This window comes from Phascolarctos cinereus, unplaced genomic scaffold (assembly GCF_003287225.1).
Source record: "Phascolarctos cinereus isolate Bilbo 61053 unplaced genomic scaffold, phaCin_HiC Scaffold_5;HRSCAF=322, whole genome shotgun sequence".
Lineage (NCBI taxonomy): Eukaryota > Metazoa > Chordata > Mammalia > Diprotodontia > Phascolarctidae > Phascolarctos > Phascolarctos cinereus.
Genome location: NW_027555958.1, coordinates 380,283,660 through 380,334,972, shown reverse-complemented (window position 1 = coordinate 380,334,972; position 51,313 = coordinate 380,283,660). Strand labels below are relative to the sequence as shown.

General features: G+C 40.3%; 1 long non-coding RNA gene across 1 annotated transcript; it reads left to right on the top strand.

The window, feature by feature from the left end:
- The first annotated feature begins 18,464 nt into the window (after positions 1-18,464).
- Positions 18,465-47,487, top strand: LOC110219674 (uncharacterized). Its single transcript, XR_002327723.2, has 4 exons — positions 18,465-18,647; positions 36,890-36,950; positions 44,034-44,133; positions 46,976-47,487. It is a non-coding gene; the product is annotated as an uncharacterized LOC110219674 (long non-coding RNA).
- The last annotated feature ends 3,826 nt before the right edge of the window (positions 47,488-51,313 follow it).

Here is a 51,313-nt window from a genome sequence, read left to right as displayed (position 1 = left end):
GTGTCCCAGTAGATAGAGTACCAGACCTGGAGTCAGGAATACTTATACGTTCAAATCTGGCCCCAGACACTTACTAGCTGTATAACCCTGGACAAATCACTTAATCCTGTTTGCCTCAGTTTACATATCTGTAAAATGAGCTGGAAAAGGAAATGGCAAACCACTTCAGTATCTTTGCCAAGAAAATCCCAAATGGGGTCATGAAGAATTGGACACAACAGAGGGATAAGGCACAAACAGATAAGTCCATTGAGAGAGTTGCAGGGGCAGCGAGGTGGCGCAGTGGATAGAGCGCCGGCCCTGGAGTCAGGAGTACCTGAGTTCAAATCTGGCCTCAGACACTTGACACTAGCTGTGTGACCCTAAGCAAGTCACTTAACCCCAACTGCCTCACCAAAGAGAGAGAGAAATGCAAAACAAAGCCCTACCAGAAGTCTAAGGAAAAGGGTTGTGACCAACTGTGCTATCAAAAAAGGCTTCAAGGAGGAAGCTGAATAATGGATAGGAATCTGGTAAGCCATACTGAGTAAATGAATGAATGAATGAAAAAAAAAATTTAAGCATTTACTGCGTGCCGAGCATATGCTTATTGTTTGGGGCATAAATTCAATAGACTGCACTGACACATATGGGGAGCGGTGACCAAGGTCAGTGTTTCCATGTGGAAAGCCACAGGGATGGAGACCTGAGTCATAGTGGGGCTGACTGATATATGCTTTCCAGGAGCAGTGGCAGTATTGATTTGATGGTTCTGGAGTTAGAAAGGGGGTTGGGAGGGCAGAACATGATAAAAACTGTTAAAATAAAAACCTCCTGTGAACTGTCAAAATGGAAGAAACCCTAGGTCCAAAAGGGGAACCTGGAATGAATCTGAGTCTGATCACAACTTGCAAAGATTATGAACACATTCATTGCCTGAGAAGGAGCTTGCAAGCTGGAGCAGTGAGGCGAGGTTCACATTTGCTCAAAGGGGAGTTGGTAAGGTGAGGTATTTATACAAGTCAGGCAGGAAATGGGGTCTAGGAAGAAGATATCTATAAATACAATAAAGCAGAAAACAGAATGTTTGCTGCTGTTAAGATCAGTCAGGAACCAAGATGTTTGCTTTTCTCTCTAAGCTGGTCAAGGCTGCTTTTAGCAGTTGCAGGTATCTCTAAGTTCAGCTAAAGTTTACTTTGCAAAGGATCACTGGTATGTCAAGCAGCCCTGGGCATCAGAAGTCCTCCTGATTGGCTAGTTGTTGTTCTACTCCATTGTCTGTTTCCCCTCTGAAAAAGGGAACCTCTAGCATATTTAATTGCTTAGTACAAGCATTACAGAGCCCATGTTCACAGAAGATACCCAAAGTAGAATATGAATCATAACTGGGGCCAGGAGGTGTGGTAGGGAGTATGATTAACTCCCCTGTCAGAGTAGTCTAGGACTAAGCTACCAGGGCAAGGGCTCCAGAGCTTGGGGTAGGGAAGAATGACTGAGGGGTAGGTCCTTTGTCTAGATTTCCCAAGGCTGGGGGTGGTCTGGGAGTAAGAGTGATATAATTATTAGAATAGGTCCACCTCTCATTGTAATATTCATCTCATTAATTGTTAACCAATCATAATTGATTGTATCCTGTCAGGAACACCCACTTTTGAAGAGTATATCATCACCAGAAGGCCACCATGATCTGTCTTTGATTTAGAGAGAAGGCCAAATGACCATCCTTTTACTAATTGTTTGCTAGCCATAATTAATAAAATGATCAATTACCCAGAAATTATATCTCTTGAACTTTGTATATGTTACATACCAATATAAGTTCCAAAATGGGTATGTGACCTAGATTTAAAAGGTCACATTATCAACAAATTAGAAGAACAAAAAAGAAATTACCTTTCAGATTTACAGATGAAGGAAGAGTTCATGACCAAACAAGGGATAGGAGGGATGACAAAAGATAAAACGGAAATTTTTCATTACATAAAACATATTTTTACACAAATACAATATAGCTAAGATTAGAAGGAAAACAGTTAAATGGGAGAAATTTTTGTAGGAAGTTTCTTGGATAAAGGTCTAATTTCCAAGATATAGAAGGAACTAATTCAAATAAAGGAATAAGAGCCATTCCCCAACTGATCAGATGATATGAAAAGTTTTTTTTCAGAGGAAGAAATCCAAGCTCCAGATAGTCATATGGAAAAAATGGTCCAAATCACTAATAATTAGGGAAATACAAATTAAAACAACTTCGAGGTTCTGTTGCATAGCCATCAAATTGTCAAAGTTGACAAAAAGAGGAAAATGATAAATACTGGAGGGGCTATGGGTAAATAGACACATTGATGCACTATTGGGAGAGCTATGAATTGGTCTAGACTCTAGACATTCTGAACAACAATCTGCAACCAAGTAGTCACTTAACGGTGCATAGACTTTCACCCCTGGATACCACTACTAGGCCTATACTCAAAGGAGATCAAACAACAAGGAAAAGGCCCTATAATGACAAAAATGTTTACAGTAGCTCTCTTTGTAGTGGTAAAGAACTAGAAACTATGCGAGTGCCCATCAATTGGGGAATGACTGAAAAAATTTGGTATATGAATGAAACAGAATGCTGTTGTGCCTTCCAAAATGGTGGAAGGTATGGTTTCAGGAAAATCTGGGAAGACTTGAATGAACTAATGTAGAATAAAGTCAACAGAACCAGGAGAACAATTTTTGTTTATATGTAAATATAACATTAATAACAATAAGTTAATATCAACATTGTAAAAATGAACAATTCTGAAGGACTAAATACCAGATCAATATAGTGATCAACTGTGATTCCAGAGGAATTATGATAAAGAGGGCTACCCATTTTGTAACAGGGAGGTGATATATGCAGAATGAGAAACACATTTTTGGACAGGATCAACACGTGAATTTGTTTTGCTTGACTATGCTTAATTGTGCATTAAAAAGTTTTGTGCTCTTTTGGTGGGGGGAGGGGAGGAAGGAGTAGGAGGAAGTAAAAAATGTTTGATAATTGAATAAAATTTTTAATGAAATAAATTATGTTATTCTTGGCTTTAGAGAAATGTTTTTTGATGATAAGTTCTTTTTATTCCTATGCTTTTAATTAAACAAATGTTGTATTTGATTAAGGACCTTTTCATAACACTATGGGATCATAGACTGATGGAAGGTGGAAGGACCTTTAGAAGGCATCTAGTGCAACTCCTTCATCTTACAGATGAGGAAACTGAGACTCAGGGGTTGAAGGATTTACCTAGCCAACAGGGATCAAAGGAGAGATTCAAACCAGGTATTCCTAACTCCAAGACCAATAGCCTATCCATTATACTGTGCTGCCACTCATTTATTTTCTTCACTTATAGACATAACTTTGTGTTTTTTATTACTGATTTATTATGCTAATTATTTTCCTAAAGATTGAACCATCCATGCATTCGTAATATTAATATAACTTGATCATAATGAATACTCTGTAGGCTATATTTCTGTAATCCCCTAGCCGATATTTAATTTAATATTTTACATTAATATTCCTTGGCAATATTGGTCTAAATTTCCTGTCTCTGCTTTATATTTCCCTGGTTTAGAAATCAGGATAATGATCTCACACAAAAAATTTGGTAATGTGCCTTCTTTTGCCATTTATTTATCTCGCAGAAAGATTTTGGTTGTGTGTTTTCTTTTGCTATTTTTGAAAGGTTTATGTAGCATAGGAATTATTTGTTCATTAAATGTTATTTAAAATTAATTTAGACATCTGCCTGGACATAGAATTTTTTCCCATGGGAGTTCAATAGAAACTTGTTTGATTTTTCTTCCTGATATTGAATTATATAGGATATTTATTTTCTAGTTGTTATTTTATGTATCTTACATTTTTTGAGACAATCATTCATTTTGCTTGGGTTTTCAGGTTTGTTGGCATGTAATTTGGCACAGTAATTTTTAATAATTTATTTACTTTTCATTTGTTGTGAATTCCCCCATTTCATCTTTGATTTTGTTGATTTGGTTTTGTTCTCTCTTTTTAAAAATCTAATTAGTTAATTGTATATCAAGTTAGTAGTTTTTAAAAAATAGCATTTTTGTTTATTAATTCAATCATCTAAAATTTTTACTCCTTATGTTGCCTTTAGTTTTCAAAGACTTCTCTTTTTTTTATTTTTTTGAGATTATATTTATGCTGCTTTTCTAGGTTTTTAAAAACTGCACACTTCATTTATCTCTTTGTATTTTGTTAACATAAGTGTTCAAGGATATAAATTGTCTTATAAAGACTCTTAATGAATGAAATGAAATGAATGAAAAAGCATTGAATGCTTATTATGTGCTAAGTACCGGATACAAATTAAAAAAGAGATAAAATAACTACCCTCAAAGACAACAAGACAAAACATGCACAGGAATGACGGCTAGCCTCCATCACTCAAGTATTGACATTGGAATATTTTAGTTTGGAAAGTGTCTGGGATGTGAGTTGAATTATAAAGGAATAAATGTCCATACCCTTTCTAATAGCAATGGTAGAATTGAGTTAATATATAGTTCCAGGATTGGAAAGTAGAGGTGGAGATGGAGAAAGGAAGGGCAAAAGGTATGTTCCCATCTGTCAGTAGGTGGGAAGAAGATGACTAGGAAATAAAGTAAAGCGTGGTTGGGACTACCTAAATATGGTGAACTACATCAAGCATTCATTAATCAATACAGGAGGGCACCTAAAATTAGAGATTTAGTTGCATCCCACATTATTTTGGTATGTTATTTCATTATTATAACTCTTTGTGGTATTTTTGACAGTTTATATGATTTGGTATTTATTTTAACCCACTGATTAAGATGTCATCTTTAGGTTCTATTTAGGTCTCTAACTTTTGTTCATATTTCCTTTCATGGCTATAATTTTTATTGTGTTACAATCTGTAACAGCAGTATTTAAGAGTTCCATTTCTCAGCATTTATGTGTTATTTTTGCCCTAGTTCATGATCAATTTTTTTAAGTCCCATAGGAGTCTAAGAATGTGCATATTCTCTAAGATTCCCATTCAGAAGTATTCATAGGTTTGTCAAATCTAGTCCTTCCAAAATTTTATTCAAATGTATAATTTCCTTCTTGTTTGTTTTTCTATTGTATTTGTCCGATTCAGACAAAATAACATTAAAATTGCTTTTAATTAGTGATTTGCTATCTAGTCAGCTAGGTGATAGAGTGGATCAGGTATTGACTATGGAGTTAGAAAGACCTGAGGTCAAATTTTGCTTCTAACACTTGCTTGTAATCCTGGGCAAGTCAGGTTGTTCAGCCTGTTTCCTTACCTGTAACAGGGGTATATAGCACCTGCTTCACAGAGCTGTTGTAAAATGGGTAATGGCACCTGCTTCACAAGGTTGTTATCGGATCAAATGAGATAATACATGTATGGTACTTTGTAAACTTTAAAGTGCTATGCTAATTCTATTATAATTATCTAATAATTTAAAACTTTTCACTTAGCTTTTTTTTTTTTTAGGAATTAGTTTACTATGCCATTTAGTGCATAATATTTAGCAATGTTTTATTATTTATTATGCTTTTATTAATAATGATTTCCCTCTTCTTGCTCTTAGTAGTGTCTGTGTTTTCTATTGCCTTATCTTCAATAACGATTACAACTCCTGCTTTTGGAGATTCAAGGAAAGCAAATGCATTCCAGCCCTTCACTTTGAATCAAAATAAATCCTCATGTTCTACATCTGTTTCTTATAAGCAGCAAGTTAGTGAATTTTGTTTTCTAATCCATTTTGCAATTAGTTTTCTTTTTATTGGGGGATTCAGCAAACTCAGTTCAATCAATTGAATTAACATTCAAATTTGTAAGTGTAAGGTTTAACTTTCCCTCTATCACATTCTGTAATATTAGTTGTTTTTTGTTTTTCTATTCTATTAAAGGAGATAAGGAAGCCAAAATACAAACTCCACTGTTTGGCATTTAAAACCCTTCAAAAAATGTCTCTTAGCTTAGTTTTCCAGACATTGCACATTATGCAACCTCAAACATTCTACATTTTAGTCAAACTGTTTTACTTGTCATTGCTCAGACAGGACACCCTATCATCCACCTCGCTGCCTTTGAACAAGCTACCTCTCCTATCTATAATGTTCTCCCTCTTTACCCAGGCCTCTTGGAATCTCCAGCTTCCTTCAAAGCTCAAGTAAGATGTCAGCTCCTATGTGAGGCCTTTCCTCGTGCCTCATTTGTTAATTCTCTTCCTCCCTACACTTTATCAGCATACATGTTGTATCTTCCCCCTCATCCTGAATGGAGCATAAGCTCCTTGCAGACAGGGAATATTTAGTTTTTAATCTTTGTGTCTCCTGCACCTACTGCAGTGCATGACACACAGTAGGTGTTTGATAAACATTTGCTGGATTGAATTGAATTGGTTTATAATGATAAGCTCTCCCAGTTTTGACTTTTAACATTTATTTTTGTTGTTTCTCATTTTTCTATTTCTGCATTTTTTGGTTGTCGTTCTGGAACATTGCCTTTCTCAAGGAGCCAATTGCCTCAAGATTTTCTTTCCTATGTTACCAATTCTATTGTTTATTTTCTTGATTTTTTTCCCCTCAGCAATCTTATTTCCAGTCTTATAGGTGTCTAATTGTCCTTTTTATCTCTTATTGTGATTCTAAACCACACTGCAAATTCTTGCAATGTGTCTATTCACTCTTCTTCAGCTGTAGGAATTTCCATTGCGGCCCTATTCTTACTTTTTACAGATTTCTCTTCAATTTATCTTACTCTTAGTATTTATTCATTTTGAAAGCTCTTTTTTGTTCACTCATTTCCTTATTCTCCCTGTGGTTTTCCTTTGAAGATTTCTTTTCTTTTCTTCTTCCTCCCCTCCAACCCCACTCCTTTCTGGTATTTTTTTTTTTTTGGTTTTTGTTTGTTTTTTTTAATTTGGTGCATTTGTCTTAGTTACAACTTTTTACTTACTATCTTGAACCAATCTTCTCAGTAAAATATGGGAATAGTTCATCTATTCCAAATGGGAAGAGGAGAATGTAGCTGGAAGTAAAAGAAAAGAAGGAAAAGGGTTAGAAGAGTTACCATGTACATGAAATACAGAACCACTACAGATGGAATTTTCAAACCCTAATGAAGACTTGCTGAAGTTATGTATTGTTAGTCTGTATGATACAATTTAATGACTTTTTTCCTTGCCTAATTTTGTGGCTTTCTCTACTAACATCCAGAAGACCTGGGGCACAAAGGGAGAAATGGGATGGTGGGATTTACCCAGAAGATTTAGAGATCAGTAATGGAATAAGGGGGGAAGCCAAAGCTAGGGGAATAGATAACAAAATTGGAACTCAAAATAAGGGGTTGAGGAGGTTGAATAATTAAAATGGTGAGCCATAGGGTAAAGGTGAAGGTCAATGAAGGCAGAGCAGGGTAGATAGTACTAAGAGAATAGGTATGGGTCAAAGGACTAGAGACCCTGATATGAGTTGACAGGAGATTAGTATAAGAGTGGGAGAGGTGTAATGCTAGGACATTTTAGAGTTTTAAAGAATTTTGAAGTTTCAGATCCTGCAGGGGATAAAATTCTAAGAGATAGGGAAGTTTAAGGGATAACGATGCCATTGTGTAGCTCAAGTAGGATAGAGAAGGAGGTCATTATAATTTAGGAGTTTGGGTCAAAGAATGTGAAAGCAGTTTTCAGAGGAAGAAATCCAAGTTATCAATCGCCATGTGAAAAATGCTCTAAATCACTAATAATTAAAGAAATGGTTTCACCCCACACTCAATCAGACAGGCAAAGTTGACAAAAAAAAGAAAAATGACAAGTACTGGAGACACTATGAAGAAACAGGTATGTTAATGTATTATTAGTTGAACTGTGATCTGGTCCAGCTAGTCTAGAAAGCAACTTGGAACTATGCAGTGAAAACAAACTGTGCACATCCTTTGTCCCAGAAATACCACTATTAAATCTATACCCCCAAAGAGAACAGAGAAAGAGGAAAATGAGCCATTTGTACAAAAATATTTATAGCTGTTCTTTTTGTGACAGCAAAGAACTGAAAACTGAGAGGGTGACCACAAACTGGAGAGTTGCAAACAAGTTATGACATGTGAATAGAATAGAACACTATTTTGCCAGAAGACATGATAAAGGGGACGGTTTCAGGAAAACCGGGGAAAACTTGTAGGAACTGAGGCAAAGTGAAGTGAGCAGAACCTAGGGAACAGTTTATACAATAGTAAGGCCACTGTGAAAACAAGCAACTTTTGAAACACTTAGAAATTGTGATGAACACAATGACCGATCACAGTTCTGGAGGATTCATGACGAAACTGACAGAGCAGTGATGGACTCACAGTGCAGACTGAGACTTTTTTTTTACATGATTAATGTGGGAATTCATTTTACTTGACTATACATGTTTGTAACAGGTTTTGTTTCTCCTGCTTTCTCAGTAGAAGGGGGGAGGTTGAAGAAATGAATGAGAAAGAGGATGAAAACTGAAATATAATGAAATTGAATTTTTAAAAAGATTAGGAATTTGAGGGGCAGCTAGTTGGTGCACCGGCCCTGAAGTCAGGAGGACCCGAGTTCAAATCTGACCTCAGACGAAACACTTGACACTTACTAGCTGTGTGACCGTGGGCAAGTCACTTAACACCAATTGCCTAAAAATTAAAAAAAAAAAAGGATTAGGAATTTGAGCAAATGGGCGTTCAGGTCATTTGAGAGGTCATCAACATAAACAGTGAAATCTCTAAAGATGATGTTAGAGTAATGGGTTCAGAGAAAGATCATGAGCCTAACTAAATTCATTGAGAAAGATGATTGTAGATTGAGTAGATAGCACTAAGTCTACAAAGAGAGTGGATGAAAGAAAGAAAGAGACAGAAAGAAAGGAAAGAAGGAAGGAGGGAAGGACATTGAAGGATGGCTCTAGAATAAATGGCTGCAACAGGACAATGTGGAACAGAATGTGTCTGTCCCTCCTGTATGCCAGAGTGGGGATGAATAATGTTAGAAGGAATAGCTACCAGTGGAGAGGGTAGCAAGGGATGTGGTTTCCTCAAGGGAAAGCCAGGTTCGTTTGGGTTCCCAACTAGTTAAGACTTATCACCTTCTCTATCTCATTCCCTGAAGCCATTCCCAGGTTCTGAATCCAACTGGGATGCAAAGCACTGAATCTCTTAAAAACCAGACTCCTCCCATCCCAGCACCTCCCAACACAGTGGGAACTGGGAAAATAATGGTTGTCATGGGGGAGGAGTGATGACAGACCTGACCTGTCTGGGGACTAGAGTAGTTAAACTTCAGACTCATGTGTCCAGTTCAAATTTCTTGTGGGGTTTTCTAGATTCTTCTCTTGGATTTTAGGAGAAAGTGCTAGTTTCTTAGGAAAGACTCAGGCCCTATCTCCAGAATACCCTAGAAACAATGCATAGACAAAGCGGCTTAGATGATGTAGTTTGGCAAGAGAGGTGTTTAAAACTTTCTGTTCTTTTTTTTTCTCCTTCCTTTGGGAGGCTGGGGTAGAGGGCAGAGTTGAAGTTAATGTAGAGGTTGGGGAAAGATCCAAGAAGTCTGTACAAAAGGAGTAGCCTAAGAAAAAGACTTCAAAAGAGAAATATAGAATGGATATATAAAGAAAGGAGAGAAAGACATGCAGGGTAAACAGCTCTGGAAGCTTTGGGCAAAGAAGAGGGATTATTCTTTGGTTCTCTGTGACTCATCCTTTAATTCTCCAGTCAGGCTCCCTCTCACAACCACCAAACCCATAAGCTTTGGTAAGAGGTTAAAAATAATGAGTTTTGCCTCATTTTCTCAAGAAATGCCACAAAGCACATCAGGTGTTTGTGGCAAAGACACTGGAGTGGTTTGCCATTTTCTTCTCCAGCTCATTTTACTGGTAAGGAAACTGAAGCAAACAGGGTTAAGTGACTTGCCCAAGATCACATAGCTATTAAGTGTCTGAGGCCAGATTTGAACTCAGGAAAATGAGTCTTCCTGATTCTAGTCAACAAAGAAGGCTGAAAAGGAGAATTAAAAGATGCAGGCAAACCATAAGGGTATGATGTCATGTGAACTAGTAAGGTAAGGATATCAAGAAAGAGAAAATTATCAGGACTGTCAAATACTTGAAAGTGGTCAAGAAGGATAAGGACTGGAAAAAAGCTCATTGGATTTGGTGGTATGAACCTAGGCACTCTCTATCCTGGGTCCTCACTGCTCCCCTACTTACAAGTGGCTCAGTTCTGTCATGGAAGATGCTTTTCTATATCATACTTTTCTAAACCTCTCCATTAACATTTTACTTGAGGATGATCAATCATTGTGAAATATAAACCTGAGCCAATGCTTAGACTTGGCTTTTAATAGGGAAAGAACCAGGACTGAAAGATAGAGAGGGGAGGTCTACACAGAGATAGACAGACAGGAAGCAATGAGAGACATAATTTAGGGAATAACCCAAGATTGAATCCAGTCTGTATAAATCCTGGCTTTATTTCTAGACTACAGCTTACACTAAAAAACAAACAAAAAACCCCTCTGAACCAGAAAATCAATAAAGATGGAAGTCATTTTGTCAGGCTGAGTGTTGAGAAAGTACAGTAACAAATATAGACTACTCTTTCTCAAAGTTTGTCAGTGAGCAGGAAGGGAGGACATAAATTTGTTGAGGAAGCAAGGTCAAGACAATTTTTTTTTTTAGAATGGGAAAACCTGAGTATGTTTATAGCCTGAGAGGAAGGAGGCAGAGAGATTGAAGATTTGTTTTATTAAGAACACAGAGGCCATTTGCCCTGAGCTCCCTCTTCGAACCTATTTTGAAGCCCTTTGATGTTAGCCTCTATTTTCCTGTCCTTTAGTCTGGTAAAGAAAGGGCCTATTCCTGGCTCGCCTTGGAATCCCCTCATTTCCTCCAGCAAATTACCCCTACACTCATCTCCTTTCTTTTCTTTATTCTTCAATGTCTTCCTATCTAATGGCTCCTTCCCTGTTGCCTACAAACAGGCACAGAGCTCACCCATTCTTTTTTCTTTTTTTTTTTTTAAGGCAATTGGGGTTGAGTGACTTGCCCAAGGCCACATAGCTAGTAAGTGCCAAGTGTGTGGTCTGAGGCTGGATTTGAACTCAGGTCCTCCTGACTTCAAGGCCAGTGCTCTACCCACTGCACCACCTAGCTGCCCCTCCTCCATTCATTTTTTTAGACTTAAATTTGTACTAATATATTTTGTTTTTACATCACCTATATTTCCCATTATATCCTTCCCCCTCACCAGAGTTTATAACAAAGAATAAAACTCTTTTAACAAAGAACAAAAACGGGGCAGCTAGGTGGTGTAGTAAATAGAGCACCAGCCCTGAAGTCAAAAGGACCCGAGTTCAGTTCCGGTCTCAGACCAAACACTTGATACTTACTGTCTGTGTGACCCTGGGCAATTCACTTAACCCCAACTGCCTAAAAAAAAAAAAGAATAAAAAGAGAAATAAAAAGTTTAGAAAAACCAACATGTCAAAGAGTCTGATATAGGAAGTGTTGTTTGCTCATAGTCCACTAAAGAAGGAGAGGGGGGCACATGCCCCTCATTTTTAAAAAACCTTCACTTGACCCTATCATCCCCTCAAGCTATAATCCTATATCTACTGAGAGAATTAATTTAGTATGATGAGATTATTATTAGACCATGAGATCCTTGAGAACAGGGACTATTTTTTGCCTTTCTTTGTATCCCCAATGCTTAGCATAGCACCTTGCACATAATAGATGCTTAATAAATGCTTAAGAAAAACTTGACTTGAACTAACATAGGGCACTAGACTTGGTTTTAGGAAGACTTGGGTTCAAATCCCAACTCAAATACTTACTACGTGACCCCAGGCAAATCATTTAACTTCTGTATGATTCAGTTTCCTTATCTGTAAAATAATGAGGCTGGACTCAACGACCAGTGAGTTCCTTTCTAGCTCTACATCTATTAGATTTAGATGGTTCTATCCTCCCTTTCACAGCCAGACTTAGAAAAATAGAAAAATATGGAAAAATAGAAGACATAGAAAAATATGTCTTTACTTATTGCCTCTGCTTCCTCTCTTCTCACTCACATCATATCCCTTTCAATCTAGTCTCCAGTCTTCTGATCTTTCCAAAGAAAAAGGCACCAAGTAGAGTTTTTTTTTTGTTCCCCACATATAGTACAACATTTTTCACATAATAGGAATTTAGCAAACATTTGTGGAATTGAATACGGAAAATTTGTGTTGAATGACCTCAATCTTGTCTGTGAGGTATATAATTTAAGGCAATCTGCTATTAAACTGGGAAGATTTTGGGACCTGAAAAAAGAGAAGAAAGCTCGCAGCATCCAAATTATATGTGTATATATGTATGGTATGTACGTATATGTGATGTTGCAATATATGCATACATACATTTATTCATATATATACATAGAAATATGTAAGTGTGTACATGTTTTTAAAGGCATAAAACAAAATGTATAGGATTACAAAGGAAACCAATTATATTGAAATACAGCTATCAAAATGTATTTTTTTGAAATAGGACCTCAGATTAAGAAATCCTTTTCTAGACTGTCATCTTTTTGGAGCCTGACTCTGTTATTCAATATTTTGTATTAGATATTTCTTTCAATTCCCCGTTATCTACAAACATGACAAGCTGACCTTCTATTGCTTCATCTAAGTCACTGATTAAAAAAAATATTTAAATTATCTTCAGTTGCTTTCTCTGATCATTCAAGAGTAGGAATTGAGGCAGATGGCATGAGTTTCACATAACTGGGTATTAGTAGGGCATGAACGAGGGAAGGTCAATGGAATGAGGAATTCAAGGGTGTAGAAGAGGACATTACCAGAATAGATGCCCGTAAAGTCAAGACTGGATAGGAAAGGAAGTGAGGTCGAAAAAGGTTGTTGGGAAGGTAAACTAAAAAATTGAGATTCCCAAAGGTCACGATGAGTGCAAAGAATTAATGTGGGAAGTATGAGCACGGGACAGAGGTAGAAGGCCGAAGAACTATGGGTCAAGAAGAGAATTTCAGAGTTCAACATCTTAGAGATGAAGAGGTTTCATGTGATGTGAAGTTTGAGGTGGAACTGTTGAAGTGGGTGGCTAAGTAGAATGCCAATGAGTCATAAGATTTGAGTAACTCAAGGAATTGTGGGAATAGGGTGTTGGAAAGGACCCTGGTATTGACCCGGATATTGAGGTGTAAAGTTCATACCACATAAAGGAATGAAAAAGGAAGGTGGTGGCACAGGTGCCACAGCCATGGAGAAAAATATGGCAGTGTTCTGGAAGTTGAGAGATGTAGCAACAAGGATATAAGGTGCTAGGGGTGGATGGAATGAACTTCCAAGAGGTTGTTGAATGATGGTTATGAACAAGGGTCCAAAAGTAGCAGTGAGGAGTAAGGAATGTACTAAATTCACCTCCAGGTCTGGAGAGGCTCTGATAGTTTTATAGGCCAGCTTCCAAAGCTCCTTCCTTTATTTTACCACATGTAATCTTTACAACAACCCTATAGTTTAGGCAGGGCACAGAAGATATTAGTGATTATAATCTCTGTCTGACTCCATTTGAGTAGGCAAAGAAAGAAAGCAAAACAGGAAAGGTAGAAAGGCGAATTAAAACCTTTCTTCTGATTCCTCCCAAGCAGTAAGTATACCAGCTAAAGAAAAGATAGAAGCAGATGAGAAACTACTCCCTAAACTCATTTTATACCAATTCAACCGGTATCCCAAATGCCTCAATTTATAGCAATGGACTTTCTATCTAAATTAATAACAGATGAATTATGAAGATGATGGATTCGAATAAGCTAATGGAAGTTATTTTAGTAAGATATTAAATTTTACTTCATTGTTTTCTATAAAAGTTTGTTATATGTGATATCAAAGTATTTCAAATATTGTCATTTCAAGTTCCATCATTTCAAAAACTTTTGGTGATACCTTTTATTCTTTCATTACTTTTATTTCCAAGTATGTCTTTTCTACTCAGAGAACCCTTTGCAAGGAAGACTGAAAAAAAGAAAGAAAACAAAAGAGGTTAAGCAAAACTGACCAACGGAGTCTGATAGAAATATGACATTCCACATGTACAGTCCTCCATTTAGCTTTTGTTTTATTAAAGAAAATAAATTTTAATTATTTTGATAAAAGAAAAAAGAAAGAAAATTGGAGCAGCAGGTCACTTAAACCAGTTTTAGCAGTTTAGTGGTTGAGGGGCACATCCTAAACTCCTCACTGTCCTTCATCATTCATGTCTAGTCAGTCACCAGATCAGTAGATTCTATGTCAATGACACCTCTCCCACTTGTCGCCTTCTCTCTGCTTATATAGTCACCACCCTAGTCCTGGCCTTTATCACCTTTTCCCTGTTCTTTCAAACTGACCTCCTAATTGGTCTTCTTGCCTTCAGGATCTTCCCAGTTCAAGTCATCCTCCATATAGTTATTTGACAGCAAAAGGGAGAATGGACTGGAGTAGGGAGAAACTTGAGCAGGCCGACCAACCAGGAGGCCATTGCAGTAGTCCAAATGTGCAGTGAAGAGGACCTACAATAGGGTGGTGACAGTATTATTAGAAGAGAGAAGGAGACATTTACCAAAAATGTCACGAAGGTAAAATTGACAGGACTTAGAAACAGGTTGGATATGGAGGGGTGAGGTGGTAAGAAGCCAAATAGTCACCTAAATTGTGAGCCTAAGTGCTGGGACATTGGGTGTGCTATCAATAGTAATGGGCAGCTCAGAAGGGGGAAGAGTTTGGGGGAGAAAGATACTGCCTTAAATTTTGAACTGATTGAGTTCAAGATATTTTGGGGACATTTAATTTGAGATGCCCAATAGGCAATTAGAAATGCTGAAAAAATATATCTGGAGATAAGTTGATCTGAGAATTATCAGTATGGAGATGATAATTGAGACTGTGAGAGCTAATGAGATCACCAAGTGAAAGAGTCTAGAGAGAAAAGAGAAAAGGCCCTAGGACAGAGGCATGTGGACACCCAACATTAGTGGACATGACTCAGATGAAGATACAGCAAAGGAGACTGAGAAGGAGTGGTCAGATAGGTAGAAGGATGATCAGGTTCGGCTTGTCTTGCGTGAGAAGAGTGTATGAAGGAGAAGAGAGTGATGGTGTCAAAAGCTGCAGAGAGGTCAAGAAGAATGAGGACTGAGGAAAAAGCTGCTAGATTTGGCAGTCTGGAGAGAGTCATTTCAGTTGAAGGATGAAGTTGGAAGCCAGCCTGCAAAGAGCTAAGAAGAGGAAGAGAAAAGGAAGGGGAGGCACCAGTTACAGGCAACTTTCTCAAGGAGTTTAGCCACAAAACAGAGGAAAGACATGGGGTAATATCTAGTGGGGCTGGATGGATTAAGTGAGGTTTTTTTTTTTAGGAGACATGGACATATTCATAAGACAACAAGGAAGCATCTAATAGTCAGGGAGACATTGAAGACTAAGGAAAGAATGGAGATGATAAAGGGGGCAGTCCATTGGAGAAAACAGGATGGAATAGGATCACTTGTACAGGTAGAGGGCTTTGCTGGGGTAAAGAGAAGGACTTCTTTTTCATGTGATACAGAAGTGAAGGAAGACATAGTGGCAGAAGGCACATGGGTGATGTGAGATGGGGAGGGGAGGGAAAGAAGAGTGAGCTCTTGGAAAATGGCCTTAATTTTTTAAATGAAATATGAGGTAAGATTCTCAGTTGAGGAGAGGAAGCTGTAGGAGGTTTGAGGAGGATTGAAAAAGTTTGGAAAAGCCACTTTGGTGAGTGGGATAGTGACTCAATGAAGGAGGTGTGAAAGGGTTGCTTCACTTTAGCAAGGGCCCAGTTGAGAAACAGGCATCTGACTGACAATGTCACTCCCTCTTCCCTGCTCCCCACTTACATCTAGGATAACAGATCTCAAACATTTTGGTCTCAGGGCCCTCTAACACCCTTAACAATTATTGAGGATCCCTCAAAGAGCTTTTTTTCATATGAATTGTGTTTTCAATATTTACTGCATTAGAAATTAAAACATCAGTATTATGAAAAATTTTCACCTCAAAGACCCCCTGAAAGAGTTTTTGGGACCTACAGGAGTCCCTGAACCACACTTTGAGAGCTGCTGCTCTAGGATATAATACAAGCTCCTTTGTTTGGTATTGGAAACCTTTCCCACACTGGTTCCAGACCACCTTTCCAGGTTTATCAGACATTGCCACACCTTCACATACCCCATAATTCAGTCAAACTAACCTGTTTGCAATTCCTCACTTACAACACTGGCATCTGTCTCTATCACTTTAACAAGCTGTCACACACCACCACCCCCCCCCCCCCCCCCCCCCCCCCCCGCCTGAAATAACATTCCTTCTCATCACTGCTTCTTAAAATCTTTAGTTTCCTTTAATGCTTAATTGAAGTGCTGTCTCCAGAACTTCTCTGATTCCCATTCCTTCCAGCTGCTAGGGCATCTTCTCTTCCTTATATTGGTTTGGTTCATATATTATTTTTATGCATATGTATATCCCCAGCCCTCTCCCCCCACAAAAAAAAAAAGATTGAAAGGTCCATGAGGGCAGGGATTCTTTCATTTTTGTTTGTGTATCTCCAGTACCTGGATCCCCAGTCTCTGTATCCAGCACACCTGGAGCCTAACAGTCACTTAAATGTTTTTTTGATTGATAAACTGACCAAAGCACCTTGTGGCAGGTTACTAATTTAAAGGTTAGTTCTTTGAAGGGGTAAAAACCTCAAAGTTGAATCTGCAACTTTTACAAAGCATGAGAGCAAACATCTCAGTGACCTTCTTCCTTCCATAGGCCAGAACAAAGTCTATGTTCTGTCTAGGCCCTTCCAGGTGGAGGAAACAGAAGACACGTGGAATGAACAGTCAGTGCTCGCAGTGGAATGGAGCACTCTAGAAGGGAAGCAGCCCCGAACTTATTTGGAAACAGAATTCTTTCAAGTCATACATTTAAATTTCAAGCTGCGTTCACTTTTTTCTACAGGGAAACACACCCACCTTGGTTGTCAAGTGACGATTTCCTCAATTCATCATGGCCTTGGCTATCTCAGGATTCCTACAATTTATTCCTCAGCCCAGCAGCTCCAAAGCTTATCAAAGACCATTTTCTGGTGACTATGACAGACCGGTTAGTACTCTTCCCAGGCCCCCTTCCTCCCCACCAAGTTTAGACTCCATGGAAGATGGATAGGGCCCAGCAAGGACAAGCAATCAAACCTGGGCCTACTTCTTTCCTGCACTTCTCTCCAGAGAATAGAAAGTTCTTCCTCAGGGGGGCCATCAGGCATGAGACCATGAGACCCTGAGACCATCTGTATGTACCTGTTTCTGCTCATATTGCTTCCCCTGTAGAATGTGAGCTCCCTGAGGGTGGGAATTGTATTTGAGAGGCATGGCACACAATGAGAACTTAATAAATGCTTATTTGTTGATTAACAGTCTATCCTTAGTCATAAAATAATAATAGGAATAAAAGTAGAGGAAAAGAGGAGAGAAAATGGTCCCAGACAGATCTCAGTCCTTAGTCATACAAACCATCATGCCACTTCTCTACAATGCTAACTGTATCCCTTACTCACTCCCCAGAGCTGCTGACTGTGGGCCTGTGTATAGTCCATTGCCCTAAGGGAAACTACCTCCTAAGGAGCCTGGAGTCTGTTTTCAAATCTCTCTCCAAACCTGAGCTGAGATACGTTACCGTGCTGATCCACCTGGCATCCCAATTCTGTCTGGCTCATCCAGACCATTGCCAAGATCGTGACACTCTTCACTCCACTAATAGTGATTCATGCCCCCCTCCCCTGCCACCTATCCTTCCTTGAGAGAACCCAATAACTTTAGTAACTCCTCTGATTTGAAGGCCTTCCAATCAAAGAGGACCTTGGACTACACCTGTCTCATGAGCTTCGCTGCCAATCTCTCTGACTACTTCCTCATGATGAGGATGACTGCACCTGACACTTTGTCACTTCCATCTGGAAGGATAGACCCTGGGCAGTCCTGGGGTTCTCCAGTCTTTGGTGTCAGGGGCAAACTCCATCATTCTAGGGACGTCCCCACCCTAGCCCGATTCCTCTGTCTTTTCTACCACAAGATGCCTCCTGATTTGTTCCCCTCCCATTTCCAAAAGCTGATGGGGCAAAAAGAACCCATTCCCATAAGCCCCTCCCTTTTCTAGCAGGTGGGGGGGTTTACTTTTCCTTTGATGGTTCTTACAATGACCTAATGGACCAGTTCCAAGAAAATTACTAAGGCCTTCCTCATAACCCCCAAGCATTTGTTCGTACTGACATGCAACTTCTTTCAGACCATCTCCCCCTACAAGGTAACTCAGGATTACTTCAAGATTCTGGAACCTAGGCCTAGCAACCATCTGATTGTGATTCTGACAGAGCCAGCTGAAGTGATTCCAGTGCAGGTGCTATTGGGCACAGCCCTGGAAAAGCACTTCCAGTTACAGGAAGTTACGTAGAATTGGGTTACCAACTCTCTGGAGAGCCCAAACAGAGCAGCTGATACACGATAACAGATTCACTATTTGATGGGCGTTTTGACCTGAACCTTCAGAAAACTGTGACTGGGCACAGGGTAAGCTGTGTGAGGAATGTGGTAACTGCCTTTCAGGACGAGGCCTGGCTCATCTTCAGACATATCAACATCTGGGTAGATCGTGAGGAAATGGTGGGAAAGGCTGGGGCCAGACTCTCAGGGGACAGGGAATTAAAACCTTGAAATCAGCCTCAGATGTTTATTGGGGTCCTGTCTGGGTTTCTGTATCCTGTGCTTGGGAATTACAGACTGATGAGGGACCTCTCCACTCCTGGGGAGTTACATGACAATAAAGAGATGAGCAGCTAGGTAGGCCGGTGGATAGTATGCTGGGCCTGGAGTCAGGAAGATTCAACTTTGTGAGTTCAAATCTGGCCTCAGATGCTTACTAGCTGTGTGACCCTGGACAAGTCACTCAATCCTGTTTGCCTCAATTTCCTCATCTGTAAAATGAGCTGAAGAAGGAAATGACAAGCCACTCGGGTATCTTTGCCAAGAAAACCCCAAATAGAGTAAGTCATGAAGAGTTGGACAGGACTGAACAACAACAAGAAAGACACGCTGTAGCCTTCCCTGACTTTCTTTCAGACCTCTCAACTTCTAAGCTTCCTTTCACAGGAGGTCAACGCTCTCCATACTGGCAGAAAATGAGCCTGAGAACAGCAATTTCAGTCCATTTCAGCTCTATGGGGCCCTGGAGCCAAGTTTAACTCATTAGACAGTGAGCAGTTCAAAGGCCTTTCTTTCTATCTTGAGCTCTAAGCTCAGTATCTGGCTCAGAGTAGGCACTTAATAAATACGTATAGACTGATAGACAATATCACCATACCAAAAGATACAAAGGCAAAAAGAGAAAATCCCTGCTTTTGAGGAGTTTATGTTCTAAAGGGGTGGGGGGAAAAGGATGAGAGAAAGAGCATAGATGTAGTAAGTACCACAGAGCTGTGTAACAAAGCCCAGGCAGTCCTCATGCAGCATGTAGAGAGTTAGAGCTGGAATGCCCTATTCCACATGTCAGGGAGACTAGAATTCCACCTTTGTGGGGAGCAGGAGGATGGTCATGGAGCAGTGATCACTCTCTTGTTTTCCTATCTTCAAGAAAGGTATTATTGAATATAGGAAATGGGGTACAGAAGTCTATCCTGCCCTACAGGAAAATAGAAGGGGAAGGGGATAAGAGAAGGGGAGAGAGATAGAAGAGAGGACAGAGTAGGGGAAGGGATATTCAGAATGCACGACATCTTGGGGTGGGGGAGGGGGAGATGGGGTAAAAATTTGGAACTCAAAAACTTGTGGAAGGGAATGTTGAAAACTAAAAATAAATAAATTTATATTAAAACAAAATAAATGTCTCTATACCAATGAAAAAAAAAAGAAAGGTATTATTGGGCTTTGGAAAACATCTATTAAATCACACACCAGGTATTTGTGGTAGAGGGATATTATTCTTTTGGGAGTTCAAGATAAAAGCCACTTTCCCTGGTTGTTGGGGGAGGGAGAAGGGGGACCACCCAGATCTGGAAAGTAAATTACCTCAATCTTGGACAATTCAGCTTTCTTCCTACTAAACACTTATTTTGTTATTTGTTCAGTGGCATCCACTCCTTATGACCCCTTTTGGGATTTTCTTGGCAAAGATACCCGAGTAGTTTGCCATTTCCTTCTCCAGTTCATTTTACAGATGAGGAAACTGAGGCAAACAGGGTTAAATGACTTGTCTAGTGTCCTACAGCTAGTGTCTGAAGCCAGATTTGAACTCAGGAAGATGAGTGAGTCTTAACAACCCTAGGCCCTGGCACTACTGCCCTTAAACCCTCATTTCGCACAAAAGACAATCACAGATATCAGCAAGTATTTATCAAAGTCAGCAATAAAACAATAATGGGTAAGTCCTATAAAGATTCCTTTAGGTGTTAAGACACTTAAGAATTGGGAGCTCTTTGACCTGGAAGTGTGATATAATCTCAGCTCAGCTAGGGAGAGATTGTTGGCCTTGTGATCAGAAAGATTCCAAGAGAGGTAAAACTATGACATCAGAGACTTGGGGATCAAAGGACCATAGATAGAAGAAGGCTTAGAAGGGACCTTAGAAACCAGCTAAGTCCAATCTCTTCATTTTACTGATGGGAAAACTTAAGGCACAGGAAGATTAAATGATATCGATCAACTAATAGCATTTATCAAGACCCTATTATGTGTCAGGCTTTATGTTAAATTCTGGGATTAGAAAGGCAGAAAAAAAAGGAAAAACAAAACAAAACAATCACCACCTTCTATGGGGAGATTGTCCTAAAGGTCCACAGATAGTAACAGAGCAAGAATTCCAACCCAGATATTTGGACCCCAGAGTCAGGACTCACTCCATTGTCAGGTTCTTCTAGTTGGGGATCAAAGCAAGCCTTTTAACCTATCTTAGCCTCAATAATAATAGCATCTACCTCCCAGAATTGTTGGATCAAGTGAGATGGGATTTGTAAAGTCCTTTGCAAACCTTAAAGGACTCTCTCTCTCTATATATATATATATGTATGTATATATATATATATATTTTTTTTTGGTTTTTTAGGCAATTGGGGTTAAGTGACTTGCCCAGGGTCACACAGCTAGTACGTGTCAAGTGTTTGGTCTGAAGCTGGATTTGAACTCAGGTCCTCCTGACTTCAGGACCAGTGCTGTATCCACTGCGCCACCTAGCTGCCCCCTTAAAGGACTATATAAATGCTAGCTATTACTACTATCATTATCATTATTGTTATCAAGGAAAGTTTCATGGATTGGGTGCCTTTGAATAAGGTCAAAGAAAGGATTTCAATAGTCTAAAATGTGGGGAAGGAGTCCATTCCAGGAACAAGGAATGCCATGTACAAATGCATAGAGGTAGGAGACTACAGAATGAGATGGGAGAATGGTTACTAGCCCAGTTTGGTTGAAACACAGTGTGTGGGGCAGAATTGTTTGGAATGAGGTCGTCTGTTAGAACCACATTATGAAGGACCTTGAATACCTGTAGGATAAGGAGTTTACATTTTATCCTGTTAGGCAATGAGGATCTATGGAAAGTTTTTGAGTAAAGCAACTTGGCATAGATTTGTGAATTAGTAAGATTATTTTGGCAGCAAAGTAAAGGATGAATTAGAAGAGGAAGAAATTGGAGGCAGAAAGACCAGTTGGAAGCCAATACAATATTTTAGGATAGAGCTAGTATACCTGGTAGTATAACAGGTAGGGAAGGGACTTAAGATGATATATGTAGAGCTGGAAGGGGCCATAGAGGTCATCAAGTCTAACCCTCTGATTTTACAGATGAGGAAACTGAGGCCCAGAGAAGAAAAGAGACAACCTAAATGTATATAGGCCGTAATGATAATAGCTAGCATTTATATGGTGCTTTAATGTTTGCAAAGTGCTTTATAAATAATATCTCATTCTATCCTCACAACACTCCTGGGAGGGAGGTGCTATTATGGGGGTGGTGGGGTATGGAAAGAGAATAAACATTTATTAAGTGTCTAGTACATACCAGGCACTGTGCAAGGTGCCTCATAAATATTTTCTCATTTGATCCTCACTACAACCCTGTGAGTAGCGATCATAATAATGATCCCCATTTTACAACTGAAGAAACTGATGTGGACAGTGACTAAGTGACTTGCCCAGGGTCACACAGCTAATAACTGTCTGAGGGCAGATTTGAACTCAAGTCTTCCTGACTCTGGGCCCAATGTCTTATCCACTGTACCACCTAGCTATTATATCATATATTAGCTCAAACAAGACAGTATTTATAAAGTGCTTAGCACAGTGCTTGCGCGTGGTAGGTGCTTAATAAATACTAGTTCTTTGTTACCCATTTTACAGATGAGGAATCTGAGGCAAAAAGAGGTTAAATGACTTGCCTAGGGCCCCATGGCTAGTAAGTGTCTGACACAGGATTCAAACTCAAATATTCTTGACTCTGGCATAGCATTATATCCAATAGACCATCTAGCTGCCTATTACTGTTAGATGCTAGCTATTGGGAAAAGAGGCCAGGAAAGCCAGTAAGTCAAGGCCAGCAGGGAGGGCATTCCAGGAATTTGGGTTAAGAGCGAAAAGGCACCAAGGGGAGAAGACAGAAGGTGTAATGTGGAAGAGCTAGAAAGGGAAGATACTGTCATCAGAGGGGCAAATTTATTTACTTTTATTCATTTTTGCCATTTTGCTCAGTTTCTACCATTGAACTCCTTATGGAATTAATCTTCAAGAGATTCTTTCAAATGTCAATTACTACTGTCTTACTGCTGCAAACATCCCATTTTCTCCTTTCTAATACTTGGAGAGAAAGACAGAGAGAGACAGAGAGAGAAGAGAGAGAGAGGAGAGAGACAGAGACAGAGAGAGACAGAGAGAGACAGAGAGAGACAGAGAGAGAGAGAGGAGAAAGAGACAGAGAGAGGAAGGGGAAGGGAGGGGAGGGAGGAAGAGGACAAACAGACAGAGAGAGAGATGCAGCAATAGACAGACACGACAACAAAGAGCCAGATAGAGAGGCCGAGACTTTGGAAGTAACATACATGGAGGATTCATAAAATGGTAATTAGGCAAAGTGATGCCAGACAAAATCTGGCTAATGGCTAACTACATTGTCCCCCATCTGGAAGGGCACTAGGAGTCTGGATCCAGTCTCTCTAGCTGGGTGTAACAGAAGGAGCTCTCCTGCTTCTGGATCCATTCCCCGAATATTTAGGTGCAGGCTCCTTAACCTAGGACCTCTCAAATCCCTTTGATGTTTCCCACCAGCCACACCCTTGTTGTATCCAAGGGCTCTTCCTCGCTAAGTTATTGACTCATCAGCCCTTCACTGTCTGCTCCACACACCCTTGGCCTCAGGTTCCACTATACTCCTTCAAATAGTCAGTACCAAGCTCTCTCACAAATGCATCTACAGGCCTAACTTCACCCAAGTCACCCAAGTCATCAGCAGCCCCAAAGAAACTCATTGACTCTCTTAACTGAGCCCAAGAATTTGCAAATATGCTAAAAGAAGCAGGCAGCTGCGGGCAACAGTAGCGTGGCTGTGGGTGTCCACTCCTTCCAAGCCAGCAGTCTGCTTTTCAACTCTGGACTTCCCCCAGGGTCTAACAAAATCTTCTAACTTGTTCACTGCCCAGTTTTACTCTCCCACTTTTCATTTATTTATACAGCCACTTTTGTTACAGTATTATTCTCTAAATAGTTGGATGAAGTGGCAGACTTTCCCTTTTTTCTTTTTGCTCTATCCAGAAGATAGCTCTCTTCCTTGCACAATGGATCTGGCCTTTAAAGGTTTACAACTAAAATTAGTTTGGGCTTTTTTTTTTCAATGGCTGTCTTTAAATGACTGCTCAAAACTTTATAAAAGTTAAAAATTAATGGTGATCATCCTTCAACTTTCATTAATCTACTCTATGCAAGTTATTGCGTGAAGCCTTTCATCAGACTAAATCCTTCACTAAAAGTATTTGCTCTTAACTTTCTTCTAAAACTGTGTGTTGATCTCTTTGTTTTTATATCATCTTCATTTCTGAATAATATCCCTTCTCACTCCCCTCCCAGGCAAATATCCCTAAACAGTACAGTTTCATAGAGTCATAGAACCTCTGAGCTGAAAAGTATCTCAGCGGTTATCTCATCCAACCCTACCAGGAGAGATCCCTCTCTCCACAGCACTCTTGACAGATGGTTAATCTAACCTCGCTTTCCCGCTTCAAATGTACTATTTATGACTCCCATGTCTATGTCATCCACAGAACTTATAAGCAAACCTTTTCTATGTCTATCCAAGCCATCGCTCAAAATGTTGAATGGGACAGGGACAAGGACAAAGTCCTATGGCCTATTTTACTTTTTTTGGTGAGGCAATTGGGGTTAAGTGACTTAGCCAGATTCACACAGCTAGTGAGTGTCAAGTGTCTGATCCCGAATTTGAACTCAGGTCCTCCTGACTCCAGGGCTGGTGCTCTATCCACTGCACCACCTAGCTGCCCCCTCCTATGGTATATTGCTAGAAACTTCCCTTCATGTTGACATGGATTCATTAAGCAAATTCTTTGGCTATGCCTCTTTAAGTAGCTGTAACTAGTGAGCTAATTTGCTATAATAATCCCATTTTTAGGTGGTGCTCCTCAAATCTTATGTTTCTGCCATTTGGATCTTGGATACTGTAAACTATTCCCCTCAGATGATCAGTTTACCACGTCCCAAATCTGCACTGTTGCTCAGGCCAGACCTCATCCCCTGTCCTCTAGTCTATGTGCATAGATTCACTCTCTTTCCTCTCTAGCTCAAATAGAGGAAAGAGCTACTTGCCATATGAAAGAAAATTTTTGTTCTCATTTGAGATTTGCTCCCTTTCCTGCCTTATTTTTGGTGGTCTTTGTTGTTTAATGCTGCCTTTAGGTTGGGGGTAGACCAGGTGCAGACCTGGTTGCCTAAACTTTATGAATGATTTAATGGATATATTCCATTCAGCCTGCTGTGTCTTCCTTTCTTAGCTCTACATCCACTTTCCTGACTTCTTTTCACCCTTCCCTTTTCTCTCTTTTCAGGTCCTCCTTTCTTTTCCATCTCATAAAAGCCTAGAATCTTAAGACTTGGAAGCAACTTCATCAGGGGTCTAATTGTTGTTGTTGAGTTGTTTTTCAGTCATGTCTGACTCTTCATGATCCCACTTGGGGTTTTCTTGGCAAAGATACTGGGGTGGTTTGCCATTTCTTTCTCCAGCTCATTTTACAGATGAGGAAACTGAGGCAAACAGGGTTAAATGACTTGTCCAGGGTCACACAGCTAGTATGTGTCTGAGGCCAGATTTGGACTCAGGTGGGTGAGTCTTCCTGACTCCAGGGCCCACACTCTATCCCCTGTGCCACTTAGCTGCCCAAAGGGATGGAATACAGCTCCCTAATTTTAATAGATGAGGAAACTGAGGATCAGAGGTGTGGTGAGCTTGGCCCTGGTCATATAGCTAGTGACAGAGCTGTGACTAAAATGCTGAGTCTGCTTAATACATGGTTATTGAACGGATGAATGAACCAGGTCTTCTCTGTTTCTTCAGACTTGTCCTGACTCACCCTCCTTTCCACTCTTCCCAGTCCCTTCCCTTCCCTCTCCTTTGATCTCCTCATCATAGCTGCCATTTGAATCCTACCCTTTCATCTTTAGGATCATATCTCTCTCCCTGGAGATGTTTGGGAGTCATTCCATCCACTGCAAGAGACCTGAAAGTCAAAAGCAACTATTTAGTTTCTCCAATGGACTTGACAAGAAAAATGCCATTGAAGTATTTTCCTGGCATGGGTTAGAGAGGAAAGGGAGCTCAGTGCTTGGGGACCTGGGAGAGGATAAACACCAGCAGCAGCTTACCAGAAGAGAATCCGATGGGTTTAGATTGTAAGCTCCTTGAGAAGAGGGACTGTCTTTTATTATTATTATTATTATTATTATTATTATTATTATTATTATTAATATTAGCACAGTGCTTGGCATGCAGTAGGCACTTAACAAATATCGATTGATTATTTTTTCTTTTTAGAGGTGATCAGGGTTAAGTGACTTGCCCAGGGTCACACAGCTAGTAAGTGACTGAGGACAGATTAGAACTCAGGTCCTGGATTGATTGATTATTAATTGTATCCCTAGCACTTGGTACTATGTCTGACACATAGTAGGATCTTAATAGATATTTATTGAATTGGGTTAGATGGAAGCCAAGATTAGGAAAGCTAGAGGTGGGTTGGAGAGGGTGATCAATTATCATAGCCCAGGAATAGGGAACCTGAAGCCTTGAGGCCACATGTGGCCTTCTAGGTCCTTGGGTGCAGCCTTTTGACTGAGTCCAAGTTTTACAGAACACAGGCTTTTATTAAGGGGATTTATTCTGCGAAATTTGGATTCAGTCAAAGGGATGCACTTGAGGACCTAGAGGGCCACCTGTGGCCTCGAGGCCATAGGTTCACCACCCCTGTTATAGTCTTTGCAAAGGAGGGGAAAACAAAGCTGGAGATGGTGCTGTAGAAAGAATTGTGGACCCCCTTCAGGTGAGAAAATCAACACAGGCTCAGAGAGGGCAAATGATTTCCCTAAAGTCACAATTAACCAAGGGGCAGTAGTAGACACAGAGTTCCAGGCAATAGAAGTACAGCGAAGTAAGGAAATTAGTCGTGATGCTGTAGTCTTTGATTTACCATAGCAACTAGCACACGGACCAACTCAGTCAGCCTCAGGGCTGTGGAGATGCCCATTTGTTCAGGAACAGAAGTTTCTACAGTCCCCTTTCCCCATCATTTCTTGATTCATGACTCACTACTGATAAGGGCCAGTATAATACTGAGAGTCATCCTGGGTGGGGCTACTGGATGGCACAAGACAGAGAAGTTGGCTGTAAAGGTGAAGCTACCAGGGAGTTCTCATCATGTGGGAAGTATGAGGTCTAAATCATTTATGGAGGCTGACAATCCAGATGAAACTCCCTGTCTCTCTTAATGCCCCATTTCCCTGTCCTTGGGCTAAATCCAGCTTTCATCAGCTTTCAATTCACCAAACATTGATTAAAGGCCTACTATATTAGGCTCAAGGAAACTGTTACTGTCCTCAGATTGCTGGGAGGTTGACCTGTGGAGCAATCTCCTTTTAGATCACCCCACCTCATCTTCTGATCACAGCCCCTCATCCTCCAATTGGTATTCTAAATACATTTCCAAATGCCTCCATTTGGGGAGAAGCTTAGGAGTATTTGAAACCTTTTCCCCCTCTTTCTTTCTTTCTTTCTTTCTTTCTTTCTTTCTTTCTTTCTTTCTTTCTTTCTTTCTTTCTTTCTTTCTTTCTTTCTTTCTTTCTTTCCTTCCTTCTTTCTTTCTTTCTTTCTTTCTTTCTTTCTTTCTTTCTTTCTTTCTTTCTTTCTTTCTTTCTTTCTTTTTTAATTTTATTTATTTATTTATTGATAGCCAGCCTGAGTTATATGGTTCTGTAAAGATGAGTCTGGAATCTAGGTCCAAAGGGCAGTTTGGCAACATGTATATAATGTCAGACTTGAAGTCAGGAAAGCCTGAGTTTGATTCTACCCTCAATAACCCATTGGGTGACCCTGGACAAATCACTTGACTTCTCTGACCCTTAGTTTTTTCATCTCTAATAATATTTACCTCTTAGTGTTGTCATGATGATCCAGTGGCATAATATACATAAATTCTTTTGCAAATCTTAAAGCACTATATGTTAGATGATTTAACAACAACTAGATTCAGTTCTGCAGGAAAATGGTCCCCTAAATGCAGAGGTCAGGTTCTTTTTCTTGAACTCTTTGCCTTTTTATGACCTAATCCTGGAGCCGGGAGAGAATGTTAAAAATTTCTGTTTCTCTCATGTCTAGGGTCTCCACAAAAAAGAGACTATTAGAAGTATTTCATGTACAGTGTAAGTCAATTTTAGGACAGAAATTCAAAGCAATTTATTTCTCCACAAAAAAAATAAAGAAATTTTAAACACAAAGGGATCTCAAGCATTTATTTACAAACAACAACAAAACCCCATAAACATAAAGCAGTAGCTAGTAACTATTATATTCTCTTAAATATTCTATATTTAAAATATTAAAACATATTTTAAGAAAGCATGTTGTGGGACAGTTGAATGTACATCATACATTCAATCTTCAGTTCTGCACTGTTCAAACAATTCCTTCCACACCCATGTCTTCCAGCATGCAGGCAAGTAGGTGGTCTCATCCTCCTGCCAATGGTCATCTTATTTAAGAAAGGCTTCAATAATTGCTGGAGGCTGGAGATGTAGTGTCAAGTTTAGGCAAACTTATATATGCTTTATAAAGTTGCCAAGGGCTATGAGTCAGAGGTGCCGAACTCTAGGCTCAGTAAAGCTCCTAAGCTTGGCTTGAACCAAATTAAATTTTAATTTGGAGATGTTTAACAAAAATATAAATAAAAATACAATATAACACAGACAGTGTTTATTTGTGATTTTCGAAGTTTATGTGCTGCCCACAAGGATTCATTTATATTTGAGCTTGATGCTACTGCTATAAACCACCATATAATCAGCGTGAAGGAAGAGTGGTCTCTCCCAAATCACTTCACAGGACACCCAGGGAGAGAGCTATACATACATTCTAGGAAAGAAGCTATTTCCCTTTTTAAAACCTACTGAGTGGGTGAGTAGTTCTTCCTGGCTCAGTGACCAATCTTCTTGATGCAGACATCTCTTGCCATGGGATCAAGAGACCAGTAGGGCCTTGCTTAGTCATTCCACAGTACCCCAAATCTTTAGCATTGAGCCACCAGTATCTAAATGAATTCTGCAGGATACACATGAAATACACTCCCATCCAACCCTCATTACATTACATTATTACATTATATCACATTACATTATTAGACAAGAGTTGAAAGAACTTCTCTATGAGACCACAGACTTGCTGTTCTCTTCTCTATTAACAGATCAGCTTGCCTAGCTTTCCTTTGCCATTTTTTTCGTGCCTATCTTTTCAACAGAACTGTCAAGACAACCAAACTCCTCCCCATCTAGGACCATTCTATCCACTGATGGTGACACCAACGGATACAGAAGAAGAGTAAAAACAGTACTTTGATTTAGCAAATATTGTTAGGCCTGGGAACACAGAGACATGTGACACACCTGTTCTTGAAGTGTTTACTATCTAATCTAATCCAATAGGGGAAACAGAAGTGTTACGACATAGGAGACAAGAAGTGTAAATGAGAAGTCCTGACAAAGTGCTATGAAGAATTTGGGGTGGGCAAGATCACTTAAAAGGATTTGAAGGTGGATTTGGATTCATCCAGCTCCAGGATCTTGGAGAGCCTTCCTTCCTCCCTTTCCAAGCTGCTGTAGGAGCCGTCAGAGTCAGTGGTCCACAGCATCTATGCCACAAGGGTGAAAAGGCTATAGAAGAAGGTGAGGGAACAGATTTAACTAGACCAAGGCATAGAGGGTATAACTCCCATTTCTAAGCAGGCTACTGGCACAGCAGAAGACACCCAGAAAAATCTTGTTTATAAGGAGACTATGAGGTCAGAAAGAGGCTATAACTCCTCATTTTTTTTCTCTGACTCAGCTACCACAACCTTAATTTGGAAGACCAAGGTCACCCACCGCACCCTGGGCCATTGGCAGTCGTCTTGACTTTTGTCTTGCCACTGGACTTCAGCGACTCTGGAGGAAAGTGAGGCTGATGACTTTGTGCAGTTCTGCCTCACTTAAGTCCTCATAATGTTACTCAATAGTTGAGTCCCTAGAAAGGTACTGCTATTCTTGAGGTTCTAGAAGTAACCCTGTATCACTATACTTTTAACACATGGGACTCCTGAGCTCCCACCTGTGTACTTCAGCTAGTAGGTTCAACTAGCTCTTATTAAAAGCATTTACTAAGATAATACAGCAAGAGCAGTTGATAGAAAATAGCTTTTCTTTCATCCTAGGAAAAATTCTCTAACAAATACCAATAGGATCCATAGGGGAAATGGGCATGAATCTAGATGTCAATGGTAGTGAAGCATACATGTAGCATATATGTGTGGCAAAGGGTCACTCACAACTTCCAGTACTTCAGAACCAAGAAGTTCTTTACCTGTTTTTTTGTTTGTTTTCTGATGAGGCAATTGGGGTTAAGTGACTTGCCCAAGGTCACACAGCTAGTGAGTGTTATGTGTCTGAGGCCAAATTTGAACTCAGGACCTCCTGACTCCAGGGCCAGTGTTCTATGCACTACGCCACCTAGCTGCCCCAGAAGTTCTTTATCTGGGCCTGGCATCTTCACAGAGTTCTCCTTGGGGTATATCTCTAACAATACTCTGCATGTACTTATGCTCCCTGTTTGATGGGATTTTGTTCAAAATTTTTGAGTAAATGTTCATTAATGATTTTGATCTATGGTTTTCTTTCCGTGTTTTATATTTCCCTGGTTTAGGTATTAGGACTATATTTATCTCATAAAAAGATTCTTTTCTTTCTCAGTCTTTGAGAATAATTTGTGTGAAGTATAGGTACTCACTGTTCTTTAAATGTTTAATAGGATTCTCTTATGAATCCATCAGGACCAGAAGTTTTATACACACATATACATATACACATACACACATATATACATATATATGTGTGTATGTGTTCTTTTACTGTCCAATTTAGAAGATACCCAAAATCTTTTAACTTTAGTTCCTCCAGAAATTTGTTCAGGCCCATATTTTCCCTTTTGTTTATCTTTCTGTTAGATTTATTCAAACCAGATAGAGGGATAGTGAAGTCTACTGTCATGACTATGTTACTGTTTATGTGTTTTTGAAGCTCAGATCATGTTTCCTCTATGAATTTGGAACATACAAATTTATTACTGATACTGGTTTGTTGTCTGTGTTGTTTATTGTCTTTTCAGTATAATAGTTCTCTTATTTATCCCTTTTTTATTTTTGGAATGTTTGTTTTTTCTCTGATAACATCGAGGCAACTCCTGTTTTTTTGGGGGTTCATTTCATGTACAGTAAATTTTTTTTCCATTACCTCAGTTTTATTTTGTGTATATCTATTTTTAAAGCATGTTTCTTGTAAACAACAGATTGCAGAGTTTTGTTTTCTTATCCAATCTGTCCCATTTTTTGTTTTATTGGATTGTTTAATCCATTTACATTTAAAGTTATGAGAGTTAGGTTAACATTTTCCTCCATCTGTTTCTAAAATTGGCTTTTTTTCAAGTAATGTTTTTTTTTTTTCCCTCTGTTTTCTACTATAAACACAGTATCACTTTCCTTCTGTTACTTTTATCTTTTTTTAAGGTGGCCCTGTTCCCACTGGGTCCCTTCCCCAAACTCTTAATGCCCTTTTCTCATTTGTAACTTTTTTCCCTTTAGGGTTTTGTTTATTAGTTCCTCTCTTTTGCTTTTATCTAGTTATATATTTCTTCCCCCTCTTTGTTCTTCATAGTTAGTCACATGTATTCCCCCTTTCTCTGCTTCCCTTCAGCCAGTCCTGCTCATTAGCTTTTTCAATTTCATTTTTTTTTTGGTGCCCCTTTCCAAAGAGGATTTCTCTTACTCTCTTCATCATCCAGATTCTCTTTCTGTTTACTCTAGACCCACATTCTTTGATTCATGATCCTTACAATCATATGGTCTCTCTCTTTTCTCTGCATTCCTCATAGAAAGCTTCCAACATACCCATTCTAGACTCTCATCTATGTGCTTTCTGCCATTGCCTTGGAGAGGTTACCATTAGATTCCCCTTTTCCATTATGCCTCACTTTCTGAACAACGGCAATTATTGAAGGTGTCAGAGAGGTCACTGCCCCATGGGATGTCACCTCCCCCCCCCCCACTAATCGATGCCCTCTCTTGTTGACCTTTTTTTTCTACATCTTCCTGTGAATCTTCTCCTTGAGTCCATACTCTCCCACTCCCCCTAGTGCTAGTTGCCCCCAGGATCCCAACTCCCTCCCTCCCAGGACAAGTGGACTTTTCAAAGACTAAATTCCCCAGGCCTCATCCAGTGTAAGTTTATCATCTCCTTTCATCCACAGGAGCATTCACTCCCACCTCCAAAGTAAGGCCTCCTTTCTTTACCTCACCTCCTTTTCAGTCTTTCTTCCTCTTCCACTGTTCTGTAGGCTCTTCTCTTTCTGAGACCATCTAACTTTCTGCTCATTGCTAGCTGTAGATTTGACCCCGAGGCATCACTTATTTCTCTCTATACCTCTGCGCCCTCCACCCTTTCCTATGCCCTCTTATATTGTGATGGAGTCCCCCCAAAGCAGCATTCACCTGTAGGCAGGGTATTGTCAGGTTCTGTCCTTGTCCTCTCTTTACTGTTACCTCTGCCAGATTTCTGCCTTCAACTCTATCTCCTTGTGTACACTTAGAAAGAAGCTCTTACCGGTCTTTTGTTTTCACTCTATTGCTGTTGCTTTCCTTGCCTGCTGCATGCATTCCCTCCTCAGACATTTCTGTCATTTGGGGTATTCAAGAACAAAATGATCTCTTGTGTTCTTTCTAAAAAAGAGTCAAACTCTTCTTTATTATTGAAAATCCACGAAGCATACTATTTGCTATTCTTTTTTTTCTCTTCTGTTGAGTTTTGTTTCCTCTTTCTGGTGGTTGTTCCTATTGGTTCTAATTCTTACTTACAACATCACTAATGTGAAAATATGTTTAATAAGAATGTATACATATAGCCTATGTCAGATTGTGTGCCGTCTTGGTGGGAGGAGAAAGGGGGAGAAAAATTTTAAACTCAAAAGCTTATGGAAGTGATTGTTGATAAACCAAAATAAATTAATTTCAAAAAAAAAGAAAGAAAACCTACCTTTTCCCCTTGTGGTTAAACTCAGATGTGCACATCACCCTGGGCTGCATCATGAGCTCCATTGCTCTTATGAGCACATCGATCCATTCCCTTCTCCTTTTTCTAGTGGGTGCAGGACAGACTTGTGTTATCTGAATGCCCTTTCCTTTGTATTTTGAGGTCTTTTCCCTGATGGCTTGCAGAACTTATTTCTGAATCGAATTGTTAAATTTAGCCACTATGTGTCTTGGAGTTTGCAGCATTGGGTTTTTTCCCAGAGGTAATCTATGAATTCTTTCAAAAGGGATTTCATTTTCTGTTTCAGAAGTTCTGGGCAGTCCTCTCCTATTATTTCCTTCATTGTGGTGTTAGGGTTTTTCGCCCTGTCGCATTCTTCTGGGAAATCTATGATCCTTAGATTGTCTCTGTGCATCCTCTTTTAGAGATCTGCGTGTTTTGCTTGTATAGTGGGCATATTTTCTTTGAATATGCTTTTTGCTTCTCTTCTTCTAGATTGTCCTTCACTTCTGTGTTTTTGCACTTCTAATCTATTGTTCTCTCTTTTGTTTCTTTGGTGACGCTCTACCATTACAGATTCAATAGTTTCTGTTCTGCTCATTATTTTTACTGTGTGAGATGTAAATTCTGTTCTCGTAATTCTCTTTTTTCTCTTAAACCACTCAGGGACAGTGTGTTATAGTTCTATGTTCTCCTCAAATTCCACAGGCTCCTCTTGGATCATCTTCCTTTATTTTGCAGTATTTATGCATAGATGCCTGAACTCATTTACTAGATCTGGAAGCCATATTTCCTTCTGTTGTTACTGTTTTCCCCATTGATTTATCTGTGAAGGTCTTTGAGATTTCTTCTTCCAAAAATCTTTGAGATACTTTCAACCTTCCTTCTACCATCACCCCCCCTCCCTTTATTTTCCTTATCACTCACTTCCTGGCTCCTTCCTCTCTGATTGTGGTTTCCTTGGGGGCTAGATCTCAAAGCATCTCAGCCTCTTCTCACACTGAGCAATTCACTCTTCACCAGACTAGGTCTCCGCCTCAAGTGACTTTTGGCTGGTGAGAACTAGTCCCTGCTGGGTGCTGTGTTCTTTCCCTCAGGTTTCGTGGAATGCTACACAGTGCGTTGAACAATGTTCTGTCCCACTCCCTCTGTTTCTTAGTTCTCTGGCCTGGCACCAATATCCAGAGCCTGTTTCCCCTGGCACAGGCAGTTCATAGCTTTGCCACTCTGGTGCTTCCAGGGTGTAGCCCCTGGCAAGTTTTTTCTCCTAAGGGGCTATAGCCACACTGGCTGTCAAGGCCTGAGCAACTTCCTTTAAAGTGTGAGTCTCCACTTCAGAAAGGAAAAGGGGGAGGAGGAGACTAGAGCGTAGGAGTGGATTTTAATACAAGCTTAGGTCATGTTCTTCAGCCTTGCTGCCAGGAGTGTGGGAGGTGAGGAGAGGTGCTGAGTGAGCTCAGAGTCAATAGACATCAGTTCCTAGGGCTTTGTTTTTAACTTCCTTTTGGATTCCAGGGTGTCCTAGACCATAGAAATAGCTGAAGTAGCCTTATTTTTAGTGCATGATTTCTGTTTTAGAGAGGTTTAGGGGGTGGAAGGGTCAGAGAAAATGTCTAGTCCACCATCTTGTTGCTCACATGGCCTGGAATATCAGGCTTATCCTGCCCGATGCTTCCTCCTTCCTCAGATGACTGTCTCTCCACTCTGGATGCAGATGCTTCCTTTACTGTCAGCCCATTCTTGCTGCTGCTACAACCAACCCCAACTACTTTGATGTATTTTATAGTTGCCACATTTATAAGCCTCCCATGATCTTATGGCCTTTCAGAACTTACAAGATCACCGAAATGCTTCCATCTCAAGGTTGGTCACCAACTCAGCAAAGAAAATACAAAGGAGATAAAGGTGGCAGACAGGGTAGCTGACCTGTCCCCCCACCAACTCTTATGACCAGCTCACTATAGTCTACATGCTTCAAAGACAGAAAGTAAGAATGACGTAACTTTATTTGTATAAATCTGAATCATCAGTTCTTCTGACTCACTAGCCAGTTTGAAGTCTCTGTCATTCCATGATGCAACCCCTGCACCTGACCCAAAGCAGTGTTGCCCCAAACTTTCATTTGGTAGACTTGGAGCTAGGCAGAAAATATCTAAGCTTATTTCAAGGAATGGGCTTCATAAGCCAGTTCATCCATATGACAACTATATATGGAATTAGGCTGTTCTCAATAGGATAGAAATTCTATTTATTCAAAGGAGGTTGAAGACAGGGGATAAGACAGAGAAAAATCCCACCCCTAATCACATTACCCATTTACTGCCTCTTAACTTAACAAGATGACTGCATTTTCCCTATGGTCCCCTGAGGGACCTCTTTATAATCTGGCTTCCAACTTTATCATTAAACTAAAATTATTTTTTTCTAAAATTACCAATGGTCTCTTAATTATCTAATCCAAATGACTTTTCTTAATCCTGATCTTTCTTGACTCTGTTGATCACCCTCTTTTCCTTGATATTCTCTTCTCTCTGGCCAGTCATCTTGATTTTTGTCTTGCTACTGGACTCTAATGACTCTGGAGGAGAGAGTAAGGCTAATGATGTCACGCAGTTCTGCCTCACTTAAATCCAACTCATGAGCAAGTCAAGACATTACCTTTGGGATGTCATTGGTCCCCTTCGAGAACAAAAGATGAACAACAGCTCTTCTCTCTAGGTTTTTTTGGACACTTTTCTCCTTGTTCTTCTACCTATCTAACCATTCTTTGAGTCTCCTTTGCTAGATCTTTACCCAGGTCTCATCCATAAATCATGGGTATCCCTCAGTGCTCTGTCCTGAGTCCTCTTCTCCCTCTATATTATTTCACTTGGTGATCTCATCGGCTCCCATAGATTCAATAATCATTCCAATGTTAATGATTCTCATATCTACTTACCCAGCCCTAACCTCTTTCCTGGAGTCACAAAGAGTTGAACACAGCTGAAAACCACTCAACAACAACCCCTCTTTCCTAATCTTTTTCCCTTTTAAATTTCCCTATTACTTTTTTTTCTTTTTTTTCCTTGGTGAGTCAATTGGGGTTAAGTGACTTGCCCAAGGTCACACAGCTAGTGAGTGTTATGTGTCTGAGGCCAAATTTGAACTCAAGTCCTCCTGACTCCAGGGCCAGTGCTCTATCTACTGCCACTTAGCTGCCCCTCCCCATTATTTTCAGGGGCATCACTACCCTTCCAGTCTTCCAGGTTCACAACTGTTGTGTTTGAAAAAATTTTTTTGTCATTGCTTTTTCTTTTCTTTGTTTTTTATTAATTTATTTTGATTTATAAACAATCACTTCCATATGCTTTTGAGTTTAAAATTTTCTCCTCCTCCCTCTCTGCCTCCCTCCCCAAGACGGTGCACAGTCTGATATAGGCTATACATATACATTCCTATTAAACATATTTTCACATTAGTGATGTTGTAAGGAAGAATTAGAACCAATAGGAAGAACCACCAGAAAGAGGAAACAAAACTCAACAGAAGAGGAAAAAAATAGCAAATAGTATGCTTCAATCTGCATTCAAATTCCATAGTTCTTTCTTTGGATGTGGATGGCATTTTCCATCATGAGGCATTTGGAGATATCTTAGGTCCTTGTATTGCTTGGAAGGGTTAAGCTTATCAATATTAGTCATCGAACAGTGTGGCTGTTATTGTGTGCAACGTTCTCTTGGTTCTGCTCACTTCACTCAGCATCAGACCATACAAGCCTTTTCAGGTTTTTCTGAAGTCAGCCTGTTCATCATTTCTTATAGCGTTTGAAAATTAAGACAAACTGAGAATCAATGACCTGAGCATGATCAATTTATTAGTTAGGCCAGAGGTAACCAATAAATTAGACCAATGGCTCCTCTTAATGACCAAAGACTCGAGTAAGGGCTGACAAGATCTTTTAAACCTAGGTGTGTCTTCCTTCTCGTGGGCCTGACTGACAGGACATTATTTGGACCTCCCCTAGCAAAGGTAAGACAATGCCCATTGGTAGACTTTTTAAAAAATTTAATAGTAATTATAAATTTGTGAGATTTTTCCTGCATTGAAATTTTGGTGATGCAACATAACCATATAGCATCACATTGTAAACAAGTCATTACATGCACGTATTCTTTCCCACAATGTGCAACATGCTCTCCTGCCAACACTTGCTTGTTCAGATCCTGTTGGTGCACTTGACCACTGATCAGTTATAACTTGCATTTTGTGTGTTTATTTGGAATAAAATGTAATCCCTATGACTTTAACTCTGTTACACAAAAGATGAAACCTATGTGAATGGTTTTTCAAAATTTTCTCCTCTTCTTTCCTTATTGGTCCATTGCCCCCTTATTTTTATCCAAGGGCTCCCAGCCCCCCTGGATCATTCCAGCACCCCCCAGGGGACGGTATCACCTGCTTTGGGAAGATTGGTAGGCATTTTCATGGAGAGATGGGTTAAGAGTCACCTTGGTTGCTCCAATTATTTCTTCAACGGGAGATGGGAGTAACCCTCAAGTGATAAAATTAGTCTGCAGACTTGGGTGTAGTCTGCAACAGCTCTGACTGAATCAACCTGAATTTGAGTTAAGTGGGTGGTAGGTGAGGTAAAGGTAAACTTTACAAGGGTGGGGATTCACTTCACTATAGAACTCCCTCCTGAGTGGAGGGAGTTACAAGACAAAAGCTTGGCTTTTAGGCAAGTTATTTCTGTATGTAAGTTAAGGGTGAAGTTACAAATGTAAGGAGTTTGGACTTACATGGTGTGGGATTATCAGTGTTAAAATATTAGTATTAAATTAAATATTCATATTAAATATTAGTATTAAAACCTATGCCAGCTTGACTAAGTCTTAAAAATAGAATTAAAATCAATTTTCAATTTTATACATCTTAGGTGTCATCCTTGACTCCTCAATCTCCCTCACATCCTATATCCAATCTGTTGCCATGTCCTAACAATTTTACCTTCATAACACCCCCTTCTCTCCTCTGGCACTGTCACCATCCTGGCACAGGCAGGTGACCTCACATCTGGATCATTGCAATAGATTGCTGCTGGGTCTGTTGGCCTCGAGTCTCTCATCAGCCCTACATCCCATCAGCTGTTGAATTGATCTTCCTAGAGCTCAAGTCTGACCATGTCACCCACCCCCCATTCAATAAACTCTAGTGGCTCCTATCATGGCCGGGATCAAATAGAAAATTTTGCTTAGCTTTTAGTGCTTAAAAAAACTTAACTCTTCCATATCTTCCAGCATCCTTGCATCTTACTCAGCCCCAGGTATTCTGTGATCTACTAACACTGGCCTTGCTGTTTCTTCCTTGTTGTTTCTGACTGCATTTTCACTGTCTATCCCCTATGCCTGTAATTCTCTTTCTCTTCCTCCTGGCTTCGCTGGCTTTCTTCAACCCTTAGCTAAAATCTCACCTTCTACAAGATGAAGTTTATGAGGGCATCTTGTTGGAGTTGTGTCCGGAGGTCAGAGAAATTAAGACTTTCTTAATCCCCCTTTATACTTAGTGCCTCTTTCCCATTAGCCCCAATTTAGCGTGTATATATCTTGTTTCTACATAGTTGTTTTCATGTTGTCTTCCCTATTAAGCTGTGAGCAACTTGAGGACTGAGACTATTTTTACCTTTCTTCGCATCCTCAGTATTTAACACCTAATAGGAACACCTAGCATATTTGTTGTTGAGTCGTATGTCCAACTCTCTGTGACTGCATCTGGGGTTTTCTTGGCAAAGATATTGGAATGGTTTGCCATTTCCTTCTTCTGTTTTACAGATGAGGAAACTGAAGCCAAGAGGATTAAGTGACTTTCTCAGGGTCACACAGCTAGTAAGTGTCTGAGACCAGATTTTGGAACTCAGCAAGAAGAAATCAAATGACAAGCATTTATTAAGTGCAGTACTAAGTGCTAAGCACTGGGTATATAAAGAAAGGTAAAAAACACACTGCCTGCTCTCAGGGGGCCCACAGTCTAATAGGGTCTATCTTCTAGTTTGGGGGTGGGGGGAGAAAGAAACCAACCTACTCAGATAGGCAGAATGTAATTTTTGCATTGCTAAAGGGGTCAAGAAGCCAGTCCCTTCTCTGTTTTATATATGCATTTTTAAGAACTCTCTTTCATTTTTAGGTCTTATTTAGCTTATTTGCTCACTTGGAAACTAGGTACCCCTAGTAGAGATAGAAATCCAGCCTTTGTGGGGGGGATTCCTAAGTAGAGTCACAAGGTAAAGAACACAGTTACTGAGAAGTCATCAAAATTGAATTTGGACTCCCATAAACCCACACCTTTCTGTAACCTTTGTCAGTCACCCTCTACTATTTGATAACCTCTTCTCTCTAGCTTTCTATGATATTACTCTACCCAGATTCTTCTCTTACTTATCTGACCACTCTTCAGCTTCTTTTGCTATCTTCAATAAAGTCACACCTTCTCTCTTTAAGGTATGGTTTACTATTTATAGTTTAATTCTCAGGTAACTCAAAGTAGCCTCTAGTTGCTCAGTCTTGTCCCACTCATTGTGACCCCATTTGACGTTTTCTTGGTAAAAATACTACAGCGTTTGGTCATTTCCTTCTCCAGCTCATTTTACAGACAAGGAAATTGAGGCAGACTGGGTGAAGTGACTTGCCCAGGGTCACAAAACTACTTAAGTGTCCGAGACTGGATTTGAACTCAAAAAAATGAGTCTTACCAACTTCAGGGTGGGCCAGAAGTATCTTCTAGTCTTCCCCCTCCCTTTAACAGCTTCTCTCCCAGAATTCCCAGGTATCCTATTGTCTTAATATCTTATCTTTCAGGATTATAGTTCTTTGTTCTGTTTTGCACAACATTTCCCCTCTATTCAATTCAACAAACTTACTAAGTGCCTATCTAATATGTGCAAAGCACTGTACTAGACTCTATTGATTAGGGTAATTATCAGATTAGGAGGAGCCTCTTCGATTAATTTAATTAATAGAAGTATCTCTTTGAGTTCACCTTTGATCCCATGGAAAGGAAAATCCTTAAGAGTTCTTAAAGATAGATTGAATGGCTTTAGGAAAATGATTCTCCAGGATCTGCCAAAAACTGAAAAAATTGTTCCATTTGACGAATCAAAGCAATTATCTGAATTTTCTAAGTATGTTTCATATTATTGTGGAATTTTGTCATTGTTTTGGGAATACCATACATTGCTAGTGGAAATATCTTGAGTTAGATTTTCCAAGGCAGGGTGAAGCTATCTCTGTGAAGTTCTCTCTAAGGATGCTTAGCATTTTTTAATAAATACTTCTTCCAGATTTGTATTTTCAAAAAGGCTAGAAATTTGAGGGAAGAATCTTGAAAAGGAAACAGACTGTGGTAGATAACCTAGCGAAATATACTCCAGAGTGGGAGGCCCGGAACAATCTTAAGGAGAGTTGTTCTTAACCATTTGTGTGCTATGGACTTCTTTGGTAATCTGGTGAAGCCTAATGGGCCCTTTCTCAGAATAATGATTTTAAGTTCATAAAATAAAAGAGATCAAAGAAAGAGGAAATCAAGTCAACAAGCATTTATTAAGTGCCTACTAGTGCTAAGCACTGGGTATGTGAAGAAAAGCAAAAACACTGCCTGTTGTCAAGGAGCTCACAATCTAATAGGGGAGACAATGTGCAAACAACTATGTACAAAAATCTCTGTGTGTGTGTGTGTGTGTGTGTACATATATGATGTCTATATATGTATATACATATGTGAGGGATTAAAATTGTGTGGGATAGAGACCACTTACTCAGAAATAGAAACAAAGACTTAGATACCTTGAAAGTAGAAAGGAGTTTATTGCTTTCTCATGAGAAAGGGTTCCCTCTTAGTTGCCATTGTGGGCCAGGAGAGTATGAATTCGCTATAGAAATCAAGGCTTATTTATACCCTAACTCCAGTTCCTCCTCCCTAACCCCCTTCCCCTTATCCCATTGGCTTGGCTTTCAGGGGGCGCAATCTATTCACGGAAATCTAGAACAAAGGTAGTTACACAAGTTTGCCCAGAGACAAGAGAAAGTGGGAAGTTTTGCAAGGGCAAGCAGTTCAAGTTGGGGGCAGGGCTATTCTTTCTGTTATTTGCTTAAAAACAGGGTGGGGGGGGGATTTTGAAAGCAGCAATCAAGAACTATTAACAAGAACCATTGACCTCCCTGAGGAGGCTTCACTTCTGAGAGATCATCTCTCACAAAATTGTCCAACCTACAATGAAAAAGAGTAAAGCAGAGGCACTCTATCAAAGGGTCCATTGTCCCCTCTGTTGAAGTGGACCTCAGATCTTCCTCCCAATCTGAGATGCCCCTTCTTCCAGGACCTTGAATTCATAGAGTTTGATACCCAAATATGCAAAAGAACCATGGTAAAATACAGAATCTCATTACATGACTCATGATGCATAAGCTAAAATAAGCAAAAATGGTATGTCAACAGGGTGCAAAGTTGGGTGAAGCAAGGAATATCTCCACTGACTAGGTGGTCTTGATGGGCTCCTCCTTAGATTAGGCAGGAGGAGATGGTACAAGTTATGCTCCAAGAACATATGGTGTGGGGTGGGGGTGTGAGAGATGGCCTAAAGCGCAGTTCCCTCAGGCCTAAGCCCTTTCTCAAAAATCCACGTCAGCACAGGCAGTTCCTGGTCACTCCCGCTTTCTGGTGCACGCATACATCTAGTTCCCAAATATGGGTATGTTTGTTTCTATTGGGTATTAGTTGCCGCGTTTAGATTGCACGCCTCGAGTACCCAGCCAATGGGGAAAAGAGGTAAGAAAGTGGGAAGGGGAACGCTTAGGGCTATAAAACTTTGCCTCTCACAGCCAGTGGGTGCACCCCCTGGCTGCCACTGCTTGAACGACAAGGGCTGTGCCCTTTCTCATGAGAAAGAATAAAGACCTTTTCTGATCTCTGATTCAGACTCCGAACTCTTGATTTCTGTGGTCACTGTCCCACACAGGGGGAGCTTTCTGTACCATGCCACCACCCATACTTGGTTTGATCATGACATATGAGCAAAACAAGACGGAGATATCTTTGTCAGCATTCTTGTGGTTGCACAAGTAATCTCCATAGCTGGTAAACAAGTAATGAACATTACACTGAAGTTTGAGGCCTATTATAGGGCACTTCTATTAGAATCTATATTCCTACATGACTTACACAAAGTATGGATTAATACATTGCTTATTCTTGTACCTATTATTAGGTGATTGACTCGATATATATATTACTAGATGAATATATTAAAATAATTACTAATAATCATTATCCCTTATAAAATCATAATGAACTGACTAATACTGGTTAGAGTTTGAGTAGAGATCCTCAATGAATCATTTCTCTTATTTATATGTGTACATATATATATACATATATGTATGTGTGTGTATACATACATACATATACACACACACACACACACACACACACACACACATATATATATATATATAGGATTGATTGGAAAAAAGGACCCATATGTGTATAGCTTCTCTTTTTATAGTCCTAAAGAAATGGAAACTCAGGAGATATCCAGTGATTGGAGAATGACTTAATAAATTGTGGTATAAGAATGTAATGGCATATTATTGAGCTCTAAGAAATAACAAAGGGGATAGTTTCAGACAACCCTGGGAAGCCTTGCATCAATTAATGCAGAGTTGAGTGACAGAACCATGCGAACAATCTATATATTAACAACATTATAAAGAAAAACAACAACTTTGAAAGACTTAAGAACTAATCAATCCAATGACCAAACATGATTCCAAAGGAGGGACGATGAAGCTTGCTACTTACTTCCTGACAGAGAGGTGATAGACTCACGGTGAAGAGGGAGATAGAAGTTTTTGCACATGGCCAATGTTGTGATTTGTTTTGCTCAACTATATAATTGTTATAAGGGTCTTTTTATTTCTTTTTCCAGTTTGGGGTGGAGGGGAGGGGGTGATGGTAGAAGGAGAAACAGTAGGTGCTTTTAAATGAATATATAAGAAAAAAATTTAATCAAAGAAAATAAAGGTGGGGGCATCTTACTCATCAGCCGCTTTCTTGGAGCACTAACCTTATCTATTTCAGAGGCTTAAGATGACTTGGAGGACAGGATAGTGGGACAGGGGAAGTAGTATGGAATTTTGCCTGCACAGCTGATACAGATCCTTGGATGGCAATTGGATGGTTATATGTGTGTATGCATATATGTGTACTGTGTATGTATGTGTACATACACATATGTTCATATCCATGTATGTTTTATATGTGTGTTTGTTTATGTGTGTATACATGTGTATACACATGTGTATATGTCCACAGATATAGACATAGGCTGATGCCCCATGCTGTCAAATGGGTGAGGAGGCTGGTAGAGCGGAAAAAATACTGATGGATAACGGGTGAAGGAGGTGGTATAGTTATGTTGGAGACAAGCCTATGATTGACTATCATAAGGAGAGCAGGCTATATAACCCACCCTCCCACTATCCAACTGGTTGATTATACATCCTTTAGGGCAGGGTTCCTTAACCTGGGGCCTCCTAACTTTTTAAAAAGTATATTTTGGTAAATGTATTTCATCCCTGACATTTTCATGCCCTGGTCTTGTTGGTGAAGGTATAGAACTAGATTTATAAGCAGTTTCTCATCGAGCCTGTCTGACCCTTTTCCCCACCACACTGGAAGATACAGAAACAGTGGTTGTTTAGGGAATCTTACCTAGAAGATGGTGATGATAGATCTGGTCCATCCGGGATCGGAGGTGTTAATGCCAGATCTATTTGACTCTTTCCAATCACATCCTGCTTTTTTGGCCTTATGGATTTAATGGTGTGCTTTGGTTCTTTAGGAAAGACACTGATTCTGACCCCAGAGCACCTTGGATGAGGTACGTAGATAAAGTGACTCAAATGTACCCAGATCGGTAAAGGTGGTGAGGATAGCACAGAAAGAATTTGTTTTCTTTTTTTTGGAGGCGGCTGTTCTCTAATTAGATAACTTTGGAAGTACATCTTGGAGGAAGAGGGGCAGAGAGGTGATCAATATCTTTTTTTGTCTCCTTGTGAACAGGTTAAAAAAAAAGTAGAAAAGTGTAGAAAAGTTAGAAAAGCAAATGAAAGCCTTTCATTGAATTGCTTGGGGACGCACATTAGAGGGAAGACATTGACAGGTAAGGAAAAATGACTCAGTGGATTTTGGCATTAATGTAAGCTGAATCCCTCATTGTAACCTCAACTCTGGAGAATGTCTTTTGAATCTAAATTTACAGATCCAGATAAGATATAAAGTTGAACTATTGGATGAAACTGATAACAATTATAGGAAACTGAGTGAGCCAGTAGATTTGAGTTTGCAGATTTCTTTTCCACAGAAGGAAGTGTCATATTTTCAACATAACATTTAGTATCAGGAGATTGCTACAAGATAAAGAAAACAAAACCAAAATAACTGATGACAGCAACAATGCTAATAAAATCAACATGGCAAGGCAATAAAACTCTGGTAAAAAAAACAATGGCCAATGTTAGTGCCACATCGTCCAAGTGGAAGGGCACCACCTTCCTTCTGTTAATCAATCAACTAACTATTTGGGGAAATGTGCTTTGTAAGGAGGCTTTGTTTGAAAATCCAAAGGCTTTGTTTTGCTGTTCTCTGAGAACTATATATTCTGTCAAAACGAAAGGTATAAATGTTTTAATGAAATCAACATAATGTTTAGTGTTGTGCTTTCTTCATAAAAAGTTCTGTTTTTCTAAAAAAGAGAAGAAAAAATGGAGGGAAATTATGTTTTGTTCTGTTTTAACTAAACCAGATTTAGCAGGTCTGCAGTGTAGGAGACATGGACTGACCAAAGCACCCTCACCAAAGTCACTTCCACCACCACCACCACCACCATCATCACCATCATCACCACTGCCCACCATTACTACCATCACCATCACTACAACCACCCTCACCACCACCACCACCACCTCCACCAGTATCACCCCCATCTCCACCACCACCACCACCACCACCACCACCATCACCATCATCACCACTGCCCACCATCACTACTATCACCATCACTACAACCACCTTCACCTCCACCACCATCACCACTACCCACCATTACTACCATCACCATCACTACAAACACCCTCACCACCACCACCACCACCACCACCACCATCACCACTGCCCACCATTACTACCATCACCATCACTACAACCACCCTCACCACCACCACCACCATCACCAGTATCACCCCCATCTCCACCACCACCATCACCACTACCCACCATTACTACCATCACCATCACTACAACCACCCTCACCACCACCACCATCACCAGTATCACCCCCATCTCCACCACCACCACCATCACCACTACCCACCATTACTACCATCACCATCACTACAACCACCCTCACCACCACCACCACCACCACCATCACCAGTATCACTCCCATCTCCACCACCACCACTATCACTACCACCACCATCACCACTACCCACCATTACTACCATCACCATCACTACAACCACCCTCACCACCACCACCATCACCAGTATCACCCCCATCTCCACCACCACCACCATCACCACTACCCACCATTACTACCATCACCATCACTACGACCACCCTCACCACCACCACCACCACCACCACCATCACCACTACCCACCATTACTACCATCACCATCACTACAACCACACTCACCACCACCACCACCACCATCACCAGTATCACCCCCATCTCCACCACCACCACTATCACTACCACCACCATACCACTACCCACCATTACTACCATCACCATCACTACAACCACCCTCGCCACCACCACCACCACCACCACCATCACCAGTATCACCCCCATCTCCACCACCACCACTATCACTACCACCACCATCACCACTACCCACGATTACTACCATCACCATCACTACAACCACCCTCACCACCACCACCACCACCACCACCATCACCAGTATCACCCCCATCTCCACCACCACCACTGCCACTATCACCATCATCACCACTGCCCACCATTACTACCATCACCATCACTACAACCACCCTCACCACCACCACCACCACCACCACCTCCACCAGTATCACCCCCATCTCCATCACCACCACTACCACTATCACCATCATCACCACTACCGCCATCACCATCATCACCACTACCCACCATTACTATCATCACCATCACTACAACCACCCTCACCACCACCATCACCAGTATCACCCGCATCTCCATCACCACCACTACCACTATCACCATCATCACCACTACCACCATCACCATCATCACCACTACCCACAATTACTACCATCACCATCACTACAACCACCCTCACCACCACCACCACCACCACCACCATTGCCAGTATCACCCGCATCTCCATCACCACCACTACCACTATCACCATCATCACCACTACCACCATCACCATCATCACCACTACCCACAATTACTACCATCACCATCACTACAACCACCCTCACCACCACCACCACCACCACCACCACCACCATCACCAGTATCACCCCCATCTCCACCACCACCACTATCACTCCACCACCATCACCACTACCCACGATTACTACCATCACCATCACTGCAACTACCCTCACCACCACCACCACCACCACAACCTTACTCTTACTCTAATTGCAAAACCAATTCTTTGAAGTGCCTTAAAAACAGACTTGCAGAGGGTTGGATCAACACACTTAACCTTACAAAGTAAGGTAGTAGATACCACAAGGATCTCTTTCCCTTCATAGACAGCAGCCCAAGTCGGATATTCTGTTCAGTTCCCAGTTAAAGGTGGGAGATAGTGGTGGGAGGAGCAGTAGACCCAGGAGATAATCTGTCAGGGATAACTAGGAGGAGGAATAGAAAAGCAAATACAGAAACTTCTAAGGGAGGGGAGGATAGCTCTATGCCCACTTTGGAATCAGGCCTTTTAGGCTATCTCTCCCGAACCTTAGATCCTGCTCTTTCTTCTCTACAGGGAAACACCCTATGCTGGGCATCATGTCCTGGTTCTTCAGACACTGCACCACCATTTTAGCTGGCTCAGGACTCCTTTGGATTTTCATCAGCTTGGGAACCCCCAACATAATGAAAACATTTATTTTCTGGTGAAATCAGAAGCCAACTAGCTCTGCCCTGATCTCAGTCTAGGAATAGAGCAATGTGGAATTGGGCCTGATATGAATAGGCCCAATCATCAACCAAATCTGAGCTTACCTCCTCCCTTTATCTCTCCTAGAAGATAATTGGACAGTAGCCCATAGCCCTGAAATATTTATTTTGTACTTTTCTTGAGGTGGGGGAGGAAACAACTGTGGTCTGAGCCCTGAATACTCTGTCCAACGGTTTGGCATCCTGGGAACATTTCTACCTTGGTAACTCTTTGGTCACCAATCCACACTACTTTTCCCCCTGGAAATCTTAGAACACGATGACAATCATAATAATTACAGCTGATATTGGCAATGTTTTTAGTGGAAGGAGTGTTAGCCTCACGATTAGGAAAACCTGGTTCAGATCCTGCCTCTGATACACACTGATTATGTGACTTTGAGCAAGTGTCCTCATGCAACTCTCTAAATCCTTAAGTTGTAGAGAAAGTGGTAACATGTTGATAGGCTGATAGACGGAATTGCTATTATCAATGAAACCGTAGGTCCAATTCCCTTTCCCTTAAGGTTTGCAGAGCCCCTTATATATATGATCTCATTTTATTATTGCAATAGTCCTTTGAGGTAGATAATTCCACAGGAGGAAAAAATAATCTCCATTTAACAGAAGAGGAAACTTGAGGATTAGAGGGTTAGGTGACTTACCCAGAGTCTCACAGTTAGTGAGTACAGATGTTAAATAAGAAAAAACAGAGATCATGGAGGTGAATTACTTCTGTTCTGAGAGTTTTAAGAGAGAAAATAAAATGGAGGGCAAAGGAAATACACTAATTTAGAGAGGAAGAAGAAGGAAGTAGAACTTGTTCTTTTTCATAATTGGAGTGGGTGAGAAGAGAGCATATAATCATGGAAGAAGGGGCGGTAGTAGTGGGCATTAAGTAAATCTGACTCTTCTCTGAAACAGACAAAGGAAGATTGAACACACACTTGAACACATACAAAAAGTTTGGTGCAGAGGTGGAGCCAAGATGGTGGAATAGTGGTAAGAAGTACTGTCAAGTTCTACCCAACAAATCCTCCAAAAAGATCAAGAAAAAAAATTCACTATATCCTGATTGGGAAATCCAAGAAGAAAATCAGATTGAGTTATTTTTTTCCTAGCCTGGGGCAGCATAGGGAGATAGACAGAGAGGTCTGAAGATATGGGGAAAGGGATCTGACCAGAAATGTGCCATGTGGAGCTTTCCAGAGCAAGGAGAGGCTGTGTATCAAGTCAAGAACTCCCAGATCCAGTCTAAAATTTGGGTAGGGTACAGGTATATGTGCCAACTGATGCTCACTCTTCAGTTACAGGTCAGCGCCTAGGCTGTATAACAAGCAAGGAGCAAGTTTCTGTCTAAGTTTCTATAAGCTATATAGCTTAGAATCCAGGAGTGGAGTGGGGTTACAGTTCCAGCTTCAAGTCCTATCTGAAGCCTATAGTGGAATAACCAGGGCAGGAATCCCAGACCAAAGGGAAGCCTGCTGAACCAGCAGAGTTTTCCTCTGGCTAGCGAAAGCTGAGTCCAGCTGCAGTCTGTCTGCAGTATAAATGGGCCAAGCCCACAGGCATTTTGCTCAGACCCAAACCTAGGTCAAGAATTTGTAGAGATCAGGCTAGTGAAGCAGAAACCAGACTCTGCCCTAGATCACACCACTTTGGGAACCTTGAAAGCTTGCCCTGGTACACAGCCTCTCCTTGTACTGGAATGCTCCATGTGTTGCAGCTCTGGCCAGACCCTTTTCCCCATGTCTTTAGACTTCTCTGTCTACCTCCTTATGTTGCCTTAGACCTTCCTTCAAGAAATGTGGCATAGTCCAGCCCTAATATCAAGTCTGAAGTCAGGAAGTAGGCAGGAAGAATAAACAAACAATAAAAAAAAAAGAATGGCACCTTAAAAAGCAATCACTGTGACCAAAACTCTCAAGACACAAACCTGGAAAAAGTGAATGACTCCAAGAATGTACAAGCAAAGCCTAAAAGAGGCTTTTAGCAAAAGCTTAAAAAAAGCTTGGGTACAAGTTCAACTAGAATTCCTGGAAGAGATGAAGCAAGATTTTGAAAAAGACTTTTAGAATATTTTTATAAATGAAATGAGTATGCTAGAGGAAAACATTAGAAAAGAAATGAAAACTATGGAAGAAAGAACTAGAAAGGGAATTGGTAGCTGGCATAAAACCTTGCCCAAGCAACAAAGTCCCTGAAAGTTAGAATGGATCAAATAGAAGCCAATGATTCCATGAAACAACAAGAAACATTAAAACAAAGTTTAAAAGACTGGAAAAAAAGAGTAGAAAACAGAATATATCTCATAGCAGAACAATTGACTTGGGAAACAGAATGAGGGAATGTGAGAGTACCCTTGAGATTAATATGTGTGTTTTCTGTGAGTTACCTTACCAGGCAACTGCATTGGACATGGAGTAAAAGCTGTAACAAACCAAAAGAGCCAATCAGGAGCCTACAGTGAGCCAAAAGTTTTGCTTACTCCCAGACACCTTTGCTGGTGTTTGCTAACTGACCTCGCTGAGTGGTGCACCTCAAACTGGCTTAAACCAACCTTGTGGTCAACTGTTGCTGCAAAACATCCTGCTTCTGTGTCCTACCTGTTCCTGGAAAGAACTGTCCATTGTCTGCCCTAACCCATCCCCGAATGTCCCCTTTGCGGTTTTCAAGCATAAATTGCCCCCTGCCTCTCCTAGGCTATAGACTTCCTCATACTTTGTACTTGGTTGCCACGGCACTGGTATCTAATTTTCCTTCTGAAAAAACCTTTCTTGTTTCAACTCAACTTGGACTTCCCTGTATGTAAAAGGTAAGCTTCACCTGGTTGACAGGGTGATAATTATTCAACTACCTGAAAGCTATGGGGGGGAGGGGAGGATGGGGAGAGACAGAGAGAGAGAGAGAGGGAGAGAGATTATATATCATATTTTAAGAAATCATAAAAGAAAACCACTCAGATCTTTTAGAACCAGAGAGCAAAGAAAAAATAGAAAGAATCCACTAGTCCCCTCCTGAAAGAAATCTCAAAATGGAAACTCTCAGAAACATTATAATGGAGCTTCCAGTTCAAAGAAAAATTACAGCAAGCAGCCAGAAAAACTCAAGAACTGAGGAGCCATAGTCAGGATCACACATAATTTAATAAAAACAAAGGATGTAGGCTTATAATCAAGAATAACATCCCCCCAAAAAACCCCCCCCAAAAAACAAAAACAAACCCTCTGAATATAATTCCACATGGGGGAAAAAAAAGAATCATTAATGAAACAGAGGACTTCTAAGCATTCCTATTGAAAAAACCGGAGCTGCATGGAAAATTTGAAATGCAAACACAAGAGTCAAGAGAAACATAAAAAGGCATACATGAGTAAGTAATCATAAGTTATTAAACTGTTTACATTCTATTTTTTGGCTAGGCAATGGGGTTAAGTGACTTGCTGAGGGTCACACAGCTAGTAAGTGTTATGTGTCTGAGGCCAGATTTGAACTCAGGTCCTCCTGAATTCAGGGTCAGTGCTCTATTCATTGTGCCACCTAGCTGCCCTACTGCTTATATTCTAAAATGAGAAGATGATTTGTGTACCCTCAGAACTCTATCATTATTAGGGAGCATAGAGGGAGTCTAATGAGATAAAGGGCCTGGGACTGGTTTTTTAAAGTCTTGATAACTTGACCTTAAAAAAAAGAATGGAAAGGGAAGAGGGGAAGAGGAAAACATCGAGGAGGGGTGGTGTGGAATGAGAAGAATGTTAGGTCTACAGAAACAAGGAGGAAGAAGTAGGAAGAGTTGCTGACACTTGAACTATGCTCTCATGTGAATTGGTGAAAGGAAAGAAGAATACACACAGATAAATACACATACAGTTGGGTCCTGAAATATTATTTCACTCATTAGGGAAAGAGGAGAACATGGGGACAAGAGAGAGGGGGGGAATAAGAGAGCAGGTTAATTAAGGGATCGATTACTCCTAAGCAAAACAAATCCTAACCAAGAATGTAAAAAATATAACAATTCTTTTTGTGATGGCAAGGAATTAGAAACTTGAAGGGGTGCCCAATGAATTGGAGAATGGCTGAACAAGGTTCAGTGTATGAATGTGATGGAATATTATTGTACTATAAGAAATTATTGTGATGGTTTCAGAAAAATTTGGGAAGA